Below are 72,089 nucleotides of genomic sequence, written 5' to 3' on the forward strand. Positions count from 1 at the left end.
GATTTATTCAAAAATTAAGGTGTACTGAACCAGCATGGTTACCACAGCATCTTGCAATGGAATGCAATTCCATCTGGTTTGCGATAAGTTGGACCATCATTTATTTTTCAACAAGACAATGACCCCAAACACATCTCCAGGCTGTGTAAGGGCTATTTGACCAAGAAGGAGAGTGATGGGGTCCTACACTGGATGACCTGGCCTCTACAGTCACAAGACCTTAACCCAATCGAGATGGTTTGATGTGAGCTGGACCACAGAGTGAAGGCAATATGTGTGAAGAACACATTGCAGATGTTTCCATACATCTGCAATGGGTTCTTCACACATAATGTTCTTCATATACTATTGTGAAGAACACCATTCAGCGCGCGTGTCTTCCGATAAGTTAGCAGATGTTCGGAACATCTGCAATGTGTTCTTCACTGTGTTCTTTCTGTGCTGTTGTTCCTGCTCCAGCCCGCTCCGCTCCGGCCTCCACTTCAGCCCCCGCTCCGCTCCTCCATGCCCACTCCACTCCAGCCCCGCTCCGCTCCTCCATGCCCGTTCCAGCCCCGCTACTCTCCTCCATGCCCGCTCCAGCCACTCTACACTCCTCCATGCCCGCTCCAGCCCCCTCTCCTCTCCCTGATGCCCACTCCTCCATGCCCGCTCTGATCCTCCATGCCCGCTCCAGACCCGCTCTGCTCCTCCATGCTCGCTCCAGCCCCCGCTCCGCTCCTCTATGCCCGCTCCATGATACCTGGTTCGATCCTCCATGCCCGCTCCAGCCCCGCTATGCTCCTCCATGCCCGCTCCAGCCCCCGCTCCATAATGCCCGCTCCTTGATGCCTGCTCCGATCCTCCATGCCCACTTCAGCCTCCGATCCTGCATGCCTGATCCAGCGTCGGCGCTCGTGTCTTCGGCTAAGTGAGCAGATGTTCGGAACATCTGCAATTTGTTCCTCATTGTGTTCTTCACTGTGTTCTTCACTTAAATGATCCTGTGTTCACTGTTTTAATTGTATTCTTCACTATTCTTCACTGCCTTTTCTTAATTAAATGCTCGATCTCGAGCAGGGCAAATACTCGTCCGAGCAACAAGCCTTTCCGAGTAATCTAATACTCAAACGAGCATCAAGCTCTGACGAGTATACTCGCTCATCTCTAGTGACTACCTCTTGGAGCTCATCAAGAGAATTCCAAGAGTGTGCAAAGCAGTAATCAAAGCAAAAGGTGACTACTTTGAAAAACCGACAGTTTTTATGCCATAAGTGAAAATCTACAATTTCTATAGTCATGAAAATACAGAAAACTGTTTGAATAAGAAGGTATGTTGAAACTTTTGGTCTGTACTGTACATGCAAAGGTATGTCTAATGGAACAGATTGAGATGAACCAGATGAAGCGCCCGGTCCGAGCGCGACATGCATAGTTCTATAAGCTATTATATAATTATTTTTTTTTGTTTGTTAACTTTGTTTATATATAACAATAAATTGCAATTTTAATATTATGGTGTAGCTTAGTGAACTAATTAGTGTCCGTCTGTAAGGATTAAGTGTTTGCATAAGGGTGAGTGGAGATAGAGAGGGGAGGTGATGAAGTCGCTGGGTGTGGAAATTGATATCCTAATTAACCGATTAAGGAGTTTTGGTTCACTCTGGTGCAGATTTCTCTAGGCATGCCCATATTTTGTGAAAGGTGTCATGTTTCCTGTGGATTTTACTGAGGAGTTCTTCTAGGGAACAGATTTTGGCGGTCATTAACTAAGGGCCCGATTTGCGGTTTCCCGACGTGTTACTGTATTGCCCCGGGATTTTGGCGCACGGGTTGGATTGTGGCGCATCGGCGGTGGCATGCAAGCGACGGAAATCTGACGGATTCGGAAAAACTGCAGCATTTTTTTAAAAAAAAGTGTCGCTGGACTCGCGCTTACCTTCACCCACAATGGCTTGGTGAACTCCAGTGCGTTCCGATGCTCTTCAGCGCAGCAGCGACACCTGGTGGATGTTGGGGGAACTACCTTAGTGAAACCCGGCTGGACCCGAATCCACCGCAGAGAACGTGCCGCTGGATCGGGAATGGACCGAGTAAGTAAATCTGCCCCTTTGTGTACTTTTGCTACCCATTTTGCAATGACTGGAGGGTCTTTTTAATGCCATAGTTGCGTTATCAGCGCTTTTGCGGCAGCAATTAGATGTGTCACTAGGTTAGGTCACTAGGCTAGGCTTTGCCAAGACTATCAACTCTGCTGTCAGGGAAATGTCTGAATTCATTACTTCTTTTATGATGTTTTCTACCTGATTTCAGTAAGATTTCAGTACGGGGCATAACCACCAGATATGTGTGTGCCCACTTGTGTTTGGCATCTCCAGCAGAGATTAAAGTCCATCAGACCATGTGCAAAGAGGAACTCTGCAGTTTTGTACCACCTCGTCAAAAGTTTAAAGTGATTATCCTGCAGTCTAACACAAGTAGAGAAGCCATGTGAAGTATGCAAGATACTCTTCTTTTCTGTGACCGATAATGAGATCTCTAGTTCTCTTTCCCATTTGTCTAAAAAATTGTGGGAGGCGACTCACTTTTAGGTGAGATAAAGTTCTTTCTAAGAGTGGACACCTTCGTCGGGGTCACTGTTAGAGGTGCAAGCAGTTTCTCAAATTCTGTTGGATCCCTAGGGGATTCTGTTATCTTCAGCCAGGCTACGTGAATGTGGCATGGAGAGTCTTTGCCTAATAATAGTCGCAGGAGAAGATTTGCTGGTAAGTACAGTGAAGGAGTAGGTGCTAATGTATCTGCTAGGGCTTCCATGTCTCCATTGCTGCTGCAAGTAGCATCTCTTTTTTAGCTGATTGAGTGTGAGTTTTTTGGGGGATTCAGGGGTCTTCCATAAATGCCTGTCCATAAGCTTTGGAGGCTAAAGCTACTGTATCTCTATTTTTCTTAGTGAGTTTCTCCGATATGGGTTTCTATTGGATATCCCCAATTCGATCAAAGAAAGTTTGGCGCGGTCCGTTCCGTTAATATTTTTTATTATATATAAAATCAAAATATAATAAAAACATAAAAAGCAAAACGCGTTTCGAACCCGTAACGGGTTCTTCGTCAGTTGCATTACATGGTGTGTATTGGTAGCTCATATATAAAGCTATAGTGTTTGGTGGGTTGATGACCCGGTAACCAGGTGACCTAGCAGTATTAACAATAGATTGCCGAACAATCAATGAGGGACTCCTCTAAAACAATCTAAAAACCACTAAAATTAACATTTTTTCTGAATATCATGGACATAAAATGCTGATCTATAGGTGAAAGAACCTTTATAGTGTATTGCTGTACTTAAATTGTATTGATAGAGTGAATACCTTGCTGCATGATTACTCACTATCCGCTATGCAGTCTGGATCCTTAAAAAAACTACTAAAATGGCTTCCCTCTGATGTGAGAACTACAAGTACGGAAGCTCATAGGGTCCAAAATTTCTCCTACGGAGGCTTTGGGAGACCAAACTAGTTCCGTGGTTTTCACTTCAGAGTTTAATGGATAAGGTAAGTGGACTACTTGATATTGAATGCGCTGCGAAGAGCTTATATACTTGTGTATGTCAGTTCTTGCGTTATAAACTCCAGGGTAAAGCAGTTTAATAGAATGGGACAAAAAAAAGTGTGTGTTCAGATTTCAAACTAAAATCGTTTCTGTGACCTCATTTAGTCCATCGGGTTTTAAGGTTTTTAATCTGTAGATCCAGTATATTTCCCTTCTTTTTAAAACTTTGAATCTACTGGATACGTCTTCAGTTATGTGGTCTATTGGTATGATATTAAACTTTCCTTCATTTTTATGTTTTATCTCCATGTGTCTCGACAGGCTCGACATCACCATAAAAATTGGAAACGCAATATCCCCTATAGCCAGTTCCTACGGATAAGGAAGAACTGCACAGATATGGACACGTATGTGAAGCAAGCAAAAATAATTGAGGACAGACTCCTGGAGAAAAAATATCCAAAAGAAATTGTCACCAACGCTAAGCAAAAAGCAAGCCAAAAAAGCCAACAGGAGTGCCTACAATCTGTAAAGGAAAAAGTAAAAAAGGATAACAGTAATAACACCAGGTTCATCACAACATATACCACCAACCATAAAGAGATAGAAACCATAATTAGAAAACATTGGCATATTCTTTTGAATGACCCTTATTTAGAAAAAAATATTTCAAAAAATCCACAGTTTACTTACAGAAGGGCCAAAACTTTAAAACAACGGCTAGCCCCCAGCATTCCTAAACAGCATAGGAAAACTAATCATACAAAGACCATAATGAGCAACACAAAAGTCTCGAGATGTAACAAAAAAAGATGCCTATGCTGCGAAACTATCAGACATAATTCAGACATGTTCCACTCAAAATCAACGGGAGAAACATTCAGTATTAATATGAACATGAATTGTCAGACAAGCTTTGTCGTATACCTTATTGAATGCCAGTGCGGAATACAATATGTTGGCAGAACAACTCAACCCCTACATTGCAGGCTGAACCAACATCGTTTTAACATCAGTCATGGAAATAAAAAACACAGCCTGTCGAGACACTTGGAGATAAAACATAAAAATGAAGGAAAGTTTAATATCATACCAATAGACCACATAACTGAAGACATATCCAGTAGATTCGAAGTTTTAAAAAGAAGGGAAATATACTGGATCTACAGATTAAAAACCTTAAAACCCGATGGACTAAATGAGGTCACAGAAACGATTTTAGTTTGAAATCTGAACACACACTTTTTTTGTCCCATTCTATTAAACTGCTTTACCCTGGAGTTTATAACGCAAGAACTGACATACACAAGTATATAGGCTCTTCGCAGCGCATTCAATATCAAGTAGTCCACTTACCTTATCCAGTAAACTCTGAAGTGAAAACCACGGAACTAGTTTGGTCTCCCAAAGCCTCCGTTGGAGAAATTTTGGTCCCTATGAGCTTCCGTACTTGTAGTTCTCACATCAAAGGGAAGCCATTTTAGTAGTTTTATTAAGGATCCAGACTGCATAGCGGATAGTGAGTAATCATGCAGCAAGGTATTCACTCTATCAATACAATTTAAGTACAGCAATACACTATAAAGGTTCTTTCACCTATAGATCAGCATTTTATGTCCATGATATTCAGAAAAAATGTTAATTTTAGTGGTTTTTAGATTGTTTTAGAGGAGTCCCTCATTGATTGTTCGGCAATCTATTGTTAATACTGCTAGGTCACCTGGTTACCGGGTCATCAACCCACCAAACACTATTGCTTTATATATGAGCTACCAATACACACCATGTAATGCATCTGACGAAGAACCCGTTACCGGCTCGAAACGCATTTTGCTTTTTATGTTTTTATTATATTTTGATTTTATATATAATAAAAAATATTAACGGAACGGACCGCGCCAAACTTTCTTTGATCGAATTGGGGATATCCAATAGAAACCCATATCGGAGAAACTCACTGTTCCCACACCGGACGGGTAAACCCACCGGAACCCCAAGAGGCTGCAGACCGCTCCAATTTTAACAATACCTGCTATATGTGTTGTGCCATTTTGCGCAACTCAACAAGGTGAATGTACACTTTTACAAATTATTGATATCCAGCTATCCTGAGTTAACCTACACATCCAGCGCCCTTTTTTCTTGTCTCCTGTCCCCACTTTATCTTCTATTTTTCTTAGGGTCTACAAGGGAGAGTCACCAGCTCAATTGTCAAGCCTGGACTAGATCTGGGAGGCCCTAGCCTCATTTGTTCCTGTCTTTTGTGAGTAATGCATGTGCTAAACTGGGTTTCTTCGGTCTCCAAAGAAATTTGGAAAACAGAGTTTTTATTTTAGCTAAATAAGTCAGCGGCAGGGCTATAGTGACCATCTACATTTGGGAGAATGTATGTTTTTAGCAAGCTGTTTCTCATCCAAGAGATGAGTGGTAGATCGTAAGCCTTAAGTAGTTTCTCTGCCTTGTTAAAAAGGGGGATGAAGTTCAGTTTATATAGGTCTGTGATGCGTCTGGGGATTTGCACCACTGGGTATTTTAGGGAGTTAGTTTGAAACTTGAAGGGCACTTGGGAGCTTAAATTTACTTGCTGGAACAGACACATTTAAAAGCTCAGATTTACTAAAATTCACTTGAAATATTCCTGAAGGATTAGAGCAATGACACCAGGCAGGGCAGACTATTCTTAGGGTTGGTGATGAAGGTTTGGGGTAGGGGTAGCTTTGACATGGAATTCCTCTACTTGTATCCCCTGAATATATATATATATTTTCTCTTACACATTGCAACAGGATCTCGGCCACTAATATGAACAAAGTGGGCGATAATGGACAGCCCTGTCTGATGTCATTTGTCATTCCAAAGGGTGGTGACAGCATGTCATTTACTTTCAACCTTGCGTGGGGTTGGGCGTATAGTAAAAATATTGCTCTCACAAAGGGCAGGGGGAACTTAAATTTGAGAAGAACAGCTTTCATGAAGGTCCAATCCACTCTATCAAATGCCTTTTCAGCGTTGACTTTTAATAGCGCATCTATAATGGCCGGTTGCTTTTAAGCGCACATTGCACTGTAAACGAGATGCGAGCTGCGTCATGTCTCATCGTGTGGCCGTGCACTATGTGGGTTGGGTTGTGGTAATGTGTATGGGGGGGGGTGCTCATGTGTATCAGGGGTTGCTAATGTGTGTGGTGGGCTGCTAATGTGTATGGAGGGATGGGGGTGCTAATGTGTATGGGGGGTGGGGTTTCTACTGTGTATGGGGGGTGGAGGAGTGGTAATGTGTATGGTGGGTTGGGTGTGGTAATGTGTATGGGGGGGTGGTAATGTGAATGGTGGGGTGGTAATATGTATGGGGGGTGGCTATGTATACTACAGGGGGGCTGGCAGGCTATATACTACAGGGGGGCTGGCAGGCTATATACTACATGGGGGCTGGCAGGCTATATACTACATGGGGGCTGGCAGGCTATATACTACATGGGGGCTGGCGGGCTATATACTACATGGGGGCTGGCGGGCTATATACTACATGGGGGCTGGCGGGCTATATACTACATGGGGGCTGGCGGGCTATATACTACATGGGGGCTGGCGGGCTATATACTACATGGGGGCTGGCGGGCTATATACTACATGGGGGCTGGCGGGCTATATACTACATGGGGGCTGGCGGGCTATATACAACATGGGGGCTGGCGGGCTATATACTACATGGGGGCTGGCGGGCTATATACTACATGGGGGCTGGCGGGCTATATACTACATGGGGGCTGGCGGGCTATATACTACATGGGGGCTGGCGGGCTATATACTACATGGGGGCTGGCGGGCTATATACTAAAGGGGGGCTGGCGGGCTATATGCTAAAGGGGGGCTGGCGGGCTATATGCTAAAGGGGGGCTGGCAGGCTATATGCTAAAGGGGGGCTGGCAGACTGTATACTACAGGGGGGCCGACAGGCTATATAATACATAGCCTGGCAGGCTATATACTACAAGCGGGCTAGCTGGCTATATACTACAAGGGGCTGGCTAGCTATATATTACGAGGGGGCTGGCTATATACTACAGGGGGCTCGCTGTATACTACAGGAGGCTGGCAGGTTAAATACTACTCTGGGCTGGCAAGCTAAATAGTACAGGGGATGGCAGGCTATATACTACAGGGCGTCTGAGTGGTTATATAATACAGGGGGGCTAGCAGGCTATACACTTCTGGGGGGCTGTCTGGCTAGATACTACAGTTGGCTGGCAGGCTAATGTTAGGGATTTTTATGCAGGGCCCCAACAGCCCTCTTGACTTTTGTAAGGTGAGTCCTAATTAACCCTTTGAGGGAGGATGAGATAGCTGCCGGCAGCGAGCTGACAGAGTAAATGAAAGACACAGTCGGTCTTCCGATGTACTCAAATCAACCAACTGTTTATTTCAAACAGATACAGCTATATTTTAGCACATAGAGATCAGCATTTGGGGTGTTGATAAGGACTTAGATTCTATTGGCCATTTATGTTTTTGTACCAGCACATTCTGGGAAAAATGACTAGGCCTTGTTTACAGCCATGCTTATCTACACAATGGCTCCTAGAAGCTTCTTCATAACCAAAATAAATAACAAGAATACAGAGGCCCGAAGGACGGTAAGAAATGCCAAGGATATTGTGAAAAGGCAAACAACAGTTTAAATTAGAAAAATAGCTGAATTAAAACATTTAACTCTATAGCTTCTTAGAGGGAAGCATACCCCCCCCCCAAGGTGGCCGCTGTATCTAAGATGGCGGACAGTAGTCAAGATGGCGTCCGAAACCAGTGCGACCTCCTTAACACGAAATACTACAGGGGCTGGCTATATACTACAGTGGACTGGCTAGCTATATATTACGAGGGGGCTGGCTATATACTACAGGGGGCTCGCTGTATACTACAGGAGGCTGGCAGGCTATATATATATATATGTATATGTATATAGGCTGGCAGGCTAAATACTAAAGGGGCTGTCAGGCTATATACTACAGGGCGTCTGAGTGGCTATATAATACAGGGGGGCTGGCACGGTATACACTACAGGGTGGCTGGCAGGCTATACACTACTGGGGGGCTGTGAGTCTATATACTACAGGTGGGCTGGCTGGCTATATACTACAGGGGGGGATGGCAGGCTATAAACTACAGGGGGCTGACAGGCTATATACTACAGGGGGCTAGCTATATGTTACAGGGGCTGGCAGGCTATATGTTACAGGGGCTGGCAGGCTATATACTACAGAGCGTCTGAGTGGCTAAATAATACAGGGGGGCTGGCACGGTATACACTACAGGGTGGCTGGCAGGCTATATACTACAGGGGCTGGCAGGCTAAACACTACAGGTGGCTGGCAGGCTAAATACTACAGGGGGCTGGCTATATACTACATGGCCTGTAAGGCTATATAATACAGGGGCTGGCAGGCCATATACTACAGTGGCAGGCAGGCTATATACTACAGTGGCAGGCAGGCTATATACTACAGTGGCAGGCAGGCTATATACTACAGGGGGCTGGCAGGCTATATACTACAGGGGGCTGGCAGGCTATATACTACAGGGGGCTGGCAGGCTATATACTACAGGGGGCTGGCAGGCTATATACTACAGGGGGCTGGCAGGCTATATACTACATGGCCTGGCAGACTATATACTACAGGCCCTGGCAGTCAATATGCTACAGTGGGGCTGGAAGGCTGTATGCTACAGTGGGGCTGGAAGGCTGTATGCTACAGTGGGGCTGGAAGGCTGTATGCTACAGTGGGGCTGGAAGGCTGTATGCTACAGTGGGGCTGGAAGGCTGTATGCTACAGTGGGGCTGGCAGGCTTTATACTACAGGGGGCTGGCAGGCTTTATACTGCAGGGGGTGGCAGGCTGTATTCTACAGGGGGCTTATTGGCTATATACTGGGGAGGCTGTAACCAATGCATTTCCCACCCTTGGCTTATACTCGAGTCAATAGTTTTTTTCAATTTTTGGGGGGGTTAAAATTAGGGGTCTCGGCTTATACTCGGGTCAGCTTATACTCAAGTATATATGGTAATAATAGAATAAAATAATGTGCAGGTACTATGTGTAAATGAATAAATAGGAGGCAAGTTGCAGAAATGTATAATTGAAGGGATGCTTTATGCTCATTAGTAACTTGGAGGGGATTATATGTATAGTAATAATTAGGAAATGGTATTAAAACGTATTAGTACATTTTGTGTAAAATAATTGATAATGCATCATTGTTATATAACACATTTTTTAGTAGGGGAAATGTATAAAAATAAATAGAATGGATATTAAATAGATAAATTAATTCATTAAAATAATTCACAGGGAAACCATATGTTTTGTAATTAATGGGGGGCGGGACCACATACTTTTTAATGGTATAATATTATTTATTCACGGATTGTAGTATACTAATATATTTCGGGGTAACAATGTAATTTTTTTATATGCTGAGGGCACAGAGGGGTTTCTAATGTAGATTCTTTAGAAATACAGTGTGGGACAATGTTTGATCCAGGTGACATTACATTGTAACTAACTGTGGTATTTTTAGGGGCGCAGTGAGGAGGATCTGCTTCCCAGAGCTGAATGCATCTGCCAGATTTTACTAGATCCTACTTCTTCTTGTGTCAGATCTGTATTGTAGTTACTGACTTACCTTCTAGTGTGAGACAGCTTTCAGACTATGTACTGTTATATCTATATGGTCAGATAGCAAGGTGTGACTTGTCTATGTGGTTTGGGACACCATAGTAGGGTTATTGTCATCAGTTCTTATAAAGGTTTTCAAAATTAACTTACCATATATACTCGAGTACAAGCCGACCCGAGACCCCTAATTTCAACACAAAAAACTTGGAAAACCTATTGACTCGAGTATAAGCCGAGGATGGGAAATGCATTGGTCTCAGCCTCCCAGTATATAGCCTGCCCAGCCCCTGTAGCATACAGCCTGCCCAGCCCCTGTAGCATACAGCCTGCCCAGCCCCTGTAGCATACAGCCTGCCCAGCCCCTGTAGCATACAGCCTGCCCAAAAAAAAAATAACACTGTACTCACCTTTCTGACGTCCCCCGTAGGTCCTCTTCTGTCTCTGAATTCTGTGTGCTGGCCGAGCACGGAGACCCTGAAGAGGAGCCAAAGATGAGCGGAAGAATCCGAAGAGGAACCGAAAGACCCAAGGTGGCACCGGAGCATCGGAGACAGAAGAGGACCTACGGGTGACGTCAGAAAGGTGAGTTTTGACTTTATTTTTTTAGTTGACTCGAGTATAAGCCTAGTTAGGGTTTTTGAGCTAAAAACTAGGCTTATACTCAAGTATATATGGTTGGTGTACAGAAGGTTGGTTGGTGTACAAAAGGTTGGAAGGTTGGTGTACGATGCGAACACTTACATCCCTAACCAAAGCCCAGCCACCAGCAGAAAGCCCGGGAAATGAGGGGTAACTCTTATACTATTCCTAGCATTAATGCCCTGAGGTATTGTTACCCCTGTAGCCCCTATACACAAACCAAGAGTCGAGCACTAGCACAGAGGGAGGGAGAAAGGGATTAGCTTATCCTTTATTTCACTGCCCCGCTAGTGCTTAGAAATTCCCTTATCCCAGAATATTTCTATGTAGTAGTATGTGGGCCCCCAAAATCAATTTCACTGGTGGCCAGGTACACCTTTTAACAGTGCACTACAAGTTGACACTAGATGGGGGAGAATGATACTCATGAATTTTTCATAATGTTGGTAGCGGGAATCCATCAAGGCCGGAGCTTTTTTGAGTGAGAAGGTGGAGATTATGCAGCGTATTTCATCGTCAGTTAAGGGTTCCATTAACATGTCCGTCTATTGTTGTTCTAAGGCCGGTAAAGTGATCTTACAAAGGAATTCATCTATCACATTGTGTGTAGTTTTATCTGGCTCAAATGGGTTCCGTAAATAATAGGGTTGTGAGTAGAAGTACGCAGACTTCTGAACACAGGTAAACTGGAAACACAAAAAACACTGTTGGATGCGGAGTTTTGAAGCATCAAGATTGGGTATGTGCTGTCTTAATGGTCTCAAATGCATCTCAGATGCCTTGGTAACTTGCAAGCATGCTAACTGAGATGTATTGTATAAAAGGTTCTCCCTCTATAAATCAAATGCAGCACACATCCCCCCTTCCTAACCAACACAAACAGAGACATGCAATATTGTGAGAGCCAGTTTGTTACTATAGTTTACTGGTCTCCAATATCTACTAATGGTTACTGTTAAGTCCCATATGGCCAAAGTCTAGCACTGCTTTTTCTTGCATAATTTGTGAACATAAAATCCCAGTTTGAATTATTGTGTGCATTCTTGTTTTCTAGGGTTTTTATAAGGTTGGATTTGCGCATAATTTTTAATGACAATCCCTATTTCTCATACCTTCTGAATCTTTGTCTGGCTTAATCGCAAAAAGATAACTGTCATATATTTTACAGGCATACCCTACTTAAGAACACCCGACCTTCAGATGACCTCTAGTTACAAATTAGGCTACTGTAAACAGTTATAACAGTTGGTGTCTGCAATTACCGTATATATTTGTGTATGAGCCGAGTTTTTCAGCACAAGAAAATGTGCTGAAAAATGTCCCCTCGGCTTATACACGTGTCTATTACAAGCACTTAAAAAATAAATAAACTTATATACTCACCCTCTGGCGGCCCGATGCTCTATGCAGCTCCCCAATGTCGGCGCGTCCTGTCTTCTTTCTTCTGTCTTCTGTCATGGACGCGGCCATGTTTTCTTCCAGCAAATGCATACTATGACGTCAGCAGCGGCCGCATCATAGTATGCACCTGCTAGAAGAAAAAATGGCCTCTTCCATGACAGAAGAAAGAAGAAGAACCGCAGGGAAGAGAGAATACGGGAAGCGCTGACATCGGGACATCGGGGAGCCGCGCCGACATTGGAGGGTGAGTATATAAGTTTACTTTTTTATAAGCGCTTGGAGGGGCAGGATGTATACTACTGGGGGCTGGCTATATACTACTGGGGGCTAGCAGGCTGTATAGTACTTGGGGCTGGCTGGATACTACTGGGGGCTAGCAGGCTGTATACTGCTGGGGGCTGGCAGGCTGTGTACTACTGGGGGCTGGCAGGCTGTATACTACTGGGGGCTGGCTGGCTGTATACTACATGGGGGGGAAAGCTGAATGTATACTACAGGGGCAAGCTGGCTGTATACTACTGGGGGCTCAGTCTGGCTGTATGCTACTAGGCAGGCTGTATACTACTGGGGGCAGGCTGGCTTTATGCTACAGGGCGCTGGTGGCTGTATACTATGAGGGGCTGGCTGTATACTACTACGGGCTGGCTAGCTGTATACTACAAGAGGATGGCTGTATACTACTGGAGGCTAGCAGGCTGTATATTAGTGGGAACTGGCTGGCTGTATACTACTGGGGGCTGGCAGTCTGTATATTACTGGGGGTTGACTGACTGTAGACTACATGGGGGCAGGCTGGCTGTATACTACTGGGGCAAGCTGGCTGTATACTACTAGGGGCTGGCTGGCTGTATGCTACTGGGGGCTGGCTGTATAATACAGGGGGCTGGTGGCTGTATACTACTAGGGGCTGGCTTGCTGTATACTACTAGGGGCTGGCTTGCTGTATACTACTGGTGGCTGGCTGGCTGTATACTACTGGTGGCTGGCTGTCTGTATACTACTAGGGGCTGGCTGGCTGTATACTACTGGTGGCTGTCTGTATACTACTAGGGGCTGGCTGGCTGTATACTACATGGGGGCTGTATACTACATGGTGGCTGGCTGTATACTACTGGGGGCTGGCTGTATACTACTAGGGGCTGGCTTGCTGTATACTACTAGGGGCTGGCTGGCTGTATACTACTGGTGGCTGGCTGGCTGTATACTACTGGTGGCTGGCTGTCTGTATACTACTAGGGGCTGGCTGGCTGTATACTACTGGTGGCTGTCTGTATACTACTAGGGGCTGGCTGGCTGTATACTACATGGGGGCTGTATACTACATGGTGGCTGGCTGTATACTACTGGGGGCTGGCAGGCTGTATACTACTGGGGGCTGGCAGGCTGTCTACTACATGGGGCCAGGCTGGCTGTCTACTACATGGGGCCAGGCTGGCTGTCTACTACTGGGGGCAGACTGGCTGTCTACTACTGGGGGAAGGTTGGCTGTATATTACTAGGGGCTTGCTGTATATTACTAGGGGCTGGCTGGCTGTATACTACTGGTGGCTGGCTGGCTGTATACTACTAGGGGCTGGATGGCTGTATACTACTGGGGGATGGCTGGCTGTATACTACATGGTGGCTGGCTGGCTCTATACTACATGGTGGCTGGCTGTATACTACATGGGGCTGGCTGGCTGTATACTACATGGGGCTGGCTGGCTGTATACTACTAGGGGCTGGCTGTATACTACTGGGGGCAGGCAGGCTGTATACTGCTGGGGGCAGGCAGGCTGTATACTGCTGGGGGCTGGCAGGCTGTATACTGCTGGGGGCTGGCAGGCTGTATACTGCTAGGGGCTGGCTGGCTGTATACTACTGGGGGCTGGCAGGCTGTATACTACTGGGGGCTGGCAGGCTGTATACTACTGGGGGCTTTCTGGCTGTCTACTACATGGGGCAAGCTGGCTGTCTACTACTGGGGGCAGGCTTGCTGTATACTACTGGGGGCTGGCTTGCTGTATAATACTGGGGGCAGGCTAGCTGTATACTACTAGGGGCTGACTGTATGATATTGGGGGCTGGCAGGCTGTATACTACTAGGGGCTGGTGGCTGTATACTACTACTAGGGGCTGGCTGGCTGTGTACTACTAGGGGCTGGCTGTATACTACTGCTGGCTGGCTGTATACTACTAGGGGCTGGCTGTATACTACTGGTGGCTGGCTGTATACTACATGGGGGCTGGCTGGCTGTATACTTCATGGGGCTGGGTGGGTTTATACTACTTGGGAGTGGCTGTATACTAATGGGGGCTGGCTATATACTTGGGGGGTCTGTGAGCAATGCATTTTCCCACCTTCGGCTTATACTCAAGTCAAGAGTTTTCCCCAGTTTTTGGTGGTAAAATTAGGGGTCTCGGCTTATACTTGGGTCGTCTTATATTCAAGTATATACAGGATAAGTTTTATTGTTAATCCTGGTTCTTATGATAATCCAGCATTTTTAAAATGCAATTGTCACAGAGAAAAGAAAATTTGACTGGGGTTACATACAGTATACAGTTTCGACTACAAATTCAACTTAAGAACAAACCTTCAGAACCTGTGTGTGTGTGTGTATATATATATATATATATATATATATATATATATATATATATATATATATATATTATACCTGTTTGCAATGGTATAAATCCAGTGATCAGTTATTTTCTTCCCTTTTTATCTACACTTAGGAAAAGAAGTGTCACTGCCCCTACTAGATGGTAAAAAAACAATGTTAATTTTTTAAAATATTTTTATGTGCTCCCAGGCAGTGGCAATAAATAATGTTCACTTAGCTGCACCATTGGTCATTCACAGTCCTATCACAGCAACCTCCCCCAATTCCAGGAAGATAAATGTGATTTAAATTAATAGCCATTCCTAAATAACTCCTCAGCTGGTAAACGATGCATTTATCAGGCAACGACAGGCAGTGTCCTTTGATTCATGGTCCGCCTTTTAGATTGTGAAGGGTGCATACAAAAATTGTTATTTCTTTTTAATAAAGTGTAGCAGACAGTCTTCAGTCATTTATCAGGGAAGGTGGCATTCTGACAAACAGAAATATTGTAGTCGTAGATGAATGAAAAGGATAAAGCACACATTTCTCAACAAAAATAATCACTGACCAAATAATCTCATAAAAGTCAGCTTTTAAGAGCCATAAAACAAAGTATGTTTAAGTGAAAGATAAATCCATGACTTGGTGTTTAACTAAAGGTAAAACGGAGGAAACTATTATATACTACAATACATCTTGCCATATCATAAAATATAAATTTTCACCTTCAGTATTTGCAATGTTTTAGATTTACGTCTAGATTTTTTAATTATTTTTAAATAAATTTTTACCTGTGAGATTAAATTAACATGTTGTATGGAATATGTATTTATTTTGTAATAAACAGCCACTCTATAAGAATGTTTAAAGATATTTCTTGAAAAGCGGACATTTTGCACTTGAGGTATATTGGTTATGGATATTTTTTGCTATTCAAGTAAATTTTCAAAATAAAACATTGGAAAAGTATGGCCAGCTGTCTCACCCATGTGCCCCCCTGTGCCCTCTCACGGGGGGCAGCAATGGTCTGCATGCTCCACCGCAGCACCTCCAATGGTCATCTGAAATTTAAGGGGCCAGTGCACCGAAAATTGGCGCTGAAGAGCCAACCTCTTCTCTCATGCCCTGCAGATCTGTGTGCCTCATGTGTCAGAGAAAGCTATGTTCCTGATTCCTTGTCTTTGTGTTGAGAATTCCAGTTGTCACCCCAATTCTGTCCCGACTATGCGCCTTTGCTGCCTGCCCTGACTTTGATCCTGTGCTGCCTGCCTCGACCTTCTGCCTGTCCTTGACCACAGTTCTGCCTTAAGACTCTGTACCTCACCTTGGACACTCGGACAAAGTTGTGCCTGTGGAGCGACCTAATGGGACCATGGCGCAGCAAGTCCAACCCACTTTGCGGCATACTCTGGTGAAAATCGGGTGGCATTTATACTCCACTCCCAGGTGTTGGCTTACGTCATTGTCCTCGGGTCTACTATCCCTGAATCCTGACAGTAAGATCTGGCTATTGATCGCACCAAGGTTCCGCTATCTGACCTGGCTGATCTTTCCACTAGCAGTCTCAACAGATGCAGTACAAGGTCAGCAACTTGGACAGGTCACCGCCATGTTGCAGCAATTGATGACTACTCAACAGCAGCATCAAGTTCCTTCAGTCCTTAATTGTTTTCAGCCAAGCTTAAAAATTGCCAATTACACCAGATCAGTCTCCCATTCCTGGGATACATTATCGCTGACAAGGCATTACAGATGGACCCTGCCAAGTTGCAGTACTTCAGTGGCCTCACCCAGTAGAACTCTGTGCTATTCAGAGATTCCTGGGCTTCGCTAACTATTAACTCCAGTTCATACCACACTTCTCTTCCCTCATATCTCCTATTGTGGTGCTAACCAAGAAGAAAACCAAACTCTGGCCTCCGGCAGTTGAAGAGGTTTTCTCTAGGGTGAAGTCTGCCTTTGCCTCGGCTCCAATTCACATGGCCTGATACAGAGAAGCCATTACAGCTGGAGGTAGATGCCTCCTCAGTAGGAGCTGGAGCGGTGCTCACCCAGAAAGGGCCCAAAGGCCAAAATCTCACTTGTGGGTTCTTTTCTAAGACTTTCTCTACTGTAGAGAAAAATTACTTCATAAGAGACAGAGAACTACTGGCCATAAAACTTTCCCTAGATGAGTGGCACTATCTTCTGGAGGGAGCTCACTATACAGTCTGTAGATATAGGAGGTTCTTGTGATCTGTATATTTGCAGACTACTTAGCGCCTCAACCCACGACAAGGTTGCTGGTCACTCTTCTTTTCCCATTTCAATGTCTTGATCCACTTTCTTGTCAGCTTCCTCCTGGCAAAACCTATGTTCCCTGCTCTTCGGAAAAGCATATTGACTTGGGGACATTGCTCTCTTGTGGCTGGGCACATTGGGGTGCTTTGTTGGGATCATTTCTTGTTTCGTCTGGTGGCCAGATCTGGGGAATGATGTACTGGATTTTGTGGGCTCATGCACGTTCTGTGCCCGAAACAAGCCATCTCATCTCAAACCAGCTGGTCGTCTGCTGCTGTTACCGATACCCAACTGCCCATGGATTCACATGGCCATGAACTTTATCACGGATCTTCCACCTTCCTCTGGGAGTACCATTATCTGGGTGGTAACAGTCCGATTCTCAAAGATGTCCCACTTTGTGCCTCTGCCAGGTCTGCCATCTGCTCCTCGCTTTGCCAGCCTGTTCTTCGTTCACATCTTCCGGTTACTTGGACTTCCTTTGCACATTGTTACTGACTGAGGGGCCCAGTTTGTTTCCTGTTTTTGGCAGTCCCTGTGTACTCAACTTCAAGCAAAGTTGGATTTTTCCTCTGCGTACCATCTGCAGTCCAATGGACAAGTTGAGAGGGTTAATCATAATATGGGCTGCCATCTTTTCCATTTTGTTTCCACCCAACATGATGACTGGTTCACTCTGGGCAGAATTTTCCTACAATTTCTTGGACTCAGAATCTGCAAACTGCTTAATTCTATATCATCTATGAACATCGCTCTTGTCCACCTCTTCCTCTTTCAGTCCCTTCTGATGATCCTGCTGTGGAAGAGTTGGTCCAAAATCTCAAGTCTATCTGGGAGCAGACTCGACTCTCCTTGCTACACGCTCCTGCTCAAACCAAAAGAGGTCTTGGGAGACGGAGGACAACATCCTGAACCATACCCTTCTGCAGAGGTTTCTTCAGACCAAAAAGACATGGAGGCCGAAGCAGGATGGCGGGGGTACTGTCATGGGTACTCCAGCGACCCATGTTTCGGGTTGCAGATGTACTCATGTGCTTCCATGTGCCCCCTCATGCCAACAGTAGGTTCACCTACCTGATCGTGCTTCAGCGACAGTCTCCTCACTCCAGCAAGCGCGTCCCAGTCTCCTAGGGCTCCAGCCATCTGAGCGTTAAAGGGCCAGCGCACCAATAATTGGTGCTGGTCACCTGGCGATCTATAAAGAGCCAAACTCTTCCCTCATGCCCCTCTGGATCTCTGTGCCTCATGCCTCAGAGAAAGCTGTGTTCCCGATGCCTTGTGGTTGTGTTGAGAATTCCAGTTGTCAGCCCGGTTCTGTCCCAGACTTCACTCCTATGCTGCCTGCCTGACCTTCTGCATGTCTCTGACCACGGTTCTGCCTCAGATTCACTAAAAAAATCATTATCCTTGGCCTCCCCAAAAATAGATTTTCGTTCCAAAACAAATTTGCCCCCTAGATTTGAGGGCAGAATTGCATATGTATCCCTATCAGTGAGGAGATCCTTGCAGAGGAATTTGTACATTTCTGAAACATCTATATTGCCATCCTTGTCTGAAGGATTCATTGAAGTGTCCTGTTCAAGGCTGATGAGTGCATCCTGTTCAGACCTATTCAGATTGCATTGTCCATGTGTGGATTACCAAATTCAGGAACACCTCAATTGGTGAAACATCAGAAAAGGGTGTCAGCTGGGCATTTCTCTTTTTTATCTGAGTGAAAAGACCATTACCGGAAGCAGAGTTATCATCTCCAATATTGTGCAGCAAGCAAAAATCCAACTGGATATCTCCAACTCCTTATTTATCTTTAAATTCTTTCTTTTACGAAATTCGTTCCACTTCAGCTTTCTCACAAAGAGGTTCAGATCCTTTTCAGCTCCAGAGGTGTCAATATGTCCCGTTGGGGCGAAGGATAACTCCTTGCTGAGGAGGCACATTTTCGAAGGTGTGAGGTATTTAGAAACGTTCACGATTTGGGAGTTTGATTGCTTTGAGCTGACTGGTAAGTGGGTAGTACGTCTCAACCATTGTTGAGTGTTAATACCAGTGGTGAGGAAACCAGCCATACCAAGCCTTCAGCTGGTTTCCTCACCACTGGTTTGCTCTTGACTGGTATTAACACTCAACAGTGGTTGAGAGGTCAAAAACATTTTTTCTGAAAAAGATTTTATACAAAAACTCCACTTTTATACCCCCCTACTTGTGTGTATGTACCTGTGTATTTGTTTATCTTTGGTAATGCTTGTAAGATTTCATGCACTTCATCTGGTTACCATAGACTATTCACATTTTATGTCTTTTTGTACTGGAACTTAGTCTGAAATTATTCTTTGTAACTTCCCTGGCATAAAACCATTCTGGATTTGAGTGTTTTCTTTGGGGTGTTAAAAAGTTCTGATTACGCAGCTACAATAGCCATTTTCTCTATTTGGATCAAATCAGCACCTGTGGTGTTTGACATATGTGTTTCTGTCTATAAATTCTGTTTAATGGCCTTTTTTAAATTATGTCTTGGCAACTCTGTGCCGTTGACGTGTAGTGTCACATGGACCGTACACCTCATGTGACCTGACATCACTTCTGGCATGCCCAACATCTTTTCACATGGGCTGGACGGGTTCTTCTTGTCACTGTGGACAGCTCTACTAATCAGGGGCAGCACCTACCTCTATCACATGCCGATTGCATACTGGCCCCACTCACTATTGTATTGCAGGTTAGGGTTCCACCCTCACTAGGTATGATGAGGGTTGGGGATGTGTCAAGATGGCTGCGGCTGGTTTAAATTCCCTGGATGTCTCTACATCATGGTGTTGGGCTGTTGGCCACTGTTCATTACCCCTGCAGATTATCATTTGTTGTATTTATTCCCTGATGAAGGTTCCACAACTGTGTGGACCTGGAAATGCGTTGGGATGCTATTGCTGTAGTAGGCTCCAGTGACCTTGAGGGATTCCTTGGGACCATCCTTGTTAGGACGGAAGCTAATGGGTTCTAGGGCAAGTATAGCTACAGGGATTTCTAGATGCAGTGTTGATATGCTTTTTCTTTTTAACACTGCTAACTTGCAGCCCTAGTGCTCCTTTACCTTAAAAAAACGGGTAAGATCCACCCTGTTTACTACCCTCACTGTGGTTTATTCATGCTCATATTTGCTGCTACTTGGTTATTGCATGAGCATATGTATTTTATAGTAGCTGGGTTTGCTGTCCATGTACTGGACTACTCAGGCCCAGTGCCAGCACCCGGCCAACCCGTGCAAGTGCCGTGGCCCCGGGGTACTGGAGGGGCCCACTCGGGCCCCCAGATCAATTGTACCAGTGTCTCTATAAGACACTGGTACAATTGATCACCATCCGGATCGATCACTTTTCTGTCTCTATGCTGCGCTGGTCGGGAGTGCAGCATAGAGGCAGAATCTAAAGCTCACCTGTCCCGGTCCCCACGATGCGGCGCTCTGCAGGTTATGCAATGGGACGGCTCTGAAGCCGGTGCACATGATGACGTCATTGGATCACGTGTGCCGGCTTCAGAGCCGGCGCGTACGGGAGGCCCAGGCCGAAGACAGCTGCAGGCGCTGCTCCAGGAAAGGTGAATTCTTTTTTCTTTCTGCAGGGAGAGGGGGGAGAGGGGTTCAGTGTGTCCGCAGGGGGAGTGGGGGGTTCAGTGTGTCCGCAGGGGGAGTGGGGGGTTCAGTGTGTCCGCAGGGGGAGTGGGGGGTTCAGTGTGTCCGCAGGGGGAGTGGGGGGTTCAGTGTGTCCGCAGGGGGAGGTGGGGGTTCAGTGTGTCCGCAGGGGGAGGTGGGGGTTCAGTGTGTCCGCAGGGGGAGGTGGGGGTCAGTGTGTCCGCAGGGGGAGGGAGAGGGTCAGTGTGTCAGCAGGGGGGGTCATTGTGTCAGCAGGGGGGGTTCCGTGTGTCCAGAGGGGGGGCAGGTCAGTGTGTCCGCAGGGGTAGGGGGGGGGTTCATGGTGTCCGCAGGGGGAGGGGGGTAGTCAGTGTGTCCGCAGGGGAGGAGGGGCAGTGTGGCAACTGGAGGGCCGCCCGCGGCGGGGCCCACTAAGGCTCTCTCGCCCAGCGGCCCACTAAAACCTGGAGCTGGCCCTGGAACTACTTATATCCATTTTATCTAACTTTTTTATCTTTAACTACACAATAAAAACTAATTTGGAAAAATTAGAGCTGTTTTATGGCTTACTCTTTGAGGGACAAGTTGAACTTTTTATTGGTATCATGCCAGAAAAAATGTGACTTTTTGATCAGTTTTTATGGTGTTTTTTTTGTTTGGTTGGATGCGTTCTTCATGTTAGTGCAACATTTTGCATTTATTTTTGAAAAGAATTGAAAATTGGTGAAATTTTGGAAAAATATTTCATTTTCAGAATTCAGAACTCATATTCCTACCATCCAAATTAGTAAGTAACCTGCATTAACAAACTGATCTTAGCTATAGCAAAATAGAATCGGTTACCAAAAATATATTTTGCACATATCACAAATCAAAGACAGACATTTTATTATGAAAAATAATAGAAGGAATAGAAAAAAAATAACATTTCATAACTTTTATTCAACACTGCAGATATGCAACACAGATGAACTAAATAATTGTGCAGGTAATATGAAGTACTTTAACTGCAACTCCTTATTCCAGTTGGCTTTTGATAAACAACATTCTTGGTCTTTTCTTCCAGTGCAAAGACAAACAGGTTTTTGGCAGTTCAAACTCTTGAACAGGCTACCTAAAGCTGACCATAAGAAAAGCATGGAGATTGCAAATCAATTCCTGCTACTTTCAAAGACTACCCTGAGGCATGTTGATGGACGTGGAAAATGCCAGACGACCTGGAAACTGGAGACGTCTAAAGTCAAATCAGTTGGAATGAGAAGAATAAAAATCTCCTCTCCTTTGGAACATTCTGTCAAAATGGTTGTTTCAATTACATGCGGTATCAAGTTCTTATTCAAGAGTTGTGTTCCATTACACAGTTTTGATGGATCCAAACATCTCAAAAGCAAAATAGGTGCTCCAGGTTTCAGAAGGAGGCTGCAAGGAGGAAGACAGTGGGGCAGATTTACTTACCTGGTCCATTCGCATTCCAGCGGCGCGTTCCTGTGGAGGATTCGGGTCTTCTGGCGATTCACTAAGGTAGTGTGCCCGATATCCACTAGGTGTCGCTGCTGCGCTGAAGTCCGTCGGAGTTCACTGTAGTTCACAAACTATCGTGGGTGCAGGTAAGCGCGTGTCAAGCAACACTTTTAAATATGGTGTTTTTTTCCGAATCCGTCGGATTTTCTTACGGCCACGCCCCCCGATTTCCATCACGTGCATGCTGGCACAGATGCGCCACAATCCGAGCGCGTGTGCAAAAGACCTGGGGCAATTCAGGGTAAATCAGTGCTAAACTGTAAAATTCGGGTTGCCCAACGGAAAAACGTGATTCAGGCCCTCAGTAAATGACCCCCGTTGTGGCTCCAAGGAGTTGAGGAACTTGGTTGGATAGAATAATACTTGAGAGGGGTCTGTCACTGACTTGTAGGTCTTTCAAACACTTGTAAGGAGACCTAAAATTTGATGAATGATCTTGTTGATGCTATAATTTTAAGGAGCCAGAATATCACTTTCACACAGCCAGTCAGAATGTCTGAAGTGTATTTGAATGTTTGTGAAAACCTTTGCTTTTAGTTCCTCAATGGATGTAAACAAAAGTTGCATATATTTTTGTATTTCTGTGTGTGTGTACCAAGCCTGAAAATATGTTTTTATTTTACTGAAGCAAATAAAATGGATTGAAGAGTTTTAAAACAAATGTTGGATCGGATCTTCTGCTTATTTCCATTAAGTTTATGTGAAGGGGTTGATATTGGTATAACATAGTGTTTGACAAAATTTGCAAGCCAAAGCAATAACTAGGAAAAGTATGCAGTCGGTAACAAGTACCTCCAGCCCCGGCTCACACCACAAATGAGGACGACCCCTCTTGTCCTAATGTGCACGGACCGGTCAGGAGCATGACCGTAGACACAGCAAACAAAGGCATATAGCCATAAGTCCAGCACAAAAAGGTGGAGAGGTAAAAGGATATTCTTTATTGTTCAAGGATTAAAAACCTCCATACAGGACATCACAGGCGGCGTCACAGACCGACGCGTTTCGACACAACAGTGTCTTTATCAAGGTCTAACACAAACACATATGGAATTACTATTTAAAGAGACCGTGTCCAAGAAGCTCCGCCCCGTGTCGCTGAGAAGCTGGTCACGTGACCGGAGCCGATTGGACCGGAGTCAAAAATAGATATAGTAAAACATCACATTATGATAAAAAACATCAGCAAGTTTGGCGAGATAACCATACGGAGAAGGATACAAATTTCGTATGTGATAAGGCAAAATATTACTTATAGCATCTGAAACAAAGCATTAGATATATATTGTTAGTCAAGAGGACTGAAAGAGCATCACAGATCGACATGAATGACCAAAACGTGGAATGAGCTAATGTGTAGGTATGGACTGACATTTGTCAACATTTGTTAACATTTAACATTTGTCAACATTTGTCAACATTTATCAACATTTGCCAACATTTGTTAACGTTTGTCAACATTTGCTAACATTTATCAACATTTATCAACATTTGCTAACATTTATCAACATTTGCTAACATTTATCAACATTTGCTAACATTTATCAACATTTGTCAACATTTGTCAACATTTGTCAACATTTGTCAACATTTGTTAACATTTGTCAACATTTGCTAACATTTATCTGTGCCCATTTTAATATCTTAATATTATTTTAATATCTTAGTAGAATCGATCTCAGTAGCATAGAATGATGTCTTGTCTGGCATTAAGACCTTTGGGTATCCTCGTCTCTAGTGAAAAGATCCAGAAGGATTCCCTATTCAATAACTTTCTCTGATGGTCTCCACCCCTCTTAGGGCGGTTAACCCTTTCAATAGCCTGCCACGTGAAACCTGTGCAATCCCTATCATGTATATTCCTGAAGTGCCGTGAAACAGCAGATACATTAATTGAGTTGCCAGTGACATCGGACAAGTGTCGACGTAATCTAATTTTTAGCGGACCAGTGGTACAACCCACGTATTGGATCCTGCACACAGTGCACGAAATCACATAAACAACATATGTGGTGTTGCAATTAACATAGGATTTCATAGTGTACTGTTTGCCCGTAGAGTAAGAGGAAACTTGATTACCCTGTGTGAGATAGGAACACATTTTACATACCCGATGCCCACATTTGTGATTACCTGGGTATGCAAGCCATGTCGGGGTTACACCAGTAATGTTTTGGTATAAGCTTGGGGAAAGTTGATTTCCTAAAGTAGGAGCCCTTTTTGGAATAAATCTGATGCCACCTTTAACTATATTATACAATTCTGGATCTCTTGTGAGAATAGGGAGATTTTTCTTAACAATGCCTTTTATAGCATTAAACTGCCTGCTGAATGGAGTGCTGAACGTAAGAGTGTTATCAGTCTGTGCCCCACTCCGAGTCCTCTTTTTACTGTCCCCATGCAGGAGTTCCCGTCTACTGACTGCCCCTATCCGATGTTCTGCCTGCCTGATAGTGTCAGGTTGGTAACCTCTCTCCTGTAACCTATTAGAGAGGGATAACATTTCTTGTTTGAGACATTCATCCTCCGAACAGTTTCTCTTGGTCCTAACCAACTCCCCATACGGAATGTTATTTTTAACATGTAACGGGTGACATGAGGAAGCTAGTAAAATTGAGTTTCCAGCAGTCTCCTTACGATATGGGGCCACACATACCCGTTCCTGTGTCCCCCTCAAGATGACATCCAGAAATGGGACACGGTCTCCCCCAAAATGATATGTGAAAACCAAGTTCATATCATTTCTGTTCAGGTAGAGGGCAAACTCCTGGAAGAGAGACCTGCTCCCGGTCCACACCCACACCAGGTCATCTATATACCTCCCCAACCACCTGATAGATGCCCGGTGCGGGTTATCGACCGAGAACACAAATCTCTCCTCCCATTGAATCATATAGATATTAGCAAATGAGGGAGAAAATTTAGCCCCCATGGGAGCACCCTCTACCTGAAAGAAGAACTGGTCATTAAACAAAAAGAAATTGTTTTTAAGCAAAAACTCTGTGGCCAGGAGTAAAAATTCTTTCAACTCACTAGTGTAATTACTATAGGTGTCTAAATGTTTACTGAGATAACATAAACCCAAATTGTGGGGAATGGACGAGTATAGTGCCACTACATCCGTAGTGGCCCAACTATATGTGTCCTGCCACTCTAGTTTGTCTACTATTTGGAGGACATGTTTAGTGTCTCTAAGGAATGTGGGGGAGATTCTGGTGAGGGGTTGTAGAAAGTGATCAACCCAAGCCCCTAATCTTTCCCCTAAACTTCCAATACCTGCCACTATTGGACGTAGTGGTGGTGGGAAGACCCCTTTATGTGTTTTCGGGAGGGAGTGGAAAATGGGTGTGACAGGGTTCTTCACATACAAAAAATCCCGCATTTTGGTGTCTAAGACCCCCATGCTAACACCCTCATGTAAAAGATTCTTTAATTTGAGGAGACAGGTTGAAGTAGGGTCACTGGTGACCTTTCTGTATGTATTGATGTTGTTTAACATGGCCATATTCTCCCTTTCGTAAAGGGTGGCATCTAAGATAACCACTGAACCCCCCTTATCTGCTTGGCGTACAACAATGTCCCTGTTTTTCTTGAGTTGAACAAGGGCTCTGGTTTCCTCTCTGGATAGGTTAGAGGACTTATTTCTGGACCTGTCACAAATATTCTTCAATTCAATGAGATCCCTTTCTATGGCCTCTTGAAACCTATCCAGATTGGATGTACGTGACATAATAGGGTAAAATTCCCGGTTACTAGTGAGAAACCTGCTATTCGTAACACCGCTTTTAGGGCAGGATTCACATAGTAACGATTTAAGAATCAGTGCACTTGCTTGCTCATCAAAGTTGGGACAATCATGAGTTAAAGCGGACATTTCCTCTAAACAGGGATTAAGGTTACCAGAAGAAGGGGCATCAGATTCAACAAATATAGGGTCAACAGAGTTACCTTCTAGAAAAGAGGGTTTAGAAAAATGATTTCTCACTGTAATACTGCGAGCAAATCTATTTATATCCAAAATGGTGGCAAACAAATCAAAATCAACAGTTGGAGAAAAATTTAACCCTTTACTAAGGACTAAAGTCTGTTGTTCAGTCAAAGTATAACTGGATAAATTGAGCACAGAAAGTTCTACTTGCGGTTTCGATTTCTCCTGGTGTTCATGCCACCTCCTTTTGTGTTTCCTCCCGGCCCGCCTGCCGCGTTTTTTGAAACCTGTGATGAACCGGTGTTAGGGGGATTCCCTTTAGGTACGGGATCCCCCTCATCCGAGGTGTAAACTGCAGAGCTGGCCGCCGAATCTTCGGTCTCGGAGAACCCCACTTTACTGACATTGCTTGCGTTGCGGGGTCGACGTCCATATCTAGACTTCTTTAGGATCGATCTCGGGGTGTCATCCGTCATTCTCCTACGTTGTTCTTGTCGATTGTTTTTCCATGTATAGATTTCATTGGACTGGTAATCTCTAATGTCCCTCCGAAATTTATCTTTTTTAATGTCCATAATATCTTTTTCCATTTTCTCAATATTATTTTTAATCAGAGTAAGCTGATGTTCAAAGTCCATCGGTGAGACAGATCTTTTTATGTCCGTTTGTGTAGTTTCAATATCATTGTTGATCTCTAATAACAAATTTCTTTCCTCTTTGATAATCATATGCATTAGTTTGGTGGAACACTCACTGAGGGTTGCATTCCAACATGTCATAAATTCTTCTGAATATATCGTTGTGGGGGCTTTTCTAATCCTCAACCCTCGAGGAATCATGTTCTTCCCAATGTAAGATGTTAAAGTCTCAGCGTCCCACCAGACTTTAAGTTCCTTCTCCATAAGTTTCTCCAAATTGTGCCATTGTGTTAAAAACACCGGAGGAGATTGGCTTTCAGAGTATTCCATACTGAAAAGGCTTGCTGCTTTGTTCTTACGCTCCATCAGATCCTCTCTGGGTGAGCTCGTAAGTGCAGCCTGTGATTCTGAAGCCTCCATCGTCAGCTGTGATGATTAGTTTCTCAAGGGGCACACCTTGGAATCAAAAATCGACAGTCTTTGTAGTCCTCTAGGGGGGGGGCACGGGCAGGCTCCAAATAGTACAGTAACAAGGAAAAGTATGCAGTCGGTAACAAGTACCTCCAGCCCCGGCTCACACCACAAATGAGGACGACCCCTCTTGTCCTAATGTGCACGGACCGGTCAGGAGCATGACCGTAGACACAGCAAACAAAGGCATATAGCCATAAGTCCAGCACAAAAAGGTGGAGAGGTAAAAGGATATTCTTTATTGTTCAAGGATTAAAAACCTCCATACAGGACATCACAGGCGGCGTCACAGACCGACGCGTTTCGACACAACAGTGTCTTTATCAAGGTCTAACACAAACACATATGGAATTACTATTTAAAGAGACCGTGTCCAAGAAGCTCCGCCCCGTGTCGCTGAGAAGCTGGTCACGTGACCGGAGCCGATTGGACCGGAGTCAAAAATAGATATAGTAAAACATCACATTATGATAAAAAACATCAGCAAGTTTGGCGAGATAACCATACGGAGAAGGATACAAATTTCGTATGTGATAAGGCAAAATATTACTTATAGCATCTGAAACAAAGCATTAGATATATATTGTTAGTCAAGAGGACTGAAAAGCAATAACTACACCTCCCGTCTTCTTGCCACAGACACCTTGCAACAGTCTATCCACTGCTTCTAGAGCCCTCTTGTGTGACATGGTGCATTCAACCCAAATGATGATGCTACACTTTAAAGCAGTGTGACCTGTCCTGATCACTTGGCAATGTTATACACTGGGCTGTCACTGTAAGTCAGTTTAAGGGGTAGTTTGAATGTGGAATGCTGCCAGATAAAAGTGCAGCTGCAACTCCAGAATTTGTAACTGCAAGTGCAATCTTTTGTTTTTGCTGAAATTTTGCCAGGACCAAGTTGTATAAAAATGTTTTTCAGTTCCACCTGGAGCATCAAGAAAGAAATACTGGAATAGGCATTGTTAATCTATCACCAAAGGCTCCTGTAGTTTGTAGTTAGGTTACTAAGCATATTTTTTGGCAAATAATTGAAAGCTGCTGGATGAAAAGTTCCCCTCATAGCATAGCATATGATGTTACCCGAGTAACAGGAGGCTTCTGTGCAAAATTTTGTGATGCAACACTGTGGATTCCTTTAGACATACACATTATAGAACAATACAAAGATGATGGCAGCAGTGGATGTGACTGGAGTATCAAACATGATCTAATGGCAGATATAAAACTTCGGATGTGACAAGAGTATCAGAGATTTGACAGCAGATTGATACTCCAGTCACATCCTGAACTGCAGACATCTGAGATTATATAACGGTAGATAGATGATGCAGCTCTCAAATTCAATTCAAAATACAAGGAGCTTTATTTTCAGAACCAAATACAAGTTAGCAGTGCCAAAGCATTTACAACATCACTTTAAATATTACGTCATACATAAGATGTCTTTGCCTATTGCCTATAGTAACCAATCAAACTCAGAGCACATATTAATGACCTGTGGCAAAAAAGAAACTGAGCTGTGATTGGATTCATGGAATTGTTTCTTTTTTGCAAATGACACCAAGCTGTGTAGTAGAGTTTAATCTATACAGCGTGTATATATCAGGGGTGCACAACCTTTTCTGGATCAGTAATATCCATGAAAGGTACTGCAATTGATTTTGTTGCCACCCACAAGAAAAACGCTATATATAAAAACAATATATACTATACACTCACCGGCCACTTTATTAGGTACACCTGTCCAACTGCTTGTTAACACTTAATTTCTAATCAGCCAATCACATGGCCGCAACTCAGTGCATTTAGGCATGTAGACATGGTCAAGACAATCTCCTGCAGTTCAAACCGAGCATCAGTATTGGGAAGAAAGGTGATTTGAGTGCCTTTGAACGTGGCATGGTTGTTGGTGCCAGAAGGGCTGGTCTGAGTATTTCAGAAACTGCTGATCTACTGGGATTTTCACGTAAAACCATCTGTAGGGTTTACAGAGAATGGTCCGAAAAAGAAAAAACATCCAGTGAGCGGCAGTTCTGTGGGCGGAAATGCCTTGTTGATGCCAGAGGTAAGAGGAGAATGGGCAGACTGGTTCGAGCTGATAGAAATGCAACAGTGACTCAAATCGCCACCCGTTACAACCAAGGTAGGCAGAAGAGCATCTCTGAACGCACAGTACGTCGAACTTTGAGGCAGCTGGGCTACAGCAGCAGAAGACCACACCGGGTGCCACTCCTTTCAGCTAAGAACAGGAAACTGAGGCTACAATTTGCACAAGCTCATCGAAATTGGACAGTAGAAGATTGGAAAAACGTTGCCTGGTCTGATGAGTCTCTATTTCTGCTGCGACATTCGGATGGTAGGGTCAGAATTTGCTGTCAACAACATGAAAGCATGGATCCATCCTGCCTTGTATCAACGGTTCAGGCTTGTGGTGGTTGTGTCATGGTGTGGGGAATATTTTCTTGGCACTCTTTGGGCCCCTTGGTACCAATTGAGCATCGTTGCAACGCCACAGCCTACCTGAGTATTGTTGCTGACCATGTCTATCCCTTTATGACCACAATGTACCCAACATCTGATGGCTACTTTCAGCAGGATAATGTGCCATGTCATAAAGCTGGAATCATCTCAGACTGGTTTCTTGAACATGACAATGAGTTCACTGTACTCAAATGGCCTCCACAGTCACCATATCCCAATCCAATAGAGCATCTTTGGGATGTGGTGGAACTGGAGATTCGCATCACGGATGTGCAGCCGACAAATCTGCGGCAACTGTGTGATGCCATCATGTCAATATGGACCAAAATCTCTGAGGAATGCTTCCAGCACCTTGTTGAATCTATGCCACGAAGAATTGAGGCAGTTCTAAAGGCAAAAGGGGGTCAAACCCGTTACTAGCATGGTGTACCTAATGAAGTGGCTGGTGAGTGTATATCTATTGTACTCCATCAATTTATATAATCACAAGTAAACTTGGAAGGAAATAGAACAGTACTACTGGGTACCAGTGTTTAAAACAGAACCATTTGTGGAGTACATGTAATTGATGTAGTGTCATATAAAGAGAGTAATCTATGTCCATAGTAGTCCATGGTGTCAATACAAACCAGTGTGGTGTGTATAAATGATCCTCAGAGAAATATAAATTGATTTAAATGACAAATGCAAAGTTTATTATAGAAACCATTCAAAATATTTAAAATTGCATGGAAAAGTTCATGCAAGAAGAGGGAATGGTTATGCAACCAAAGAACCCTCCACACTCCTGAATATAAGAATGCAGTTGAATACTATCACAAAAATCCACTTATAAATATCTATGGCTGGAAAAAAGCAAGTAAGCACATGAATCCTAGCTATAGTAAAGGCAAACATAGCCTATCAATACATAAATCGCCACATGCTAACACCAGTGCCATGTATTACCAAAGTTTAGACTGCATTCGGGGGGAGTGTGGATGCAAGCCCCATGCGTATTGTCACTATGTGTGGCTTCCTCAGGAGTAATTAAACATTGAGGTGTCCTAATATATATACAAAAGAGTACAAGTTGTGTGCCAATGACGGCCGGCGTTCTTACCCTGTTACCGCTTGTAGTCACGATGATCGCGAACCTCCCGCGTTGCCACCCGGCCACTGTGCATGCGCAGCCACCCCGAATATATATATATATATATATATATATATATATGAGATTTGGCCCAGTAGAGACCGTGGTAGCGGGGTGCTGTGATACCAAAGTACAGTCCAAAACAGGTCTAGCCTGCGTTTATTTCAGCAGGAATCAAAATAAAACAGCCTTCACATTCAGGCATCAAAACAAAATAATATCCTACCCGTCAGGGTGCTAACTAAACAATGGTTCTCTGACTCACCACTAACAAAATCACTTGGCTGCTCCAGGCACAGAGGTCAGTGCTGTATGCTCTCCAGCCTCCTTCCAGAGAGAGACAACATTCTGAGCTCTGCTGAGCGGCTTTATTAGCCTGATTGGCTGTTGCCACCACCTGTGTCCAAGGTGCTGGACAACACAACCTCAGCACTAAGGCCTTGCATAATAGCAAAACCTAGGGGAAACATACCGCCCATCCACAGTTAACCCCTTCAGTGTCTCACATACCCTCCCCCTCTGTTTGACCCTGTGGGGGCGAACACTTTTGGCCATCAGAAAGTGGGTACGAGACAGAGCATCGGCATTCCCATGCAGCTTTCCTGCTAGATGTTCCACCGTGAACTTGAAATTCTGCAGCATTCGGAACCACCTTGTGACCCTGGCGTTCCTCTCTTTGGCCTGACTCATCCAGGTGAGGGGAGAGTGATCTGTCACTAGTGTAAACTGTCGCCCTATCAAGTAGTATCTCAGGGATTCCAGAGCCCATTTTATCGCCAAGCACTCCCTCTCAACTATACTATAGTTCTTCTCAGGGGGTGTGAGCTTGTGGCTCAGGAATGTCACAGGATGTTCCTCACCCTCCACTACTTGGGACAGGACAGCCCCTAAGCCCACGTCAGAAGCGTCAGTCTGCACAATAAAGGTCTTGGTGAAGTTAGGGGTGATCAGTACCGGTCCCTCGCACAAAACCGTCTTAAGTCGCTGAAACGCCCCCTCAGCCTCTTCACTCCACTTTACCATCACCGCCCTGCTACCCTTGGTCAGGTCAGTCAGGGGTGCCGCTATGGTAGCAAAATCGGGGATAAATCGGCGATAATAGCCCACTATGCCTAGGAAAGCCCTCACTTGCTTCTTGCTCATAGGTCGTGGCCACTGCTGGATCGCCTCCACTTTATTTACTTGGGGTTTGATGACACCTCGCCCAATACGGTACCCCAGGTAACGGGCCTCTTCCAGACCCAGTGCACATTTTTGGGGGTTTGCTGTCAACCCTGCTGCCCTCAGGGAGTCTACCACTGCTTGCACCTTGGCCAGGTGACTCTCCCAATCGGTACTATAAACTATGATGTCATCCAGGTAGGCCGAGGCATATCTCCGGTGAGGTTTTAGAACGAGATCCATTAACCTCTGGAATGTGGCGGGAGCCCCATGTAGCCCAAAGGGGAGTACCATGTACTGAAAAAGCCCGTCAGGGGTAACAAAAGCGGTCTTCTCTTTGGCCCTGTCAGTAAGGGGTACCTGCCAATACCCTTTCGTCAGGTCAAGGGTGGAGAAGAACCTAGCCTGTCCAAGTCGTTCTATCAACTCGTCAACCCTGGGCATGGGATAAGAATCAAATTTGGACACCTCGTTCAACTTCCTAAATTCATTGCAGAACCGTAGGGAACCATCAGGTTTGGGAATCCGCACAATAGGACTCGACCAGTCACTTTTAGACTCCTCGATAACCCCCAGGTCTAACATCTGCCTGACTTCTTCGGATATGGCAAGCCGGCGCGCTTCAGGGACCCGGTAGGGTTTTTGGTGTACCCGGATGTGGGGTTCGGTTATGATGTCATGCTTGATGACTGAAGTACGTCCCGGTAACTTAGAGAACACATCCACATTTCGGAGCACAAACTCCTTCGCTTCCTGAATCTGGGCCCTGGAGAGGGACTCCGAGATCCGTACTTCAGGCACCTTGGCATCGGGTACACCTACATCCGGTGTCCCCTTCTTGGGGACAGACGCTTTTTCTACTCCCACGGCCATCAGGAACTCTTTCCCTCCATGGCTTTAGGAGGTTCACGTGGTATATCTGTTCGGGTTTCCTCCTCCCCGGCTGAGATACCTTGTAGGTTACCTCCCCCACTTTCTCCATGACCTCATATGGTCCTTGCCATTTTGCCAAGAACTTGCTCTCAACGGTTTGCACCAGAACTAGCACTCTGTCGCCTGGGTTAAAGGTCCTGAGTCTAGTTGACCTATTGTAGACCCTAGACTGGGCCTCTTGTGCCCTTGTCATGTGCTCCTTTACAAGGGGCATTACCGCCGCTATGCGGTCCTGCATAAGGGAGACGTGTTCTATCACACTACGGTGGGGGGTCCTCTCCTGTTCCCAGGTCTCCTTGGCTACATCCAAAAGCCCACGTGGGGAACGGCCATATAACAGCTCAAAGGGTGAGAAACCCGTGGAGGACTGGGGAACTTCACGTATGGCAAACATCAAATAGGGCAACAAACAATCCCAGTCCTTCCCATCTTTGCTGACCACCCTCTTTAGCATCCCCTTCAAGGTCTTGTTAAACCTCTCGACCAGGCCAGCTGTCTGAGGATGATACACAGAGGTGCGGAGCTGTTTAACCTGCAGTAACTTACACATCTCCTTCATTACCCTAGACATGAATGGGGTACCCTGGTCAGTCAAGATTTCCTTGGGGAGGCCTGTGCGTGAGAATACCTGGAACAGCTCCCTAGCAATATTTTTGGAGGAGGTGTTCCTTAATGGAATCGCCTCAGGATACCGCGTAGCGTAGTCCAGGATAACCAGGATGTATTGGTGCCCCCATGAGGATTTGACTATGGGGCCAACCAGATCCATGGCAATCCGTTCAAATGGCACCTCTATGATTGGTAGCGGGACCAAAGGACTCCTGAAGTGGGACACCGGGGCAGTAAGTTGACACTCAGGGCAGGAGCTACAATACCCGTTTACCTCCTCCCACACCCCGGGCCAGAAAAATCTCTGCAGGATCCTCTCTCGGGTCTTCTCAGCACCTAAATGCCCTCCCAGCACATGTTTGTGTGCCAACTCTAGCACCAGCCTACGGTGAGATTGGGGTACTACAAGTTGCTCAACCTCCTCACCCCGTATCTGGTCGACCCTGTACAACAGTTCCCCAACAATCACCATTCGGGGGTATATTTTGTCAGCCCCTGATATTTGGAGTACCCCATTTATCACCTTAACATTCTCCCGTGCTTTAAACAAGGTAGGGTCCTGTAGCTGTGCAGCCCCAAAATTTTCACGGGAAATCTCAAGGTCCGGCATGTCGGCCACCTCCTCGTGGCCCTCGACCTCACCAGCTAGGACCTCTAGGGGAGAGAATTCATCACATGGGGTCACCCCTACTGCTGGTGTGGGTACATTGGCCTCAAAGGGTTCAGGGGCCAAGGCCGGACACACGTGATGTCCATTATCTGCAACAGCACCTGCGGTGGGTCTTCGTCTCCAGAGGTCCCAAAACACCGGTAAGTCTCTGCCGATAATAGCCTCATGAAACAGGGTCCCCACCACCCCCACTTCATGGGTAATAGTACCACAAGGGGTACGTAGGTTGATGACAGCAGTGGGATATTCGCGAGTGTCCCCATGTATACACAACACTCCCACTTTCCGCCCACTGTATAGTCCAGGATCAACCAAAGTTCCCCGCACCAGGGTGACTAGACTCCCTGAGTCTAGCAAGGCTTCCCCTTGTGACCTCCACTTCCACTTGTGACCCACGATTGTGACCATACACACTTGGGGTTCTGCATCCGTGGTCGACTCGGCTGCCAGAACCGGACGGGCAAAGAGTGACACTCGCCGGGTCTGGTTGCAGTCCATTGGCTCCACTGACAGTGGACAGTTGGCAGCAATATGGCCCATTTCATGGCATCGCCAGCACTGGATACGGCTATGACCTCTGTCATGAGCCTCACTGGGTTTCTGGGAATCCACGCCCCCCAATGAACCCCCTCCCAACCTGACATGTCTCCCCTTTTCCGCAGTAGCAGTCTTACCAGATGGTTTGGTGACCCTGTCACTGGCACTGCTTCGTGTGGGAGAGGTAAATAGAAGGTCCTCCGTAGCCCGATACCTCTCTACAAGGGACACGAGTTCCTCAGCTTTTGTGGGACCGGCCTGTCCAACCCACCGCTGGAGCCGAGAGGGCAGAGAACGGGTGAACTTGTCGAGAACCACTCTCTCTACCATCTGTGCTGGGGTGCAGTCCTCTGGTTGTAGCCACTTCCGGACAAGATGGATCAGGTCATGCATTTGGGAGCGTGGGGGTAGTTTTTCTGAGTAAGCCCACTGGTGGACCCGACTGGAACGAACTTGAACGGTGACCCCAAGACGAGCCAGAATCTCGGCCTTTAGCTGGGGGTACTCACGGGCTTCCGTTTCACTCAGGTCGTAGTAAGCCTTCTGCGATTCGCCTGTCAGGAACAGTGCCAGGACATCTGCCCACTGCTCAGCCGGTAACTCCTCTCGCTCAGCTACTCGCTCGAACACCGCGAGATATGCCTCCACGTCGTCAGTCGTCGTCATTTTTTGTAAAGCCTTTTGTACTGCAGCCCGTGCGGAACGCTGGACAACCGGGTACCCTTGCAAACCAGTATGGGACCCCTCAGTAGTCGTCGCTTGTGGTGCTGCCATAACGCCAGAAAATTTTTCCAGCATCAGCTGGAACATGGCTCGGGACTCTTCCTGTTGTTGCTGAAGCATGGCTTGCTGCTGGCGGGACCTCTCCTCCTGCTGCTGGAGCATGGCTTGCTGCAGCTGTCGATTAGCCTTGGACTCTTCCTGCTGCTGGCGGGACCTCTCCTCCTGCTGCTGGAGCATGGCTTACTGCAGCTGTCGATGAGCCCTGGCCTCCTCTTGCAGGTATTTAATAAAGTCCTCCATCTTGGCTTTATCCTGCACTTTGCCTGCTGCTTTCACCCAGGCCATGCAATGTTGCAGGATGTAGCCAGCCTTTCAGGTGTGTGTCTTTTTTTAAATGCCCGCATCCTCCACCATATGTGGGAGATTTGGCCCAGTAGAGACCGTGGTAGCGGGGTGCTGTGATGCAGTTCACGACAGTGACACCAAAGTACAGTCCAAAACAGGTCTAGCCTGCGTTTATTTCAGCAGGAATCAAAAAAAAACAGCCTTCACATTCAGGCATCAAAACAAAATAATATCCTACCCGTCAGGGTGCTAACTAAACAATGGTTCTCTGACTCACCACTAACAAAATCACTTGGCTGCTCCAGGCACAGAGGTCAGTGCTGTGTGCTCTCCAGCCTCCTTCCAGAGAGAGACAACATTCTGAGCTCTGCTGAGCGGCTTTATTAGCCTGATTGGCTGTTGCCACCACCTGTGTCCAAGGTGCTGGACAACACAACCTCAGCACTAAGGCCTTGCATAATAGCAAAACCTAGGGGAAACATACCGCCCATCCATAGTTAACCACTTCAGTGTCTCACAATATATATATATATATATATATACATACAATTGTAAAACATATTATTATTTCATGTACATTATTAAAAGTTTACAAGGAAACTACGTTGATGATCAAGTTATTACAATAGTACTGTACATACACATATGTACATACACATATGCAAAAATACACATACATCATATATGTGCATATATTTAAATGTGCACATATATATATGCTTATATAAATATGTGCATGTATAAATACAGTAGATGCATATGTACACATATACACAGTATATACATATATACACAGTATATACTCAAGGAAAATACAAAAGTACAGAGTAGCGGGTGCAAGCTCAATAGGACTAGGCCCTAGGTCCTTCAATATATAATCACGAAAACAGGCAGCGCTCCAAGATGTCCAGCTTTAGGTGAAAAATATGTTCTTCTTTATTCCATGTTTGAAAAAGGCTCCTAGCGAGCCGAAACATCGCCGTACTTTGTTGTACTTAAAGAAAAACTTTTTTTTCACCTAATGCTGGAGTGCTGCCTATTTTGGTGATTATACACAGTATATACATATATACACAGTATATACACATATATACAGTATATAAACATATACACAGTAGATTATATATACACAAAATACACAGTATATGCATATATACAATAATACACAGTATATGCATATATACAATAATACACAGTATATACATATATACACAATATATGCATATATACACAGTATATACACATATACACAGTATTTACATATATACACAGTATATACACATATACACAGTAGATTATATATACACAAAATACACAGTATATGCATACACACAATAATACACAGTATATGCATACATACAATAATACGCAGTATATGCATATATACAATAATACACAGTAAATACATATATAAACAATATATACATACACTCACCGGCCACTTTATTAGGTACACATGTCCAACTGCTCGTTAACACTAAATTTCTAATCAGCCAATCACATGGCGGCAACTCAGTGCATTTAGGCATGTAGACATGGTCAAGACAATCTCCTGCAGTTCAAACCGAGCATCAGTATTGGGAAGAAAGGTGATTTGAGTGCCTTTGAACGTGGCATGGTTGTTGGTGCCAGAAGGGCTGGTCTGAGTATTTCAGAAACTGCTGATCTACTGGGATTTTCGCGCACAACCATCTCTAGGGTTTACAGAGAATGGTCCAAAAAAGAAAAAACATCCAGTGAGCGGCAGTTCTGTGGGCGGAAATGCCTTGTTAATGCCAGAGGTCAGAGCAGAATGGGAAGACTGGTTCGAGCTAATAGAAAGGCAACAGTGACTCAAATCGCCACCTGTTACAACCAAGGTAGGCAAAAGAGCATCTCTGAACGCACAGTACGTCGAACTTTGAGGCAGATGGGCTACAGCAGCAGAAGACCACACCGGTTGCCACTCCTTTCAGCTGAGAACAGGAAACTGAGGCTACAATTTGCACAAGCTCATCGAAATTGAACAGTAGAAGATTGGAAAAACGTTGCCTGGTCTGATGAGTCTCGATTTATGCTGCAACATTCAGATGGTAGGGTCAGAATTTGCTGTCAACAACATGAAAGCATGGATCCATCCTGCCTTGTATCAACGGTTCAAGCTGGTGGTGGTGGTGTCATGGTGTGGGGAATATTTTCTTGGCACTCTTTGGGCCCCTTGGTACCAATTGAGCATCGTTGCAACGCCACAGCCTACCTGAATATTGTTGCTGACCATGTCCATCCCTTTATGACCACAATGTACCCAACATCTGACGGCTACTTTTAGCAGAATAATGCACCATGTCATAAAGCTGGAATCATCTCAGACTGGTTTCTTGAACATGACAATGAGTTCACTGTACTCAAATGGCCTCCACAGTCACCAGATCTCAATCCAATAGAGCATCTTTGGGATGTTGTGGAATGGGAGATTCGCATCATGGATGTGCAGCCGACAAATCTGCGGCAACTGTATGATGCCATCATGTCAATATGGACCAAAATCTCTGAGGAATGCTTCCAGCACCTTGTTGAATCTATGCCACGAAGAATTGAGGCAGTTCTAAAGGCAAAAGGGGGTCCAACCCATTACTAGCATGGTGTACCTAATAAAGTGGCCAGTGAGTGTATATACACAATATATACACAGTATATATACATATACACAGTATATACATATATACACAGTATATACACATATACACAGTAGATTATATATACACAAAATACACAGTATATGCATGCATACAATAATACCTAGTATATGCATATATACAATAATACACAGTATATACATATATAAACAATATATGCATATATACACAGTATATACACATATACACAGTAGATGCATATATACACAGTATACACACAGCATATACACCTATACATAGTATGTATATATATATATATATATATATATATATATATATTTATATATATATATACAGATAAAGACATATGTATATAGTATATACTTACCTTTTCAGTTGTTTTGGGGCTGTATGGGTGAACACCCGGCCGTGGCTTCAGACGGGTGTTCTGGCGGGTAGGTGGGTGATTGAATCGGTGTCTTTTGGTCCGCGGGGAAGGAAGGGGGTTTGGACGGGGGCTTGATCAGCCAGGGACACACACACACACTCTAGGGGAGTTGGGCGGGTGCCTGTTCTGTGGCGGGGGGGGCCTATGCTTGCTCGGCCTTGGGGGGATGGGGGATGGGGGACGGGGGGGTAGTCCGGCGTGCGCTTGTTCTTCCGCGCGTGGGGGGTTGTTCGGGTGGGTGCTTGTTCGTCTGCCAGGGCAGGGGGTGTGTTAGTGGGGCAGTTGCTTGTTTGGCCACAGAATGGGTTTTAGACTGGGCAGTAGAGTGGGGAGGAGGCCCCTTAAGCTCACGGGCCCCGAAGCAACCGCTACGGCTGCTACGGCGGTTGTTACGCCACTGGTGGTGGTCCATCCTGCCAAAGCAGCAACAGCAACACCTAGTGGCACACATGCCATTACAGCCAGTCAAGGCTCCAGCACCTCTGCTGAAGGGAGATGTTTGTCTTTGACATCATTTACTGGTCCAGATGCTCCTGCTCCTCGCTACGCAAAGCGCCAGCAGTAGTTGATCAAGGTGATTACAAAGAGAAAACTGTATGCATTCAGCCATCCTAAGGTGCAGAAGCTGACCATGCTCCTGTCCAAGTTGTTGGTACTGCAGTCCCTCCCTTTCAAAGTCGTGGACTCTGCACCCTTCAGAGAACTAATGGCTAGTGCCAAACCGAAGTGGAGAGTTCCATGCCAAAATTTATTTTCCAAAAATGCCCTTCACAAATATGTAGAGCAGAAGGTGGGCCGGTCCTTGAGCTTATCGGTTTCTTCCAAGGTGCATGTCAGAGCAGACGTTTGGAGCTGTATCTACGGTCAGGGCCAGTTCATGTCCTTTACGGCTCACTGGGTGAATGTGCTTTCCACCCAGCCATACCAACAACTTGAACTGGAGACGCTGCTTTCTCTTCCACGTTGTTAAACTGCTGCTCCTGCGCCAATGTCGGCCTCCTCCTTCTCCACCACCACCCCAGCCTCCACAAGTCTAAGTGGTGCTCCATCATACCACGTGCAGTTTTACACCTGGTTTGCCTTGGTGAACAAAGTCACACAGGGGAGGAACTGCTCCGCATCATGCAAGAAGAAATCAATGTGTGGCTTTCTCTGCTACAACTGAAAGTATGAACCATGGTGACAGACAATGGGAGGAACATGGTGTCTGCGTTGCAACGAGGAGGCATGGTCCATACGCCCTGCATGATGCATGTGTTCAATCTGGTTGTCAAAAGTTTCCTGATGTCTTGTACCCCTCTACAAGACATTCTAAAAATTACCAGGAAACTGTGCATGCACTTCATCCATTCTTACAAAGCCAAACCCACACTTTTTGATTTGCAGCGGCAGAACGGTCTCCCCCACCATAGGATGATATGCAATGTTTTCACCCTTTGGAATTCCAGCCTACATATGTTAGACTACCTGTATGAACAGAGAAAAGCCATTAGTGATTTTTTGATGATGCAGGCGGACAGAAGTACTCCCCTGTTTAACTTTGACGTCAGCTACTGGCAGCTCATGCTGCCGTTTGCTCAGGCCCTTTGAAGAGGCCAAGTTATTTGTCATTCACCAGGGCTGCGGGATTAATAACGTCATTCCACTGCTTCATGTCCTGGAACAAATGCTGCAAAATCTGTCTGGTTAGGGCACTGGGGACGTGGTGACTACATCTCATGGCCACATGAGTCCAGTGGGGACTGAACTGGAGGAGGAGGACATTGGAGCACAATCAGAGTGTGGGGAAATTAGTGGTATTTCTACTCAGGTGACAGGAGATGAGGAGCAGGAGCATGAGGAAGAGGTAGAAGATGAGGCAGGTAACCCAGAAGCACAGTGGCAGTATACAGTGGAGATGGAGGCCGGGAATCTCTCAGAGTCACTTGCTCAGATCGCCCACAGCATGCTGCTTTGCATAGGGATGACTTTTGGCTCTCCCCCCTATTGGATCCTTGTTATTGGTCCGAAATGGATGCCTTTTTTCAAGCTGCCAAAAGGGAAGAACAACTGGCGTACTATACAGAAATACTGTGCAGACAGTTGGGCGCTGCCAATGTGCACCATTATCAATCCTCTGTCAGGTCATCACTCACATACTACTGCCACGACTGCTGTAGGGAACTGGGGGGTAGGAGCAGTAGCAGCTCTATCAGCAGCTGCTTAAGTCTGGAGTCCTTAATGCCCAGCTTCCTTCACCTGCCTAGTGAGGATTGTAGCCGCCACCAGCAGCAGCAGCAGGACATTGAGCAGACCCTGCACCAGCAGGTGTTGGCCTGCTTGGACAGCACTCTACCACCCCAGGTAGAGGATTCCCTGGACTACTGGGCAACAAAACTTGATGTGTCATCTCAACTCTTTGTCATTGTGCCACTCTGTGGCCTACCATGTTGCTGCCACAATCAGAATTTGTCATTGTGCCACTTTCGGGCCTCATTCTGCTGCGACTACTGCCGCCCCCTACACACACTGTGATTCATAGTATCATAGTATATAAGGCTGGAAAAAGACGCAAGTCCATCAAGTCCAACCTTGAAGAATTAAATAAATGTTTTAACCCCATAACCCGTGATATTTTTTCTCTCCAGAAAGGTATCCAGGCCTCTCTTGAAAATGTACATAGAGTCCGCCATAACAACCTCCTGCGGCAGAGTGTTCCATAGTCTCACTGCTCTTACAGTAAAGAACCTTTGTCTATGTTGATGGTAAAATCGCCTCTCCTCTAGGCGTAGAGGATTCCCCCTTGTCCTGGTCACAGGCCTAGGTATAAAAAGATCTTTGGAGAGATCCTTGTACTGTCCATTCAGGTATTTGTACATTGTAATGAGGTCTCCCCTCAGTCATCTTTTTTCTAAACTGAATAATCCCAAATTTTGTAATGTCAGTGTATTCTAATCCCCCCATTCCCCTAATAATCCAGGTTGCTCTCCTCTGCACCCTTTCCAGCTCTACTATATCCTTTTTTTACACTGGTGCCCAAAACTGTACACAATACTCCATGTGTGGTCTGACCAGGGATTTGTATAAGGGCAAAACTATGTCTTTATCATGAGAATCTATTCCTCTCTTGATACATCCCATAATTTTATTTGCTTTAGCAGCGGCCGTCTGGCTCTGGTCACCAGGTCCTTTTCAGCTCCAGTAATTGACTGCTTAGAACATAATTATACTTTTTGTTTCCATGGCCCAAGTGCATATCTTTACATTTATCTATGTTAAACCTCATCAACCATTTCTCTGCCCACTCCTCAAGCTTCCACAAATCCCTCTGTAATGCTAAACTATCGACCTCAGTATTTATTACTTTACACAGCTTAGTATCATCTGCAAATATTGAAACTTGACTGTGTAAACCCACTACAAGGTCATTAATAAAAATATTAAAAAGAAGTGGCCCCAATACTGACCCCTGTGGCACTCCACTGGTAACATCAACCCAATCTGAGAATGTGCCATTAATTACCACCCTCTGTTTTCTATCACTAAGCCAATTACTTACCCAAATACACAGATTTTCTCCTATTCCCAGCAGTCTCATTTTATATACCAACCTTTTATTTGGCACGGTGTCAAATGCCTTTGAAAAGTCCAGATATACAACATCCACAGCGTCTCCCATATCCAGTCTTGAACTTACCTCCTCGTAGAAACCAATCAGATTAGTCTGACAGGACCGATCTCTCATAAACCCATGCTGACGCTGGGTTATAAGGTTGTGCACAGTGAGATACTCCAGGATAGCATCTCTAACGAACCCCTCAAATATTTTCCCCACCACAGAAGTTAGACTCACGGGTCTGTAGTTTTCAGGATCGCTATTTGATCCTTTTTTGTATATTGGTACCACATTTGCTATGCGCCAGTCCTGTGGAACATAACCAGTCCTCAGTGAATCTTCAAATATTAAAAATAATGGTCTGTCTATCACCGTACATAATTCATGCAGAACCCGGGGGTGTATGGCATCTGGCCCCGGTGATTTATCTATCTTAGTGGTTGCGAGGCGGCGCCATACCTCTTCCTGGTTTAAACTGTTGACATTCCAAAAAGAATTTACATTATTCCTCATTGTGTCTTCCACCAGGGGATTTTCCTGGGTAAAGACAGTTGAGAAGGCGACATTCAGTAGATTGGCCCTTTCCTCATCTCCTTCCACCATGACCCCCATGTTATTTCTAAGGGGACCCACACTCTCCGTTTTTAATTTCTTATCATTTATATACTTGAAAAATAATTTGGGATTATTTTTGCTCTCCCTGGCAATATTTCTCTCAGTCTCTATTTTTGCGGCCTTTATCTGCTTTTTACAGGATTTATTTTTCTCTCTATAATCCTGTAATGCCTCACATTTTAGCACCTTAAACACCTTATCTTTATCGCTTATTGCTTTCCTTACAAGACTAGTTAGCCACATAGGCTTTTTCTTGTTCCTTTTATGCTTTTTCCCATAAGGGATGTGTTTCTCACAGGACTTTTTCAGAATATATGAGAAAAAGTCCAATTTTTGGGAGGGCTTTTGTCTTTGAGAACATTATCCCAGTCTATGCCTTTAAGGTCTTCCCTTAGTTGCTGAAAATTTGCCCTCCTGAAGTTTAGAGTGTTGGTTGACCCTTCACTAACGCTCTTAGTAAAGCGTAATACAAAATCAATGATATTATGATCACTATACCCCAGGTTCCCCCCAACCTGTAGTTTTGATACCCTATCAGGTCTGTTGGTAAGGATAAGGTCCAGCAGTGCCTCCCCTCTTGTTGGCTCCAGGACTAGTTGCAACAGGTAATTGTCTTTTGTTGTTGACAAGAACCTGCTACCTTTGAAGGACCTGCTGGTTTCTGCCCCCCAGTCAATATCTGGGTAATTGAAGTCCCCCATGATAAGTACTTCACCATGCTTTGAAGCCACATCCATTTCATTTATCAGCATTTCCTCTGCTGCCTCCATTATATTTGGAGCCTTATAACAAACCCCCAGTAATATTTTATTATTCTTTTTCCCTCCTCTTATCTCCACCCATAGGGACTCCACATTTGCATTTGCGTTACTGATGTCATCTCGCAAGACAGGCTTGAGGCAAGAATTCACATATAAACAAACCCCTCCCCCTTTTTTATTTATACGATCCTTTCTAAAAAGACTATAACCATCTATAGTAACAGCACAGTCATAGCTACTGTCCAGCCATGTCTCGCTGATACCCACTATATCATATTTCCGCTCCAACATCAAGAGTTCCAGTTCCTCCATTTTGTTTGTGAGGCTTCTGGCATTTGTGTACATACACTTTATATGGTTTTCTCTGTCCGTTTTCCTTTTGTCCTTAATCCCCAATCTCATTCCAGCCCCCCTTCCTCCCCCATGGACTATGACTCTTCCCAGCTCTCTATCTACACTGTCTATTTGCCCTGCACAAGTGTAGTTGCCCTCCCCCCAGGTCTCTAGTTTAAACACTCCTCCAACCTTCTAGCCATTTTTTCCCCCAAAACAGCTGCACCCTCCCCATTGAGGTGCAGCCCATCCCTACTGTAGAGCCTGTAGCCGACAGAAAAGTCAGCCCAGTTCTCCATAAACCCAAAACCCTCCTTCCTACACCAACTTTTGAGCCATTTATTTACCTGCCTGATCTCCTGCTGCCTTTCTGGTGTGGCACGTGTTACAGGCAGTATTTCGGAGAAAACTACCTTTGAGGTCCTTGCCCTGAGCTTATGGCCTAAATCCCTGAAATCATTTTTAAGGACCTTCCACCTACCTCTTACTTTGTCATTAGTGCCAATGTGGACCATGACCGCTGGTTCCTCACCAGCCCCTCCCAGTAATCTGTCAACCCGATCCGCAACATGCCGAACCCGAGCAACCGGCAAACAACACACTGTTCGGTATGACAGATTTCCCTGTGTGTTCCCCTAATAATCGAATCTCCCACTACCAGCACCTGTCTGACCTGCCTGTGCTCCCATTACCCTTCTTACTGGAGCAGACAGTCCCCTGGTTGCTAGCCCAGAGCTGGTTGCTGCAGCATTGCTACCCCAGAGCTGATATCCCCCTCATGTGCCAGCCTGGCAAATTATTGGGGTGCACCAGATCAGGACTAGACTCTTCCCTCTACCCCGCCTTCTACATGTTACCCAACTAGCTGCCCCCTCACTCTGCACCTCCATACTTCCCTCCCCACACCCATCTTCCCCAGAGAGTTTGTGCTCCAGGAGCAGCAAACTTCGCTCCATATTGTCAATTGCCTGCAGCCTTGAAACTTTCTCATTTAGATCCAGAATCTGGGCTTCCAGATGAGCAATTTTCACACATCCCACACAGCAGTATTCCCCCTCGAACGGCTGTTCAAGGAAAGCATACATGGCACAGGATGTACACTGTGTAGCAATGCCACTTATGGAGTCCATTGTTCTAATGGGGATTACAATAGAAATATGCACAGAAAGAAGAATTTACAGTCAAAGTAACACAAAATACAGCAGTTACCTGCTAAAGCCCCTCAAACTTAAGTCACTTAAACGTAAGTCACACTTAAGACACTGCACACACTTCGGATCAATACACACTCGCCACCAAGCTCCCACGCTCGCTTTTCTGATGCTTTTTTCAAAGGTTATCTGCCACAAAAATCTGCAGAGCTCACTGCAACAAGATCTGGCTGCAAACCAGATTGTACCACTCTCTGCCCTCCTGCTACTGCTGCCGCCACCTCCACACTTTGTCATTGTGCCACTCTGTGGCCTACTCATGCTGCTGCCAACTGACCGCTTTCCCCCTGGAACACCTTGAGATTTCCATGATGCTTTTTTCACCCTCCATTACTCTATGACGTTGACACTATGTTTGGTTTTCCCCTTCATTTCATCTGTCAGAAGGACTGAAAAGCTTCAGGATTGATAGCCAAAAGCAGGAGTGGATACAGAACACAGAGGACATGCAAATATCCCATTTCCTGGTCATCTCTGTTTTGGATCAACTCCTGTTTGTTTTTGGCCTTAGCAAAGCCGTTTGAAAGCGGACACTGACGGATGAAAAGAAGGGCAAAATGATCAGTGATGTCAATACAAAATTACTGCCAACACCCTCTTCACTCTTTTGGGGGTTTCTACATGTATCCACGTTTTATCCTTTCGAACTGGCACAGATGTTACCTTGTCAGGCTGCGTTCCCGCTTAGCTTATTTGGTGAAGTTGGCCCCTGTAAGTGCCCATGGAAGTGAAGAGTGAAGCAATTCTAAGAGCTTCAGCTGTCATGTGTGTGTCATACTAAAACACAACATTGTTTGAAGACCAAACCACACTTCATTATGTATATATTTAAACATGGCACAACGTTCTACAAAACCCTACAGGCTCTCTGCAGCCAGGAAATACCTGTTTTTTAACGTGACTCAACATGATTCGATTCGGATCGAATAAAATTTTGTTGAAAAATTTGGTGAAATTGGCGAATCAAATTTTTGAAAAATTCGCCCATCTCTAGTTAAAACCAATTGTTGTCTTAATGTAAAATAATAAGTGGGGAGAGTCAGAGCAAATATATGGGATTCTACAGAGAAAGGAGCACCATAAAACTCATTGGAGACAAGACACAAGGATAGAAGCACTGACACATACAGACTAACTACACTAACTTCACTGGGACAAGGACAGTTTTAAAGAATGGAGTGTCCTGAATGTTTTCATTGTTTCCCAAATATTTCTGCAACATCCCAACCAACGCAAAGTAAAATCCTTCTCCATACCAGTGAAAGTGATCAACTCACTGAGGGCCTCCAGTGCGGAATCATGGTAATGCAGCTGTAACTTTCTGCCTGTGAAGCAATTTTAACCTTGTTAACCAATCAGTGCTTATGTTACTATTTTAATGTCAGGAGCAAGCTGGTTGGATGATCCCCTGAGCTGGACACTCCCCATGGTTAGCTGTCACTTTGAAGTGTCTTTATTGAGCTGTGTTGCCTAGCACTGCTGCTAAATAGGTTAAGGCCCTACTGTGATCAAACTCAGACTGTGTGATTCTGCTGCATTGTGCTGTGGAGAACTTCATCGGCGGGAAACCCAGTCTGCACATGCTAAGCTCTTGCACGAGTGGCACAAATCCTGCACCTGGACTTTGCATCACAGGAGAAATATCAGTCCGCCAAAACTCTTGGCAGGCAGGACTTAAGCCCCGTCATTTGGAGCAAAGCTTTCCCGTGCTGCCTCACCCATGCGAAAGTTACCTTGGAGGAGAAGACCAATGCTGCAGCCATCCAGCAATGAAGAGGGTTAAACAGACATCTTGAATACCTCCACATGCTGTTGTCTGACCCGCCGAAGTGAGTAACCATGTGTCATATGGCCTACCCTGATGCATCGGACATCTCCATCTGCTGATGCCATCTTCCACACTAAAGATGGCAGATTCTCCAGAGTGACTGCCTCCTTATGATTCCGGACCTCCAGAGGGCCATCACAGATGTACCACCAAGGGCACCATCTTGGATTCCTTGTATTACAAGGGTACCACCAAGGGACCAACTCTGATGTGAGTACCTCTAAGGGCATTCCATCTAAAGATAGCAGATTCTCCAGAGTGGCTGCCTCCTTTTGATCCCGGACCTCCAGAGAACCACCTCTGATGTGAGTACCATGTCCCCAGGGTCCTAATCACAGTGACTGCTTCCATTTATCCCTTAGCCCCAGCTGGGATACAGCCTCTCCATAGAGGACCAACATATCCCTTAGTAGGTCTGACTGCAAAAATGACTGTTTTAAAGGGGCATGACCCCTCATCAAAAGATGCTGACCAGCCTGTGAAGTATCCAGGACCACCTGCTAATGCCCTGCCTGCTACAGATGTCACCAATGCAGGCTCAACAACACACCCAACATCTGCAGGTCAGTCCAGGAATAGCACTTTTCCATCTGTCAGCAATGGAGAAGAAGCTCTGGCATTCATCATCAGGCTCTCTACAGAGCCCCCAGCTACTAATGGCCGGTCAGAGAAGTGCTGGTCTCCCTTATTCACTGAGATGCCTACTGCCACAGATGACCTCATGGCTGTTCCAGCTACAGCTTCTGAGTGTCCCTTGTCAGCAGTTCCAGTGTCCACCAGTGTCCCTGAGGTTCCTGCTGAGTCAATCTTGCCAGCAGACGATCTCCAGACGGTGAACGCTTCTGTTTCACATATTGATCCTCCAGCTGCATCAGAAAGTATTCCAGCATCATCTGTTCCTGTTATAGCAAATGTTCCCGTGACCCGCGGGCCTGCTAAAGCCACAGATGTGCCAGATGACACCCCGACTGTGCATTTCCAGTTTCCACTACCAGATGTCTCTAGGAGACAGATCCAACCAATGCTGCCTTCACCCAGGCCGATGATGTTCCTGCCACAGTTCCTGCTCCCATGCCTGCAACTTCTATTCCATCACCAGATGCTGATGCTGCCCTTAAAGGCTGCAACCCCTTAACAAAGGTACTGTTACACATTCACAAGAAAAAGTTGAATTCCAGCACAAGTTATTCCATCTATAAATAAAATTTTATTCCATATGATTTAAAAGACATAGTCACATCTTGCATGGTCTCCATAAACACCTTTACTTGTTTCGGACTATTGGTATTCAGTCCTTATTCATGTTACACATTGTATATATACCTATGTTATTTCTTTGCTCTCCCAGTTGGGCTGAGCCCACATTTCCTATTGCATGATGGAGCCAGAGACTATCTTGAGACTCTTATCTTTTGTCTAGTTATAATAAGTCAAGAAACTATCCTTTAACTTTCCCCTGTTGTGTTAGAAAGCACCCATCTTTACTGAAAGCAGATGCAACTACCTCTTCTAATAAGGACTGTGCCCCTCATCGCAGAGGAAATTCTTTGCTCTTTTACCTTTACCAAAGACTGTGCTCAGAGAATGGACTCTAGTGCAATTGAGCCCTCTGAGAGGCTGATGGTGAATTTTCTATTTTTCTAGGGAAAAGGGACTGTTGATATGCACTAAATGCCTTCCCTTTCAGGTGAAAAGGACTCTTATCTAATGTCATGACCAATATCATACATAATATGCCTCTTTCAGGAAAAGGACATTTTGTTTCCATTACTGCCAAAGTAAAAATGCTTATGTAATGTTATGTAACGTTTTGCAGTTGATTTACCGATGGTGCCAAGTGATGCCAATCAGATGTTTTGCACAAAGGTAGCAACAAGTACTATATCTTAGTGTGCATTACCCCTTTATAGGCTTTGCAGCTTTGTGTAAAGGCTTTATCGGACAGTCTGTATCAATGTCAAATCCTGTCTACAGGCTTACGCCTAAGACCTTAGCTCAGTAATTGTGTGGCCTTTGTAAACCATGAGTCTTTAGGGGATCGGGGGTGTCTAACCCATGACATCATGCACTAGGGTTAGATCACAAGACAGCAGGTATACATTGGGGCAGATTTATCAAGCTGTCTGAAAGTCAGAATATTTCTAGTTGCCTATGGAAACCAATCACAGCTCAGCTTTCATTTCACCAATGCTCATGAATGTTTTAAAGGGGAGCTATGATTGGTTGCCATTGGCAACTGGAAATATTCTAACTTTCAGACAGCTTAATAAATCTGCCCCACTATATTGTATGTCTATGTTGATGCCACATAGGTGATGAGTCCTAGGACAAATTTCAGGCCTTGGTGCAAGGAGTGGATTACAGGACATGACACCATGCCTTACATAAGAAAACAGTTGGTTTAAGGGAGATCACTACCAACTGTGTTGTACTCATGCATGTCATTTAGACTGATACCAACCCAGGTGCCATTAACCAGGACTGTGGGCTGCTTGTCTTCCATATTCCCAGGTATCTAGTACCTTGGCTATAGCCCAAGCAATTTATCAAAGTGTACTTTACTTATTTTTTTACCCCTTCAACTATGTAGCATGCATGAGCTGTCTGGAGGCTATGTCACTACCCTTCAGCCCCAGCCCATATGGTCCCCATCCAGCCCCATCCAGAAGGTCCATAGTGCAGCCATGGGTGGCTCGTTTAATTGCTAAGGGGGTATGCATTCCTGCCAACGCATAGGGTTAACAGGTGTTGCAAAGGTAAAATCCTCCTCCATACAAAGGGTTAATCTGTGAGCGTGATCAACTCACTGAGGGCCTCCAGTGTGAAATCATGATAACGCAGCTGTAAGGCCCCTTCCACACAAGCGTTGCATTTCACGTCAGGGTGCAATGCGTGAAAAACTGACGTTTTTGGCTGCGTTTTTGTTCCATTTTTCCTTGGAGTCATTAGCGTTTTTGTGTTTTTCATGCGCGTGTTGTTCGCATTTTTTTTGCGTTTTCGGTGCGTTTTTCACGCGCGTTTTTTTAAGTCAATGGGAGACTCGAGCATTTTTCAAAGGGACCATGGTTCGGGAATAAAATGTTTTATTTAATTGAAAAAGAATGTCTTCTGATAAGTTAGCAGATGTATGCAAACATCTACAATCTTTTCTTCACTGTTCCGTGCATATATATTTTCTCCCGACAAGTTAGCAGATGTGAAGAACAGTGAAGAATAGAATAAAAACAGTGAACACAGTGAACACAGGATCATTTAAGTGAAAAACACAGTAAAGAACACAGTGAAGAATAGATTACAGATGTTCGGCACATCTGCTTACTTGTCGGGAGATACGTGCGAAACGGTGCGAACAAAATAGCATGTGAAGAACAATATATATGTGTGAAGAAGACATTGCAGATGTTTGGAAACATCTGCAATGTGTTCTTTACACACATATATATATTGTTCTTCACATGCTATTTTGTTTGCACCGTTCCGCGCGTATCTCCCGACAAGTAAGCAGATGTGCCGAACATCTGTAATCTATTCTTCACTGTGTTCTTTACTGTGTTTTTCACTTAAATGATCCTGTGTTCACTGTGTTCACTATTTGTATTCTATTCTTCACTGTTCTTCACTGTGTTTTTTTAATTAAATGCTCGATCTCGAGCAGGGAAATTATTCATGTCACCTAGCAACCCATCCAATTAAAACGCATTGCACTTGCAATGCTTGCGAGTGCAATGCATTTTTGATGCGTCTCCATAGACTTGAATGTGGCGGGAAAAACGTAGAGCAAAAGTAGAGCATGCTGCGATTTTGACGCGCGTCAAAACAAACGCAAGCACGCGCGTGAAAAACAACGCAAATGAGGAAAGGCCCATTGGAAACAATGGGACAGAGTGCGATGCAAGTTCTGCGCGTCAAAAGCACGCGCAGAACTCACGCGTGAAAAACGCTAGTGTGGAAGGGGCCTAAGTCTCTGCCTGTGAAGCAATATTAACCTTGTTAACCAATCAGTGCTTATGTTACTATTTTAATGTCAGGAACAAGCTGGTTGTATGATCCCATGAGCTACACACTTCCCAAGGTGTGCAGCTGAGGTCTCTTCAGGGAAAGTTCAGAGAGTGCTGATGGACAGAACTCCTCAGCACATGGCCCGCAACCATGAGGTCACTGCAGACCTTCACCACCTGGAGTCTGCTTCAACCTTGCTGCTAAAGCAGCCAACCATCTTCCAGCCTGAAGCTACTTTACCAAGATGTGAGCCTACCTAAGGACAGAGATTGAACCAGCTATCTCCATCTGTGACCTTGAATGTGACTTTGTGTAACACCATAACAATCAAAGGGCAAGTTCAAAAATATCCCACAAGTTCAGGTCTAGCTTAGTTCTCAATATATTGGCTTGCCAATGTCCCTAGTACTTTGTCAGTTTTATTTAATAGTTGTCAATGGCTGCTAAGCGGGATGGGCTTATGCTCATTAAGCTAGAACCACGAATCACTTGCGGTTCCTGAGGATATATATGTGTCTCAATAGTTGGTAACTGGTATGTATGCTTTTTTGTTCCACCTTGGATTCATAGTTCTAGATAAATGAGCATAAGCCTGTTTTGCTTATAGGTTTGCTCAATAGGACATAGCCATTAACAACTATAAAATGAAAGTGACCAGCTACTGGACAGACTGGCAAGTCAATACATTGAGAACAAGGCAAAATTGGTTAAAAGTGTAATTTAAAAACATGTTTAAAATAATATGCTACGGGTATACCAGAATACCATGGGGGAGTGGTGGCGAACCGTTAGACACCTGTATTCTACACCTATAGTGTATATTTTGTATATATGAATATGTACGTATATATGTGCAGGGCCGCATCTGCATTGATGCGTGATGAAGTCACCTGAAAAATCAATTACATCAATGCCTTTAAGGCACTAATGTGATTGACAGGCAGAGCAGTACGGAAGAGCGCGCCAGTGTGCACCGCTCTGCAGGACACAGGCGTGCATGTTGATGTCATCATGCACGCCAGCTTGTGTCACTACAGATATTGTGGCTGCCAGCACAAGAGGGAGAAGTTGATGAGAAGCTGCGGGGAACCGCTGGAGCTGGAGGTAAGTACTTATGTGTGTCATGGCTGAATATGATACTACTGGGGAGGCTGTGTATAATGGAGGAAGCTGTATAAACTGGGGAGGCTGTCTATTCTGGGGGAAACTGTGTATACTGTGTGCGGTGTGGAACTATCTACTGTCTATGGGGGAGCTGGATATAGAGGCTGGAATTTAATTATACAAGGTGGCCTTATATGGAGTGCTGTATATCATTTAATATGGGAGTATGTATAAGTGGGCTGTTATAAATAAATTAGGAGAACTGTATATAAATAAAACAGATATTTATAAATTAGCAGGGTGCTATAGTTCAGGTGGTGTGGTATATATAATACACTGTGACTGCTGTAGATACTACAATTTAATTAATGGGACTTTATATAGGATGTTTTATATGGGGAATAGTGTGTTTAGTTATGTTGTGAGGATAATATATATTAGGAACACAATACATTATACTGTAAATGACTGTGGTTTTTTTAGGACCGGAGTGTGGAGTTGTGCTGCATGGAGCTGTAGACATTTGACTGATCACTAATGTGCTGTTTTTAATGACATGTTGTACTTCACAATAATTCTATATTTTAGTTGAAACTTTTTGCACTTATTTATAAAAACAATGGAAATTTTGTGAAAATTTGGAAAAATATTAGCGGGTTCACTTAACCCCTTATCACCGACACTAGTTTTCAGCTCAATGACCAGACTCGATTTTTCAAATCTGACAAGTCTCACGATAATTGGTTATAACTTCGGAACGCTTTAACATATCCCGGTGATTTTGAGAATGTTTTCTCGTGACACATTGTACTTCATGTTAGTTATAAAATTTAAGTGATAAGTTTTGCATTTCGTTCTGAAAAAAAGTGAAAATTTGGCAAAAGTTTGTAAAAATTCTTCATTTTCCAAGTTTGAAATGTTCTGGTTTCCAGACAAGATGTAAAACTACCCAAAAAGTTTGATAATTAACATTTACAGAATATCTGCTTTATGTTGGGATGATAATTTATGCTTCCGGTCATTTTTCTAGGATGTTATGAGGTGCAGAACTTTAGGTGTGATTTTTCTTATTTTCATGAAAATTGCCAAAACTCACATTTTGAGGGACAACTCAGCTTTCAAGTGACTTTGAGAGGCCTAAATAATAGTAAAACCCCATAAATTACCTCACTATAGAAACTTCACCCCTCAACGTATGTAAAACAACTTCTATTAAGTCTATTAACCCTTTAAGTGTTTCACATGGGTTAAAAAATATGGACCTGCGATTTAGAAACTATTGAATTTTTTGGAAAATACATTCATTTAGGCCAAAACTGAAATTTTCAGAATAAATTAAATGATGAAACGCACTGCAACGCTTGATGCCCAATTCCTCCCGAGTGTACTGATACCCCATATGTGGTGGTAAACTGCTGTACGGGCGTACGGCCGAGTATAGAATGAATGGAGGCGCCATTCACAGCAGATTTGTATTGTCACATTGTACGAGCTATACATTTTTATTTTTTTTGGTAATACAAACATATGAGGGCTTATTTTTTATGGGATGAGATACAATGTGTAGATAATTTATTTTGGGAGTCTAAAGCTTATTCTTGAGATTTTATTAACTATTTCAAGGGGGACACAAACAAAATCATCAATTTTTATTTTGGATTGTTAGCATTTTTTTTCCCCCGTTCACCGTAATGTAAAAATAATATTTTATCTTTATTCTCTGGTTCACTACGATTGCGGTGATACCTCATTTATATCGTTTTTCTTATTTTTGCTTAATTTTCCTGAGCAAAACCAATATTGGAGAAAATCGCATTGTTTTTACTATTGACAACTTTTCAGGGCCATAACTTCTGTATTTTTCTGTTGTCAGATCTGGTTGAGGGCTTATTTTTTGCGAAAACAGTTGTTATTTTCAGTCGTATCATATTAGGGAACGTAACTTTTTTTGATCACTTTTTAGAACATTTTTTGTGATGGTGTTTGATGAAAAATTGTATATTATGGGAAGTTTTCCGAGTTTTTTTTTTACGTAGTTCACCGAGCGGGTTCAATATTGATTTAGATTTATTGTACAGGTTAATACGGACGCGGTGATACCAAATATGTATGTTTTTGTGTTTTATTTACTGTATATGCATTTTATGTGTTACTGGGGAGATTATGGGACTTTTATTTTATTTATTTATTTAATTATATTATAAAAAGTTTTAATTTTTTTTTTTTACTTTTTTACATTTTCCACATTTTGGCTTGAATAAGCGATCATCCGATCACTTTTTCAAGCCTCTACACTGCAATACACTTGTATTGCAGTGTAAAGTGTAAGTAACTGAGCATGCCGCGCATGCTCAGTTACTTACAGCCGGGTCCTGCCAGGAAGGCAGGACCCGGCGAGAAGAGGAGCCGACAGCCTCGGGTCACTCTTCGGGACCCGGGGCTGCGGCAGGAGGGATCGGATCCCCCGGTAAGCACACCGGGGGGGTCCGATCCACGGGGGACATGCTTGACCGCGGCGTGTAAGGGGTTAAACACACGGGATCGGAGTTTTTCCGATCCCGGGTGTTAGTGCCGGGTCTGGGCTGTGATATCACAGCCCGACACCGGCACTAAACTGACCCGATGTCCCGAAATCTTCTTCTGACACGGCGCCGTAGAAAGGCGTCGCGTCAGAAGAAGTACCCTTAATGACCGCCGTAGAATCCCGATAGGGCGGTCATTAAGAGGTTAAAAATAAATATCAATCCACATGACAAGTAAATCAAACCATTGATGTCAATATGTTTTGTGTAATAATAAGAAATGACACAGGGAAAGTATTGATTACTAAAGTATTATGCTTACTAAAATGTGTTCACTACTTTGTACAAAAGCCTTCGTTGGTGATGACTGCTTCAAAGCATAAGTCAAGTGTTTTGCAGGGTCATTCAGGGGTGGATTGAGACTGCTATGTGCCATGGGCTGTATGAATATTATAACCCCTACAATTCTGGGATTCACTTCCTACAAATGATACTCAATTGAATCTTCTTGGGAGGATAGGAATATGAATCCCTTCTGCCTGCTTTCACTCTGCAGTTTCAGGACCTTTGGAGGACCTGAAATGGCACTATATGTACATGTGTTTTGAAAGCAGAAACAAATGTACAAGGATTTCATGGGTGAAGGTCCTTCTCAGTATAAAATTTGGTTTGCGGTTTGTGTGAGATTGTGCCATCTAGAAGGCTTGGGTCCAAGGCAAATGCCCAGACCACCTGCATTATAATACAGTATTGGGGTCATTCCATCCATTTAATTTTCTTTCTCTAAAACCAAATGAGAGTTTTCTTGGCTGTGTTTTTAGGATCATCTTTTTCACCCTCCTTTTATCTTCATAAGTTAGGTAGATAGAAACACATTTCTATCAATAATGTATCATATGTCCATTTATTCTTCCTACAACTTTATAATGTTTGCCAGTGGCATATGCCAAATAACAGGTACATTATGGTGTACTCATCTCCAAACTTCACTGTTACTATTGTTTTGGAATGATGTACAATTTCTTCAGCCTCCAAACATGGTGTGTTTATGACATCCAAAAAGTTGAATTTTAGCAAAAGAGTTTTGGTGATGCGCTTGCATAAAGGCCATGGAGTTTAAAGGGGCATTCCTATGAAGACACCTCTCTTAACTGTACTCAGGATAACAAAATAACACATTCTCTAATTCAGTTTCAACAAAAATACAGCATTTCACAGATATAATAGCAACCTGTCTCTATCAGTCCTGGTGTACATAGTTTTAGTTGTCCCTAAACCCGACCCTGTATCTTCTGAGTTTAGGGTCATGGACCTCTTGCTCTTCTATCTGACACTGCACTGAGCTGTTCTTTCCCTCTAGCCCCCATCCTTGCATTCCAGGATGACCTCACACACGCACGCTGACTTCTTGCTGGTGCTTTAAAGAGAGTAAAGCCACAGACAGATAAGATTTTTATAAAGGGGACGGAGTGGCACAGCAGATTGGACAGTATGTGTTATAGGTGAGATTTAGCAGAGCAGTGTATGTTATGGCTCTGATAGTAGAGCCATAACATGCATCTCGTCCTATCATCTCTGATGAGTCTCATCTCTCTTGCTATGTGTCAGATAGTAGTGAATGTTCAGAAGCTGAATGAAAACTGTATATAAACCTGTGCCATAATAATCTCAGCCCATTGTTGGCACACAGCATCTAACAGCACACAGGGACCATAATGTGTCTGCTTAGAGAGTCTCTGCCCACACTCTCAAATTTTTAATAGGAGCTTAAACAGCAATAAAACTAAGTAAAATTGTAAAAGTAAGGGGTTGAAAATTATCTTTATTATGTAAACATCAGTAGGGGATTGAAAATTAAGAAATTCCTTCATGGGCAATTCCCTTTAATTGCATTGTTTATTGTTTTAATTGATATTTGCAGAATAAAACACTTTCTGTAGTACTCCAATGGTAGCCCCAAGCTCTTAAGCAACTCTACTGATACAGTTATATTTACAATTGTCGTTTATGAAATGTCAACAGCCAATGTTAGTGTTTATGTTAGTGGCTTGGGGCAGTGGCGGATTAAGTGTCCCAGGCTGTTCACACGACTACGGCCTCCCCAGCATCCATAACAACATGTGCCCGGATGATAAGACTTAAGTGCTACAAGACCAAAACAACCCCCACACTCCTCCACAGATCATATGTGCCTCTCCAACTGTACACTCGGAAATACCTAAAAGAACCAGAGTGGCAAAGAAAACTAATTTATTTAAAATGATACTCTTTATTAAAAGTAAATACCCAAATTTGCGCACCGGAAACGCGTCACCAGGAAACGCCCCCCCAGATCACATGATCGGAGAGACGTCACCATGGAGACACGTCCCGTGGCTGTGCACTTCCCCATGCACGCGTACGGCACACGCGCATGGGCGCATCAACAGAGTATCGCCATATGGTAGGTATTTAGAGATATTTTATCCCAATATATTAAACACAAAGGTTGACACACAATATTAAAAACCTAACCAACGGATCGCTCACATATAGTGTGGACATTATGTATAACATAGTCAATAACAATGGTTATTACTAGAGATGAGCGAGCACTAAAATGCTCGAGTGCTCGTTATTCGAGACGAACTTTTCCAGATGCTCGAGTGCTCGTCTCGAATAACGAGCCCCATTGAAGTCAATGGGAGACTCGAGCATTTTTCAAAGGGACCATGGTTCGGGAATAAAATGTGTTAATTAATTGAAAAAGAATGTCTTCTGATAAGTTAGCAGATGTATGCAAACATCTGCAATCTATTCTTCACTGTTCCGCGCGTATATTATCTCCCGACAAGTTAGCAGATGTGAAGAACAGTGAAGAATAGGATCATTTAAGTGAAAAACACAGTGAAGAATAGATTGCAGATGTTCGGCACATCTGCTTACTTGTCGGGAGATACACTGTCTCCGTGCCCCGCTGTCTCCGTGCCCCGCTGTCTCCGTGCCCCGCTGTCTCCGTGCCCCGCTGTCTCCGTGCCCCGCTGTCTCCGTGCCCCGATGTCTCCGTGCCCCGATGTCTCCGTGCCCCGATGTCTCCGTGCCGCTCCGTGCCGCTCCCCGATGTCTCCGTGCAACGATGTCTCCGTGCGGCTCTCCGCCGCTCCCCGATGTCTCCGTGCCCCGCTGTCTCCGTGCCCCGCTGTCTCCGTGCCCCGCTGTCTCTGTGCCCCGATGTCTCCGTGCCCCGCTGTCTCCGTGCCCTGCTGTCTCCGTGCCCTGATGTCTCCGTGCCCCGATGTCTCCGTGCCCCGATGTCTCCGTGCCGCTCCGTGCCGCTACCTGATGTCTCCATGCTGCCGCTGCCCCATGTCTCCGTGCTGCCGCTGCCCCATGTCTTCGTGCTGCCGCTGCCCCATGTCTCCGTGCTGCTCCCCGGTGTCTCTGTGCTGCTCCCCGGTGTCTCTGTGCTGCTCCTCGTTGTCTCTGTCCTGCTCACCGTGTTCTGCAATGTGTTCTTCACACATATATATTGTTCTTCACATACTATTTTGTTCGCACCGTTCCGCGCGTATCTCCCGACAAGTAAGCAGATGTGCCGAACATCTGTAATCTATTCTTCACTGTGTTTTTCACTGTGTTTTTCACTTAAATGATCCTGTGGTCACTGTGTTCACTGTTTTTATTCTATTCTTCATTGTTCTTCACTGTGTTTTTTTAATTAAATGCTCGATCTCGAGCAGGAGAAATACTCGTCCGAGCAACGAGCCGTTTCGAGTACCTTAATACTCGAACGAGCATCAAGCTCGGACGAGTATACTCGCTCATCTCTAGTTATTACATATAAACATAATCTATAAATTGATAGTCTACTAGAATTGATCTATACCCGTACAACCTCTAAAACGCTTTTTCTATCTACAAACATGCACGTTATATATTAAAAAGAGTAAACAAATATCACACATTAAGCCTACATAACCCACAAAGCATTGCACATACATTAACATTAATTGCTTAATTTAAAAATGTCTCTTTAGTCCATATATATCATGATGGTACTAAGATATAATATATAACCATGTATATACACTCACCGGCCACTTTATTAGGTACACCTGTCCAACTGCTCGTTAACACTTCATTTCTAAACAGCCAATCACATGGCGGCAACTCAGTGCATTTAGGCATGTAGACATGGTCAAGACATTCTCCTGCAGTTCAAACCGAGCATCAGTATGGGGAAGAAAGGTGATTTGAGTGCCTTTGAACGTGGCATGGTTGTTGGTGCCAGAAGGGCTGGTCTGAGTATTTCAGAAACTGCTGATCTACTGGGATTTTCACGCACAACCATCTCTAGGGTTTACAGAGAATGGTCCAAAAAAGAAAAAACATCCAGTAAGCGGCAGTTCTGTGGGCAGAAATGCCTTGTTGATGCCAGAGGAAAGAGGAGAATGGGCAGACTGGTTTGAGCTGATAGAAAGGCAACAGTGACTCAAATCGCCACCCGTTACAACCAAGGTAGGCAGAAGAGTATCTCTGAATGCACAGTACATCGAACTTTGAGGCAGATGGGCTACAGCAGCAGAAGACCACACCGGGTGCCACTCCTTTCAGCTAAGAACAGGAAACTAAGGCTACAATTTGCACAAGCTCATCGAAATTGGACAGTAGAAGATTGGAAAAACGTTGCCTGGTCTGATGAGTCTCAATTTCTGCTGCGACATTCGGATGGTAGGGTCAGAATTTGGCGTCAACAACATGAAAGCATGAATTCATCCTGCCTTGTATGAACGGTTCAGGCTGGTGGTGGTGGTGTCATGGTGTGGGGAATATTTTCTTGGCACTCTTTGGGCCCCTTGGTACCAATTGAGCATCATTGCAACGCCACAGCCTACCTGAGTATTGTTGCTGACCATGTCCATCCCTTTATGACCACAATGTACCCAACATCTGATGGCTACTTTCAGCAGGATAATGTGCCATGTCATAAAGCTGGAATCATCTCAGGCTGGTTTCTTGAACATGACAATGAGTTCACTGTACTCAAATGGCCTCCACAGTCACCAGATCTCAATCCAATAGAGCATCTTTTGGATGTGGTGGAACGGGAGATTTGCATCATGGATGTGCAGCCGACAAATCTGCGGCAACTTTGTGATGCCATCATGTCAATATGGACCAAAATCTCTGAGGAATGCTTCCAGCACCTTGTTGAATCTATGCCACGAAGAATTGAGGCAGTTCTGAAAGCATGGTGTACCTAATAAAGTGGCCGGTGAGTTGAGCTGGCCAGATGGTATCAATATAAGGTGATGCTCATATATAAAGTATAAAATGTGAAATGGATACAGGGATATAGAAATGTGTGTGCTAGAAATTGTACCACCTGACAAAAGTGCTGTAAGTGCATAAGGTGCCATATGCCTAAATGTAAAAATAACAAAACTCCGCCATAACGGCAATAAAGTGCTCATGTCAAAATATTAAATACAATATTATCCTGCATAAAAAGGATAGGTGAAAAGTGTAAAGGATATATATGTGACAATAACATTAAAAATTTCAGAGTTATGAGGATAGCTGGGTATAAATAAATATCCAGGACTAGCCACTGATAACTATGAAAGTGCTATAGGCAAAGTCATAGGGAATGTAATATCTTGAGGCTTGATTGGTTAGAAGAGATTCAGGTACCAAGGAGCTGTCAAAGGTGTATATACCTAGCAACATAGTTTGTCTGTAAGGGGTCCGGAGAAAGAAAGAAAAATAAGATAAATTAGACACAACACCAAAAAACAATTAATCTAAAAACATTATAAAAAAGGTTTGAAGCTAGTGGCCTCGTTGAGGCCCTTAGGCTGTGTGGTATCCAGTAGGGTGATCCATCTTAGTTCTTTTTGTAGTAACCTCTTCTTCCCATCACCACCCCTGGAACCCAAAAGGACCCTGTCTATCCCTCGTACTGTGAGTCCCTTGGGGTTACAGCCATGTGCATCACGGAAATGCTTCGGAATTGGCTGCAGTTTTAAATTGTTCAAAGGGCCAGAGGTCACATCATTGCTGGCTGCTTTTATACTCCGAATGTGTTCTAGAACTCATACCTTTAAGGGCCTAGTTGTCATGCCAATATAGATTTTACCGCATGGGCAGCGTAGATATTAAACCACCGACTCTGTATTACAGTTAATGTGATATACGATATACGTTAAGACTTAAGTGCTACTCTGAATACTGTATATCCGCTATATCCTTAATTTTATACTGTTCATAAAGTAATTTAATGATGAATTTCAATCATGTTCTTAAAACGCATCTATTTAGGAAAGCTGATTACATTCCCTAACTGGATGAAACCATCCATCCGACAACTGTCCAGACCAGATCTCGCAGACAGTGAAGGAGATGTGGATGCTATCCTCAGCTGGTCCGGCCTCTGTGCTCTGCAGCTGAACTCCCTTAGGAGCTGAGGCACCTAATTTTACCACAACAAAAAAAAAATGGAAAAAGTTATTGGAGTAGAGGCGTAGAGTAGTAAATGCAACCGCTATTCTAATAAAATGTACAGAAGCAGCCGCACATCATTACTGAAAAGTTCACAGCAGAGCCCCCCTTTACAGAAATGTGCACTACAGAGCCCTCACTTTAATGGAATGTCCACAGCGGATGCCCCCATTTAATGAAATGTCTACCCCAGATGCCCCCTTTACTGAAATATCCACCCCAGATGCCCCCTTTACTGAAATGTCTACCCCAGATGCCCCCTTTAATGAAATGTCCACCCCAGATGCTACCATTTATCGTAATGTCTACCGCAGATGCCCCCTTTTAATGAAATGTCCACAGCACATGCCACCCTTTAATGAAATGTCCACCCCAGATGCCCCCATTTCATGAATTGTCCGCCCAAGATGCTCCTATTTAATGAAATGTCTACCCCAGATGGCCCCTTCAACTAAATGTCCACGAATGTTCCCCCCAGATGGTCCTCTTTAGTAAAATGTCCGCCCAGATGGTCCTCTTTAATAAAATGTCCCCCCCAGATGGTCCTCTTTAATAAAATGTCCACCCCAGATGACCCCTTTTAATATAATGTCCACAGCAGGGCTCTCTTGAAAGAAAAAAAAAAAACCTATACTAACCGTCCATCTTCTTCTCCCCAGCCCTTCGGCTCCGTCTTCTCTTTGCGGCTCAGTCTTCTCCTTCCTGCCAGGGCACATCACTATGATGCAGAGGTGTCATGGCCACGTGACGTCATAGTGTAGGGGCCCGTGTGGGTCATAGTGATTCACCCAGGCTTCTAGAGCAGAAGACAGAGCCGTGGGGTCGGGGAAAAGAAGATGTTACTGGTGTTGGTGGATCAGACAGCAAGCAGATCAGTCTTGTGTAGCATAATGCATCATGAGCTTCACAACCTGGCCTGTAGTATTGGAAGCGGGCAGTCTCCAGACCCATTGTTCATGCCATAACTTTCTCACAGATACTTTAGCATAATGTGTTATTTGGGGTGTACTAAGAAGAAGGTGAATGTTACTGAACAAAAGGCACATGTTTCTGCTAGAGGCTTAGATTGATGTGGCTATCCTTAAAAATAGGTTTGACAACTGTGATTTAGAGGAACATGCAAACATTATGAGAAAACATCCTTGTCCATAGATGGTAAAGGCGGATTTTAAGATTCAATCTGTACAAATTGCCATCACAAGACTTTCTGTAAGGATACTAGTCCAACAATGATACACAGCCTATAAAAGACCAATGTGTTTCAAACTTTGTCTATGATTAAGAACTATTTTTTAGGCTCGAAACATGTTGGTCCTTTGTAGCATGCATCCTGCCCCGTTGTACTGAAACTTTTTAATACAGATAATAAATTGAAGATGTTTTAATGACATTTGGAGTCCTGGAGGACATGCATTCATCTTCTACTGTTATCACAAGGCGATCAAAGACACAACGTTGGAGGCTTGATTTTCCTTCCTTCCCTCTCTCCTGAGCACTTTGTTGACACTTTGGATTATACATATATGGGTGAGCTGATATCCACACATCTTTTAATATGGTAAGTATTACATGGACTAAATATACTCCTGTGAAGTCAGACTAAAAAGAAATTCGGTAAAAAACATGAATTGCTTTTGTGTATTTTGACAGGCACTTCACTTTAATGTAAATGTTTATTCCTGAGCTTATGTCTTTTTTCATGACTCTCTCATGACTTGAATCATAAATGATTTGCAAGTAATTGAAAAGTAAGCTCTCAACTTAATAAGAGGCATGTCTATAACGATTCTTAATAAAGTACAGTCATTTTTATATAAAGTATTACTCAGCATATCTCTTTACATATCATGGGTATTGATTTGGTAATAGAGATTTAATATAAAAAAGGAATAATAAGAGTCAAGAGTGAAAGCTATCTTACTATGATCTAACTGATGTGGTATGACCACAGGGAAGGAAAATGAAAACTCAATAGGATAAATTTCCTTATTTTATATTCACAGTCTTTCAGCCAAACCAGTCACAACCTCTCTTTTCTTCAAACCTCCACTCTTCCAATTGCTTTTGCCTGAAGCAGATGACATTTACCCCAGCTAGATAATCGAGGAATAACATTTGCGTTACAGTTTAACATGACCCCTGCTTCTTTAGGGCTTTTTATATTACCTTCCAAAAAATGGTTGCTGACACTATAGTGATGCTGAGGGTATATGAGAGGGTGGGGGTAGAGAGGATAAGAAAAAAACCAAAGCTTATTATTGTCACAGCACAGTCAATGTCATGAGAAGCTGCTCTGCCCTTTTCAGTTCTGGGTGAGCTGCTATTAAAGAAAAGGTATTAAAAAGAAGGAGGATTGTGATGCGTACGACACACAGGTTAAGAAAAATTCAAAGGTTAATGGATTGACTGTTACCTGTGTATGAGGCTTAAGTGTTGCCCTATACACAAGGGGATTGCATCTGCAGTCTTTTTTTCCTAAGGAAAACTGAATTAAGGGCCTAATATATTCATACAACAGGGTGATGGTCTTTTTGATAACCAAGGACAAATGCTAATTTTCAGATTTAAAAGGCTTATATTTGACTGAATAAAACTTTTTTATGTGCATCTCTATGTTTTAACATATATTATACATTTAAGTGATGAAAATCAGATATATTATCTAAATTTATTATGAATGTAATTTATAATCAAAATACCATATACATTATGATATGTGTTTCTACATCTATTGCATTTGGCTGTATAAGTATTTATCGATCCAATAGTTCATATTAATAACATAACTGGAATGCAGTGAGACTATGGAACTCTATGCCGCAAAAGGTTGTTATGGCTTACTCTTGGTACATGTTCAAGAGAGTCCAGAATCCAACATTTTATTGTGCAGAATACTGCAGAATACAAAGAGTTACTTGAATCTTAATAAAACTATACATTTATTTGTTTATTTAAAAAAAAACATGAATCCTTAACCAAGATGTGTTTTGGCAAGGCTTCCTCTAACTGAAACCCATGTTATTTACATGCCTACATGATCAAGTGACACAGAAAGTGCAGTAATTGAAATTAAAACCTCTCTAAATTTTACAAAAATACACTAATAAAAATGCAGGCATGAATACATTAAGTATTGGGCAAATAAGTGGTATAATATAATTAATATTGTAAAATTAAATCCTGCCTTTTATTTAATCCTTATGTAATGGAGTTGCAAGTGAGAAAATCCAGAAGGTTTCTTGAGCAAGTAGCTTTCTTCTATGATCACTCCCTTGTGAAGTTCTGAGAACCTTTTCAATGGCCATCATCGTTAAATGTTTATAATCCCCATCATTAACAGTTTACTTGATGGTTTTCTGTGAAATTCCAAACTTGAATTTACTTCACTTTTCTGTCAAATAGTAAAATGGCATATACAGCACATGTGCAAAAAGCTCAAGTCTTTATTCCATCCGTGTCCAGCATTGTTTTCGTGCAGACAGTGGAGAGGTGGATGCCATTATGAAATGCTGAGACAGGGTTCCGGACCAAGAGATTTAGAATCTATCTATCTATCTATCTATCTATCTATCTATCTATCTATCTATCTATCTATCTATCTATCTATCGCTAATGGTCGAGACTGGTAACGAATGCCAGGATTCAATTTCATTTATGGCATATTTGTGACTTTTATTATATTCTTCAGAAGCCAGATACATATTATATCATATATTAAGAAACCAAAAGTGACATTCTAGTATTAATTACTAAAACAACTGTACAAGAAGTTTGTATTGTCAAGTTTCCATCCCCACAGGATTGTGTAATTAATGCATATTTTAATGTTGAATTGAGGACCATTTTAGCAAGGGAAATTATCCTATTGGAGTTATACACTCACCAGCCACTTTATTAGGTACACCATGCTAGTAACGGGTTGGACCCCCTTTTGCCTTCAGAACTGCCTCAATTCTTCGTGGCATAGATTCAACAAGGTGCTGGAAGGATTGTGTGATGCAATATTGACATGATGGCATCACAAAATTGCCGCAGATTTGTCGGCTGCACATCCATGATGCGAATCTCCCGTTCCACCACATCCCAAAGATGCTCTATTGGATTGAGATCTGGTGACTGTGGAGGCCATTTGAGTACAGTGAACTCATTGTCATGTTCAAGAAACCAGTCTGAGATGATTCCAGCTTTATGACATGGCGCATTATCCTGCTGAAAGTAGCCATCAGATTTTGGATACATTGTGGTCATAAAGGGATGGACATGGTCAGCAACAATAATGAGGTAGGCTGTGGCGTTGCAACGATGCTCAATTGGTACCAAGGGGCCCAAAGAGTGCAAAGAAAATATTACCCACACCATCACCACCACCACCAGCCTGAACCGTTGATACAAGGCAGGATGGATCCATGCTTTCATGTTGTTGACGCCAAATTCTGACCCTACCATCCAAATGTTGCAGCAGAAATCGAGACTCATCAGACCAGGCAACGTTTTTCCAATCTTGTATTGTCCAATTTCGATGAGCTTGTGAAAATTGTAGCCTCAGATTCCTGTTCTTAGCTGAAAGGAGTGGCACCCGGTGTGGTCTTCTGCTGCTGTAGCCCATCTGCCTCAAAGTTCGACGTACTGTGCGTTCAGAGATGCTCTTTTGCCTACCTTGGTTGTAACGGGTGGCGATTTGAGTCACTGTTGCCTTTCTATCAGCTCGAACCAGTCTGCCCATTCTCCTCTGACCTCTGGCATCAACAAGGCATTTCCGCCCACAGAACTGCCGCTCACTGGATGTTTTTTCTTTTTCGGACCATTCTCTGTAAACCCTAGAGATGGTTGTGCGTGAAAATCCCAGTAGATCAGCAGTTTCTGAAATACTCAGACCAGCCCTTCTGGCACCAACAACCATGCCACGTTCAAAGGCACTCAAATCACCTTTCTTCCCCATACTGATGCTCGGTTTGAACTTCAGGAGGATTGTCTTGACCATGTCTACATGCCTAAATGCACTGAGTTGCGGCCATGTGATTGGCTGATTAGAAATTAAGTGTTAACGAGCAGTTGGACAGGTGTACCTAATAAAGTGGCCGGTGAGTGTATAGCTGTCTATATTACTGTGTGGGCCCAATAATTTTGTTTATTGTTTTATGCTCATTAAATATCTTTGATATATTTTTAAATAAATATCTATATACTGCCTATAAGGGATATTTGGTGTTGCATGTTTCAATTCTTTATTCCTAATTCTTAATATAGAAGAAAGCTACTTGCTCAAGAAACCTTATGGATTTTCTTACTTGCAACTCCGTTACATAAGGATTAGATGCTCTATAATTATAATGTATTCATGCCTGTATTTTTATTAGTGTATTTTTGTACAAAGGTTGGGTGAGTTGATTTAACCCCTAGGCGCACCACAATGTTATACTACATCCCCGGGGCTAGATGCTTAGTGCATCGGGACGTAGTGTAACGTCCAGCTTCTGGGACTGGCTCACGAACGGAGCCGGTACCAGAAGCAGCGGCTTTCAGCTGTCTATCACAGCTGACACCGCGCTGTAACATCCGCGATTGGAGCCGACTCCGATCACGGGTGTTAACCCCTTACACGCCGCGGTCAAGCATGACCGCGGCGTGTAAGGGTGTTCCTGCTGTGGATCGGATCCCCCGTGCCGCTTACCTCTGCGGCTGCCCGATGTCCGAGACACTCAGATTCCTTCTGGGTCTGACTGTAAACTGTCTGAGCATGCACCTGCCTGCTCAGACAGTTTACACTGCTCTACAATGAAATAGTATTGTAGAGCAGTGTATTGAAATTGAATCAGCAATCAGAGCATTGCTGGTTCAAGTTCAAGTAAGTATAAGTAAAAACATCTAAAAACACTAAAGTTAACACATTACAATATAAAAAAAATTAATACATAAAAATATAAGCCCGTAAAATGACATTTTTCCATAAAAACACTTAATAAACTATTAAAAACACAAACACACAAAAAACCGCCACATATTTGGTATTGCCGCATCTGTAACAATCTGTATAATAAAACAGAATTGTCACTGGACCTGGACGGTAAACACGGGGGGAAAAAAAACGCAAAAAATGTTCAGAAAAAAGATAATTTTTAATTAATACCTTTTAAAAAATGATCTAAAAAGTGATTTAAAAAATGCCAAGCACTCTAAAATAAGACCAATAAAAAGAACAACTCTTCTCGCACAAAATAAGCCACTAATCAGATTTGTGAGCCGAAAAATAAAAAAGTTATGCATATGAAAAGATGGTGATGCTAAAATGAACAAAATTTTCTCCAAATTAGTTTTTAAAAATGTAAAATTGAATAAAATACACAAAACCCCCACATATTTGGTATCGCTACGTCCGTGACAATCTGCGTAATAAAATAGAATCTTTATTGGACCCGCAAAGTGAACCCCGTAAAAAAACAACCTCAAAAAACTCTCTGAAAAAAATGATGATTTTTAATTAATACCCTTTTAAAAATGCTCTAAAAAGTGATTTAAAAAAGTTACGCACTCTAAAATAAGACCACTAAAAGGAACAAATATTCTCGCAAAAAACAAAACCCTAACCAAATTTGAAAGCTGAAAAATAAACAAGTTATGCATATGAAAGTCAGTGATGCTAAAATTTACATTTTTGCCTAATTACTTCTTATTCAGTAAAATGGGAAATGTTTTTTAAAAAACCTATATAAATAAGGTCTTTTCGTAATTGTGGAGACCCATAGAATAAAAATAATATACTATTTTTACGGTACGGTAAACGGCCAAAAAAAAAATACAAAAAAAGTTCCTAAAAAATTGATGATTTTCATTTCCTCCACCAACAAAGAGTTAATAAAATCTCACCAATTAGCTATAGATGCCCCAAAATTATGTACCAGAAAAGTGCATCTCATGTGTCAAAAAGCCCCTATAGGTCCACAATAAAAAAACAAAAACAATTATAGCCTGTACAATGTGACATAGCAAATCTGATCTGCATGGCGCCTCCTTCCTTTCTATGCCCGGCCGTGCGCCCATACAGCAGGTTACCACCACATATACGGTAGAAATTGGGTATCAAACTTTGTGGAGCCTTTTTTCATTTTTTTCATTACAAATGTATAATTTTCCACCCAAAATGAATGTATTGTCAAAAAATATTACAATTTGGAGACCACACCTCCATTTTGTTTTAACACCTATAAACACCTAAAGGGTTAACAAAGGGTTCTTAAAAGTGTTTTTTCATACGTTGAGATGTATAGTTTCCATCATGCGGTAATTTATGAGACTAGCTTTTATTTAGGCCTCTCACGGTCATTTAAAAGTTGAGCAGATCCATCTAAATATTAGTTTTGGTGATTTTCCCAAAAATTTGAAAAATGGCACCCAAATTCTGAGCCTCATAACATTCTAGTAAAATATGTGGAATCTTAAAAAACCTTGCCAACATAAAGCAGACACTTGGGAAATGAAAGTTATGGATTTATTTGGGTGCTATGACTATCTGCATCAAAAGTAGGGAATTAAGACCGCATGACCGCATGACCGCGGCGTGTAAGGGTGTTCCTGCTGTGGATCGGATCCCCCGTGACGCTTACCTCCGCGGCTGCCCGATGTCCGAGACACTCAGATTCCTTCTGGGTCTGACTGTAAACTGTCTGAGCATGCACCTGCCTGCTCAGACAGTTTACACTGCTCTACAATGAAATAGTATTGTAGAGCAGTGTATTGAAATTGAATCAGCAATCAGAGCATTGCTGGTTCAAGTTCAAGTAAGTATAAGTAAAAACATCTAAAAACACTAAAGTTAACACATTACAATATAAAAAAAATTAATACATAAAAATATAAGCCCGTAAAATGACATTTTTCCATAAAAACACTTAATAAACTATTAAAAACACAAACACACAAAAAACCGCCACATATTTGGTATTGCCGCATCTGTAACAATCTGTATAATAAAACAGAATTGTCACTGGACCTGGACGGTAAACACGGGGGGAAAAAAAACGCAAAAAATGTTCAGAAAAAAGATAATTTTTAATTAATACCTTTTAAAAAATGATCTAAAAAGTGATTTAAAAAATGCCAAGCACTCTAAAATAAGACCAATAAAAAGAACAACTCTTCTCGCACAAAATAAGCCACTAATCAGATTTGTGAGCCGAAAAATAAAAAAGTTATGCATATGAAAAGATGGTGATGCTAAAATGAACAAAATTTTCTCCAAATTAGTTTTTAAAAATGTAAAATTGAATAAAATACACAAAACCCCCACATATTTGGTATCGCTACGTCCGTGACAATCTGCGTAATAAAATAGAATCTTTATTGGACCCGCAAAGTGAACCCCGTAAAAAAACAACCTCAAAAAACTCTCTGAAAAAAATGATGATTTTTAATTAATACCCTTTTAAAAATGCTCTAAAAAGTGATTTAAAAAAGTTACGCACTCTAAAATAAGACCACTAAAAGGAACAAATATTCTCGCAAAAAACAAAACCCTAACCAAATTTGAAAGCTGAAAAATAAACAAGTTATGCATATGAAAGTCAGTGATGCTAAAATTTACATTTTTGCCTAATTACTTCTTATTCAGTAAAATGGGAAATGTTTTTTAAAAAACCTATATAAATAAGGTCTTTTCGTAATTGTGGAGACCCATAGAATAAAAATAATATACTATTTTTACGGTACGGTAAACGGGCAAAAAAAAAATACAAAAAAAGTTCCTAAAAAATTGATGATTTTCATTTCCTCCACCAACAAAGAGTTAATAAAATCTCACCAATTAGCTATAGATGCCCCAAAATTATGTACCAGAAAAGTGCATCTCATGTGTCAAAAAGCCCCTATAGGTCCACAATAAAAAAACAAAAACAATTATAGCCTGTACAATGTGACATAGCAAATCTGATCTGCATGGCGCCTCCTTCCTTTCTATGCCCGGCCGTGCGCCCATACAGCAGGTTACCACCACATATACGGTAGAAATTGGGTATCAAACTTTGTGGAGCCTTTTTTCATTTTTTTCATTACAAATGTATAATTTTCCACCCAAAATGAATGTATTGTCAAAAAATATTACAATTTGGAGACCACACCTCCATTTTGTTTTAACACCTATAAACACCTAAAGGGTTAACAAAGGGTTCTTAAAAGTGTTTTTTCATACGTTGAGATGTATAGTTTCCATCATGCGGTAATTTATGAGACTAGCTTTTATTTAGGCCTCTCACGGTCATTTAAAAGTTGAGCAGATCCATCTAAATATTAGTTTTGGTGATTTTCCCAAAAATTTGAAAAATGGCACCCAAATTCTGAGCCTCATAACATTCTAGTAAAATATGTGGAATCTTAAAAAACCTTGCCAACATAAAGCAGACACTTGGGAAATGAAAGTTATGGATTTATTTGGGTGCTATGACTATCTGCATCAAAAGTAGGGAATTAAGAACTTTGAAAATAAAGATTTTTTCCAAATTTTTGCCAAATTTAGTTTTTTCTCATAACTAAACACAAAAGATTTCATCCAAATTTTTAAACTAATTTGAAGTACAATATGGCACGGGAAAACAATCTCAAAATCCCCTGGATATCTCATAGCGTTCCAAAGCTATAACCACTTATAGTGACACAGGGCAGATTTGAAAAATGGGGCCGCGTCCTTAAGGCCAAAAGAGGCTGAGTCCCGTAGGGGTTAAACTTTAAACTTTATTTCTTAAACATTGGACTTGATGTAAAAAGACTTATACACTCACCGGCCACTTTATTAGGTACACCTGTCCAACTGCTCGTTAACACTTAATTTCTAATCAGCCAATCACATGGCGGCAACTCAGTGCATTTAGGCATGTAGACATGGTCAAGACATGGTCAAGAGTATTTCAGAAACTGCTGATCTACTGGGATTTTCACGCACAACCATCTCTAGGGTTTACAGAGAATGGTCCGAAAAAGAAAAAACATCCAGTGAGCGGCAGTTCTGTGGGTGGAAATGCATTGTAGATGCCAGAGGTAAGAGGAGAATAGGCAGACTGGTTCGAGCTGATAGAAAGGCAACAGTGACTCAAATCGCCACCCGTTACAACCAAGGTAGGCATCTCTGAACGCACAGTACGTCGAAATTTGAGGCAGATGGGCTACAGCAGCAGAAGACCACACCGGGTGCCACTCCTTTCAGCTAAGAACAGGAAACTAAGGCTACAATTTGCACAAGCTCATCGATATTGGACAGTAGAAGATTGGAAAAACGTTGCCTGGTCTGATGAGTCTCGATTTCTGCTGCAACATTCGGATGGTAGGATCAGAATTTGGCGTCAACAACATGAAAGCATGGATCCATCCTGCCTTGTATCAACGGTTCAGGCTGGTGGTGGAGGTGTCATGGTGTGGGGAATATTTTCTTGGCACTCTTTGGGCCCCTTGGTACCAATTGAGCATCGTTGCAATGCCACAGCCTACCTCAGTATTGTTGCTGACCATGTCCATTCCTTTATGACCACAATGTACCCAACATCTGATGGCTACTTTCAGCAGGATAATGCGCCATGTCATAAAGCTGGAATCATCTCAGACTGCTTTCTTGAACATGACAATGAGTTCACTGTACTCAAATGGCCTCCTCAGTCACCAGATCTCAATCCAATAGAGCATCTTTGGGATGTGGTGGAACGGGAGATTC

The 72,089-nt window shown here is 43.4% G+C and overlaps 1 long non-coding RNA gene across 1 annotated transcript; it reads left to right on the forward strand.

The window, feature by feature from the left end:
• The first annotated feature begins 5,307 nt into the window (after positions 1-5,307).
• LOC140134175 (uncharacterized) lies at positions 5,308-22,882 on the forward strand. Its single transcript, XR_011856096.1, has 3 exons — positions 5,308-5,596; positions 5,709-5,791; positions 21,803-22,882. It is a non-coding gene; the product is annotated as an uncharacterized lncRNA (long non-coding RNA).
• The last annotated feature ends 49,207 nt before the right edge of the window (positions 22,883-72,089 follow it).

The sequence above is a fragment of the Engystomops pustulosus genome, chromosome 5 (genome assembly GCF_040894005.1).
Source record: "Engystomops pustulosus chromosome 5, aEngPut4.maternal, whole genome shotgun sequence".
Lineage (NCBI taxonomy): Eukaryota > Metazoa > Chordata > Amphibia > Anura > Leptodactylidae > Engystomops > Engystomops pustulosus.